This window comes from Euphorbia lathyris, chromosome 7 (genome assembly GCF_963576675.1).
Source record: "Euphorbia lathyris chromosome 7, ddEupLath1.1, whole genome shotgun sequence".
Classification (NCBI taxonomy): Eukaryota; Viridiplantae; Streptophyta; class Magnoliopsida; order Malpighiales; family Euphorbiaceae; genus Euphorbia; species Euphorbia lathyris.
The window spans coordinates 14,291,396-14,363,484 of NC_088916.1; the positions used below are offsets into that span (position 1 = coordinate 14,291,396).

The window sequence follows — 72,089 nt, forward strand, 5'->3', positions numbered from 1 at the left end:
CTGATTTTCTTTGAACAGCTCGAACTGGACTATGTTGTTGTCCAGGATCCACCCTCTGACCCAAATGGTCCTGCCATGTCTCTGATAGTTCAGCAGTACGACACTCGTTCTGCAAAATACGAAAAAGACAACAAAACAGTTAGGGGTCATCTCCTAAATCATATGTCGAACCCATTGTTCGATATTTTTATCAATAAAAGGTCTGCCAAAGAAATTTGGGATACCCTCAAAGAAAAATACGGGTCTGATGATGCAGGTAAACGTAAATACGTGGTTGGAAGATGGCTCAATTATCAAATGGTTGACGAAAAACCAATCATTGACCAGATTCATGAATATGAGAATCTAGTTGCTGAAGTTCTGGGTGAAGGCATGACAATGTCTGATCTGCTGCAAGCCAATGTCCTCCTAGAAAATTTCCACCCTCCTGGAGTGATTTCAGAAACCATCTGAAACATAAGAAAAAAGACTTCAGTCTCCAGGAGCTAGTCAGCCACATGAGAACCGAAGAAGCAAATCGAATGAAAGATAAGCAACTTTCCTCTAAGTCTGTTTCAATTAATGCTAATATTGTTGAATCTGTTATGGTGCCAAAAGACAGGAACAAAGGACCTTCAACCAAATTCCAAAAAGGCTCAAACCAGAACAAGCCTTTCAAGAAGAATGGAAGAATTCAGAAGAGGAAAGTAGTGGAATGCTTTGTGTGTGGTAAACCTGGCCACAAGGCATTTCAGTGCTACCAAAGGAAGAACCAACAGAACACCAATCATAATCCAAACAACAGAGCTGCTCCACAATCCAATCTGGTGGAAAATGAAGAAATTATTGCTGCTGTTGTGGTTGAAGCTAATCTGGTGGAAAACAAAACGGGCTGGGTTCTAGATACTGGAGCTACAAGGCACTTATGCTCAAACAAGGACCTGTTTAATCACTTTGAGGACGCTGCCGATGGGGAATGCGTCTATATGGGAAACACCACCACTGCTGGTGTTGTCGGTAAAGGAACAGTTTTAATTAAGTTAACTTCTGAAAAAAGCTTGTCTTTAAATAATGTGCTGTATGTGCCTGCTCTTCGTAGGAATCTTAATTCTGGTAGCTTGCTAAATAAGGCTGGTTTAAAAATTATTTTTGAGGCTGATAAGGTTATTCTCACTAGGAATGGGACTTTTGTGGGAAAAGGGTACTTAGCTGATGGCCTCTTTATTTTGAACACTGTCCATGTGACTTCTGTTGGAATTAATGCAACTACATCTGCTTCTGTTTACTTGAGTGAATCCATCAATTTGTGGCATGGTAGATTAGGACATGTAAATTTTGCTTCCATTAAAAAATTGGGAAATATGCATGTTATAAATGTCACTAATTCTGAGATTAATTCCAAATGCTCTATATGTGTGGAAGCAAAATTTGCAAAGAAACCTTTCTTACCTGTTGAGAGTAGAAGTACAGAACTGCTTGGTTTGCTTCACTCTGATTTGGCTGATTTTAAAAACTCTGTTAGCAAAGGTGGCAAAAGATATTACATTACTTTTGTTGATGACTTCTCTAGATATACCAAAGTATATTTATTAAAATCAAAAGATGAGGCTGAGCATATGTTTATTAAATTTAAATCAGAGGTAGAGAATCAATTAGACAAGAAAATAAAGAGGCTTAGGTCCGATAGGGGAGGAGAGTATGGAACTTTTTTCCTTAAGTCCTTTTGTGAGAATAATGGCATTATACATGAGACTAGTGCATCATATACACCTCAACAAAACGGTATAGCTGAAAGGAAAAATAGAACTCTCAAAGAGATGATGAATGCCATGTTAATTAGTTCTGGGTTATCTGATAACATGTGGGGGGAAGATGTCTTATCTGCATGTTATATTCTGAATAGGGTTCCTCATAAAAAATTAGATAAAACTCCTTATGAATTGTGGAAGGGGTTTGCACCCAATTTGAATTTTTTGAGAGTTTGGGGTTGTCTTGCTAAAGTTGCTTTTCCATCCTTTAAGAAACCAAACATAGGACCCAAGACCTTTGATTGTGTTTTCATTGGTTATGCCTCAAATAGTGCCGCTTATAGGTTCATGAATATGAACGACTATAGCATATGTGAATCTAGAGATGTAGTGTTTTTTGAAAACACCTTTCCCCTAAGGAAAGACAAACAGTGTGATGCAACTAGTGCTTCTGCTTCATTACCTATTTCTACTCCAACTGTGCCTGCTTCATCTCTACCTCAGGATGAGAATGAAAATGATGTTGCTTTAGAACCTAAGAGAAGCAAAAGAAGAAGAGTAGAAAATAGCTTTGGACCAGACTTCATTTCAGCCTTTCTATTAGAAAACCCAGATAACATTACTGATGAAATTATGTCTGCCTATCTAATAGAAGAAGACCCAAAAACATATAAAGAAGCTGTTACTTCTATAGATGCTGATTTTTGGAAAGAAGCTATTAAGAGTGAAATAGATTCCATTATGGCCGACCGTACATGGGAATTAGTTGATCTGCCAAAAAGCTCTAGACCTATAAGGTGTAAATGGATATTTAAACGAAAATTGAGGCCTGATGGATCCATTGAAAAATTTAAGGCTAGATTAGTTGTAGTGGGTTATAGTCAAAAGAAAGGAATTAACTATTTTGATACTTATTCTCTTGTTACTAAAATCTCTACTATTAGAGTTCTTATTGCAATTGCAGCAATTCATAACTTGGTGATACATCAAATGGATGTAAAGACGGCTTTTCTAAATGGGGATTTAGATGAGGAGATCTATGTACAGCAACCAGAAGGACACGTCATACCTGGACACGAGGACAAAGTGTGCAAATTGAAAAAATCACTCTATGGGTTGAAACAAGCACCCAAGCAATGGTATGAAAAATTTAACAGTGTTTTACTTTCCAATGGGTATGTGGTTAATGGATCGGATACATGTGTCTATTCTAAGTCTTGTGATTCGAATTATGTGATGATATGCCTATATGTGGATGACATACTTATCTTAGGGACAAGCCTAGATATGGTTAATGACACAAAATCCGTTCTCTCTTCTCACTTTGACATGAAAGACATGGGAGAAGCGGATGTAATTCTCGGCATCAAAATTACTAAGACAGAAAATGGGTTCTCATTAGGACAGTCACATTATGTTGAAAAACTGTTGAAAAAGTTTAACAGTTTTGATGTAGTTCCAGCTAGAACTCCTTATGATCCTAGTGTAAATTTAACAAGTAATAAGGGAGGAAATAGTGTCTCCCAAGAGGAATATGCTAAGATCATAGGTAGTGTAATGTTCCTAATGAATCATACTAGACCGGACATAGCATATGCTGTTAGTAGATTGAGTAGATATACTCACTGTCCAAATAATGAACACTGGAGTGCACTTTATCGCTTATTGAAATACTTAAGAGGTACCATGAATTATTATTTGCACTTTACTAAATTTCCTGCTATTTTAGAAGGATATACTGATGCAAATTGGGTATCTAACAATGATAAGGTGAGTTCCACCAGTGGCTATGTTTTTATTCTAGGTGGTGGTGCAGTGTCTTGGAAATCATCCAAGCAAACCTGTATTGCTCGATCAACCATGGAATCTGAATTTATAGCTCTTGAACTGGCTAGTCAAGAAGCAGAATGGTTGAGGGCTCTAATAGCAGATGTTCCGTTGTGGGGGAATTGGCAAAACGTATAGAACTAGACATCATGCGTAAAAATGAATTCAAACGTAATTGGCTAAAGAAAAATAATCATTGATGAAATGAATTTACATAATTTGCATAGGGCAAGGTAATTCACCCCAAAAGGTTATCAAACAAACTGATTTTTCGAATGAATGAAAATGTTTTGGCAGTAGCCAAAAAATAAAAGTAGTTACTAGACTTGATAAAGCTAGTATATGGAAAGGAAAATGACGCGATGAGCGATGAATTGTGAAAAATATTTTGACGTTGGATACAAAAAATGATTAGCACAAACAATATTAAACATGTTACAAACTATGTGAATACACTGGAAACACATGGGATGCCATATAGACTAAAACTATATGAATATATTTCATTCAAGGAGAATCCATATATATATATATAAATATAGATGAGATCAGGTGTGACACATTTCTTATGGTGTGACAAGCCTTATTGTGTGACAAGGACCAATTTTGTAATTAACTAAAAAGAGGTGGCAAATTTGTAAATAAAAGGAAAGCGAAAATTGTTTTATTTTTTTTTGGCTTAAAGCACTTTTTGGCCCCTGACCTATCCAAAATTTATGCATTTGGCCCCTGACCTATTATTTGGTCATATTTGGCCCATAACCTATCAAATTAGATAAAATCCAACCCATATTGAATGAAAAATTAACTCTGTTGGAAAATTAACGGCAGTAACCAATAAAAAAATGACACATGACACATAAATAAAATTAATTTTCACTCTATCGGAACACTAGAAAAAGTTTTTAGGATTTTTGTACTGTGTAAAATAGTTACTGTTGCCATCTCCAGTTGAAAATTAATTTTATTTATGTGTAATGTGTCGTTTTTGTATTGGTGACTGCTGTTAATTTTCCAACAAAGTTAATTTTTCATTTAATATGGGTTGAATTTTATCTAATTTGATAGGTCAGGGGCCAAATGCATAAATTTTGGATAGGTCAGGGGCCAAAAAGTGTTTTAAGTCATTTTTTTTCTTTAAAATACATTTTCCCAACTTTTCCAACCTCGTTTTTCAAAAAATTTTATACCGTTGAACTCGTCTTAATTAAACGGTCATTTTAAGATCCATGAAGCTCAAGTAAAAAAAAAATCCGGTGAATGGAATCCGGGTGGGTGTTTTCCGGCAAGCAAAAAATGTCCAGCAAATTCTCAAAAAATTCCAAAAAATGTAAAACATTATTCTAAGAAACTTTAATTCTTGGGTCAAAGTGAGATTTCTTACGGTTTAGTCCCAATAAAACTTTTTCCTTAATTTTATCCATTTTACATGCTTCAACAATTTGTTGGGTAAAAACTGTAAGGAATCTCGCTTTGAGTCAAGAATTAAAGTTTCTTAAAATAATGTTTTATATGTTTTGAAATTTTTTGATAATTTTCTGGACACGTTTTTTGTCCTACTTACGTTGTTCCAAATCAATGTATCATTTGTTCCAACATAATACTTATATTGTTCCAACATAAAATTGTTTTATTTCTTTTCTTTAAAATACATTTTTCTGACATTTCTATCCTCGTTTTTCGAAAAATTTTATACTATTAGACTCGTCTAAATTAGACAGTCATTTTAAGATCCCTGAAGCTCAAGTAAAAAAAATTCCGATGAACGAAATCCGAGTGGGCGTTTTCTGGCAAGAAAAAAGTGCCCAGAAAATTCTAAAAAAATTCCAAAAAATGTAAAACATTATTCTAAGAAACTTTAATTCTTAGTTCGAAGCGGGATTTTTTACGGTTTAATCCCAATAAAACTTGTTCCTTAATTTTATCCATTTTACACGCTTCAACAATTTATTGGGTCAAAACTGTAAGGAATTTCGCTTTGAGCCAAGAATTAAAGTTTCTTAAAATGATGTTTTACATGTTTTCAAATTTTTTGATAATTTTCTGGGCACGTTTTTTGTCCTACTTACATTGTTCCAAATCAGTGTACCATTTGTTCCAAATCAGTGTACCATTTGTTCCAACATAATACTTGTATTGTTCCAACAGAAAAATGTTTTATTTCTTTTCTTTAAAATAGATTTTTCCGATATTTCTAACCTTGTTTTTCGAAAAATTTTATACTAAGAGACTCGTCTAAATTAGACGGTCATTTTAAGATCCCTGAAGTTCAAGTAAAAAAAATTCCGGTGAACGGAATCCGGGTGGGCGTTTTCTGGCGAGAAACAAAATGCCCAGAAAATTCTCAAAATATTCCAGAAAATGTAAAACATTATTCTAAAAAACTTTAATTCTTGGGTCGAAGCGGGATTTCTTACGGTATAGTCCCAACAAATTGTTGAAGCATGTAAAATGGATAAAATTAAGGAAAAAGTTTTATTGGGACTAAACCGTATGAAATCATGTTTCGACCCAATAATTAAAGTTTCTTAGAATAATGTTTTACATTTTTTGGAATTTTTTGAGAATTGTTTGGGCACTTTTTTTCTCGCCGGAAAACGCCCACCCGAATTCTGTTCACCGGAAATTTTTTTACTTGACCTTCAGGGATCTTAAAATGACCGTCTAATTTAGACGAGTCTAATAGTATAAAAATTTTTGAAAAACGATGTTAGAGATGTCGGAAAAATGTATTTTAAAGAAAAGAAATAAAACAATTTTCTCTATCCTCTCTTTCATTTTATTTACCAATTTGCCACCTTGCCCTTTTTAATTATCATCAAAACTACGTAGTTTTGTTATGTCACATAATAAGCTCATTGTCACAACTTAAGCCCTTGTCACGCTGGATCTCAACCATATATATATATATATATATATATATATACTTCCTAGACATCTACAACCCATACCTAGACAGACTCAGACCTACAAGACCCATACCATGCTTACATTATTACACTCCCCCTCAAGATGGCGCATGGATTTTAATCATGCTCAACTTGCTACAGAGATATAATACATAGTTTTAAAGATAATACAACTCAAAATAAGAAACTCAAGATACTTTGGAATATAAAACATAATCTGAGAGACACAACCTAGAAGAACAAATCGGACATGAGAGACAACATCGGAAGATCAAACTTCATTGGAAAAGGACAAGAAAAACTCGGTTGAAACACAAGAGGCTACCAGTAACGTCATTGCACTAAAGGAGATTCACCGTAAAACTAACAGGACAAACAGATCGAAAACAGAGAGATGAAGGCGGCGGAAGAGGAACAACGATAATCCGGTGAGATGGGTCGAGACTTGGAACTCTAGGTCCAAACAATCTACTCAAAAGACGGACAGTAATGCTGCAAGAAACAGACCAAAATACATACATTCTACTCACAAAGCACAAAACAAATTCTGGATCTCAATCCAGAAACCTAAAACTAAAGCCAAAACAAGGCTCTTACAAACCATGTGAATACACTGGAAATACATAAGTTACCATATAGACTAAAACTATATGAATATATTTCATTAAGGAGAATATATATATATATATATATATATATACACACACACACACACACATTAAGAATACTACCTAGACATCTACAATTCATACCTAGACAGGCCCTGTCACACCCGACCCTAGACGACCTCAATTGGCATCGGGCGTGAAATAGAAAGATCACAATCAATACTTAGGAGTCTCCAAATTATCAAAATATCATAAATTTTAAACTTTTCAAGTATTCCTCTTAGATATATATATTCTAAATAAATCAATATCATTACTACATTAGTCATTCAAGAACCTCAACATATTTACCAACTCCATTACCTTACAATTGAAATACTAAGGTTCTAATAATAATTCTAACAATAAGTAACAACTTCCAATCCTCGCCTAATCGGTCGGTAATCTTCTCTATACTTGTACTTTCTCACCTAAAAACATTAAAACATTTAAAAACGTGAGATAGAAATCTCAGTAAGAAACTATCAGCTATAAAAACCAACTTTACTTAACATAGCTACATATATATACATTTACAAAGGGATTTAATCAAAACCTTATAAAATATACTCAAAACTTAAGTTTATAAGATAGTCATCAAAACCTTATAAAATATTCTCAAAACTTAAGTTCATAAAATAAAATTTGTGTATGTGTATCCATCCCCGAATTCCACCCGTGTAGATCATAACATCAATCATAACAATATCGAAATATCTCATTTATATCTCGTTCATTGCCTAACATTTAGGACTACCAGCCGTGCACTCTGGCCATACCGCCATTAGATATGGTCTTACAACTTACAATTCCTACCCCGGGCAATCCTAGATGGACAAAACCATTTAATCTTTCGAAATATCACAACTCATAAAAATCATATTTGGACTTCAATCCAAAATAATAACAACAATAACTGCAATATGAAAAGCTGGTCCTATACCATGCTTACATTATTACAAAACAAAAGCGTTGAAACAGTTTAGCAAAAACAAACCAGCAATATGAAAAACTGGTCCTATTGAACGTGTCAGAAATTGTTGGCGTCAGCCAATTAATTTTTGGTGATAGTGAAGTAGGGCGAGTGTTATGAAATTTTTTGTGAATATAGTATAGAAACAAATTAAACTTTTTGGCAAAGTAATTCACCAAAAGGTTATCAAATATAATGAATTTTTAGATAAATGAGAATTTTTGGTAGTAGGCACAAAAACAAAAGTAGTCATTAGAGGTAATGTAAGTAAATTTTTTGGCAAAGTTAGGAGTAAATTACATATGTGGTGTACAACCTTTACTTATTTTTACACTTTGGTGTACAACCTTAAATTTTGCACAAAAAATGTACAACTTTTTGATGACCTCACACTAAGATGTATAACTGATAATTATGACCGGTCAATCCTATTCAACATGACACCTCATCACTTTTAATCTCCTAAAAAATAAAAGTGGGTCCCACCTAATAGTAAAGGACTAATTTACTCTTAATTATATTTCTTTTTTTTTCATTGAATGTCCATCTTCTCTTTCCTAATTCTCTCTCTCTCACTCTCTCTCTCTCACCTAAGTCTCTGTTCTCTCTTATCTTCTTCAACCTACATCCTTACTTTCACTCTCCTCCATTTTTAAAGATCATTTCTCTCTCTAACTTTCATCTTTCTCATTCTCTCATTCTCTCTCTAACTTTCCTCTTTCTAACCCGTGTTACTATTACTAGCGATTGAATATGCTCGTTGGATTGGATTACCTGCTAATGATCTTTAAAAATGGAGGATAGTGAAAGTAAGGATGAAGATTGAAGAAGATAAGAGAGAAGATAGTAGAGAGACTTAGGTGAGAGAGAGAGAGAGATAGGAGAGAGAAGATGGGCATTCAGTGAAACAAAAAAGAAAATATAATTAAGGGTAAATTAGTTCTTTACTATTAGGTGAGACCCACTTTTATTTTTTAGGAGGTTAAAAGTGCTGAGGTGTCATGTTAACTAGGGTTGATCGGTCATAATTACCGACTATACACTTTAGTGGGAGGTCATCAAAAGGTTGTACACTTTTGTGTGCAAAATTTAAGGTTGTACACCAAAGTGTGAAAATAAGTAAAGGTTGTACACCTCGTATGTAAGTTACCCCAAAGCTAGAAATCACCGGATGTGCCAGAAACTGTTAGCAATGTTTTAAGAAGAATGCTAATTTTCAACCTTGACTCGTGTGAGATAAGTGCGGGCATGCCAGAGAATTGCATTCCCAAAATATGTTTAAGAAAACGAATGAAATATGCGCCTCATAACTTGATTTCTGAAAGATCACAATGATTGGACGGGAAATGCCGGGATTGAGAAAATAATTTCCATTGGATTCATAATTGCACTAGAATGTAAGGTTAACCAGATTAAACAGTTTACTAGATCGAGAATGAAAAATGGCACATGAAGAAGTTTTTTTTTTCTTTCTTTATATGTATAATGTTTTTTTGTTACAATTAGAAAGAAATGGAAGCGGTTACAAACTGAAAAATATTTACCAACAAGATAATGATTCTATCTCAAAGTCGTAAATAAATATGAACTTCTTCGAAATTAAATGTGCTAAAATATAAACAAAAATTATAAATAGATTTAACGAAATTGTGTCGCTTTGACATAGATTTACCAACAGGATAATAATTTTATCTCAAAGTTATAAATAACCAGATATCCCACTAAAAAAGGTAAGGTGTTGTTTGATAAAACTGAAAATTAAGTGCTGAAAAAAATAAATACTGAATTTTAAGTGTTGAATATTATAAGTGTTAGGGGTATTAAATGATGCAACTGGTTGATAAATACTAAAAATAATTATTGCATGTAAAATTATTAGTTGATAATGCTCAACTTAAAACTTTAAATTAAATATTTTAAGACATTAGATGACGGCTTCTCTAACCTAAATCCATGGCAGCTTCGTCTCCTTCGGCTGCCGGCGATTCGCCGTGTGCCATTGCTCACCTCTTTGATCGGAAATCATTCACATTGTTCTCCTCTAGTCACTCGATCCTTAAAAAAACCCCTCCTTTGCGGATGCGGTTAAGAGCGATCTTAAGAATACCTCGATTCTGGCTCCATCACAGCCACTGATTTCCGAGGAGGGTGGTTTCAAGGCTGTTCGCATCCCTCAGGATATCTATGAGGAGAGAATTAAAAAAGTTCAACACTCGGTTATTGGTCGTGTCACGCTTAGCAAAGGGGAACGGCCATGGAAGCATGCTGAGCTCAAGCAAAAATTGAATCGAGTCTGGAATCGAAACCTCGATTGGCAACTAATATCCCTGGGGAAAGGATTTTATCAAATCATCATGCCAAATGAAAGTGCCCTACAAGATATTTGGGGTCTAGGGGCCATTGCTCTGAAGCCTGGCATCATTAGATTCTCGCCTTGGACACCGGGATTCAGACCTGATCTGCACAAAAACACCTCTGCTCAGGTATGGGTTCGTATTTACAACTTGCCTTGGGAATTTTGGGATACTAGAATCATCGCTAGTATTGCCAGGGCTGTGGGAATTCCTATTCGATTTGATCAGAATACTGTAAACGGTGAGTTTGGGCATTACGCCAGGGTTTTAGTGGATATTGATCTGTCTCGTGAAATCCAATCAGAACTTCGGCTTGACACTAATAACCATAAACAGTGGGTTTATGTTGATTATGAGAACCTTCCTGATATTTGTAGCACGTGCTCCTCAATTGGTCACACAACTGCTCAGTGTCGTCGCAGTCCTAATGCGGCAACCCGACAGAATTCAAAAAATAAAAAACAGTGGAAATCTAATGAAGGGCATAATCATTTCTCAGATGGCAGAGCAACAGAGAAGCAAACGAGGGATGATAATAGCGATACAGAGGTACCTAATGATGCTGGGAGTGAGATGTCGGATAACCCACTACAGATGATTCTGCATAAAGGGAAAGAAGTCGCCGAAGGGGAAGATGACACTAAGGCTTCGGCGGAGAAGCTGCAATCTGGCGCTGATGCTGATGGTTTCGAATTAAAACCGGTAAAAGCAGCAAATGAGGTAAACTTCCTCTCTGAATCTCTAGAGTGGAATGAGCATATGCTTAGAACTAATAACAGAAACAGCAGTCCCGAATGTGTCTATGCTGCTGAGGGAAGTCAATGGATCACTTCCAGAAAAAAAATCAAAGGCTAAATCTGTCGACTCCCGATTGAAGGGACATGCTCGATTGAACAACACGTATATATGATCTGCTTGTATTGTAACTGTAGGGGGATCCAGAACTCGGGTACCCAAAGGGCGCTAAAACTCTTATGTAATATAAATCATCCTGATTTTGTTTGCTTATCGGAACCAATAGTGGATTTTGATAGAATCCCTGATCTCTTTTGGAGATCTCTGGGTCTTCAACTAATTGGCAAGAATGACTGCAACTTTATATGGGTTTTCTGCAAATTCGGAATCATTAACAACTGTGACATTTTTCTCAACCATGAGCAACACATTACCCTGCGATACAGTCTTGGTACTCAGGTTTTTCAACTTTCGTTTGTCTATGGGAATAACAAAGCTGAAAGGCGTCAGCAGCTTTGGGACTCAGATACTGAGATGGGAGGTAGTGAAAACAGGGTTGTGATTGGTGATTTTAATGCAGTTAGAGGATCTCACGAGAAAACTGGCAGACCTCCTTCTCTTAGAAGCTGCAGGGATTTCAGAGATTTCATTGGAACTACAGGATTGATGGAGGTAGAAAGCACTGGGTTGCAATTTACCTGGTCAAATGGAAGAATGGGTGTTGATCACGTCGAATGTAAGCTTGACAGGGCCCTGGTTAATGAAGCTTTTATTGACAGCTGGGACAGAATTCTGTGCTCGGTTCTCCCTCGAGCTAAATCAGACCATAGCCCGATTCTTCTCTCCTGTTCTAAGGGAGCGGTTCGTAAGGGAAGATTCAGATTCTATTCCATGTGGACTACTCATGAATCACTGAGCAAAATTGTTTCTGATCATTGGAACTCCTGCACTCTCTCACTGCCACCAGCTCAGTTGCTATGTCTTAAGCTCAAAACTCTTCGACCTAAGCTCCGTGCTTGGAACTTTGAAGTTTTTGGGAGAGTGGAAAGTAACATTACCGCTGCATTGAAGAAGTTGGAAGAGGTTCAGGCCCTGATCTCTAGTGACGGTCTTAATGATATTCGTATTGCTCAGGAAGATGAAGTACAACGTGATTTTGAGCTCCAGTTACTCAGACAAGAGATGCTCCTCAGAGAAAAAAGCAGGGAAAAATGGCTAAATGATGGGCATCGGAATTCTGCCTTCTTCCATCAGTCTGCAAAAATCAGAAAGGTTCATTCCTCGATGGATAGCCTTCTAATTGACAACGGTCTTGTGACTAATGAAAGTGCGATTGTGCAGCATATTGTCAATTACTACGAAACACTCTTCACTGGCAGCATAAGACAAGTAAACTATGAAGCTATTAATTCTGTCATTCCCTGCAATGTGTCTGTTACTGAGAATGAGGACCTCACTAGACGACCCAGTATTACTGAGATTCAGGATGCAGTGTTCAGCATGAATAAGGACAGTTCGCCTGGGCTAGATGGATTTGGCGGGGTGTTCTACCAACACTGTTGGGATATTGTGGGCTTTGATGTGTGCAAGACGGTTCTCAGCTTCTTTGACACCGGTTACATGCTTCCTGGGATGAACTTGAGCATCATTTCTCTTATTCCTAAGACTGAAGGTGCTAATGAGATTCATCAATTCAGACCGGTTGCAATGGGAAACTTCAATTACAAGATTATATCCAGAATCTTATCGAACAGAATTGCTCCGATTGCAGCCAGAATCACATCTGATAATCAGTTTGGTTTCATATCTGGCAGAAGTATTCATCAATGCATTGTCGCGGCTTCTGAGGGGATCAATTTGCTCAAAAAGAAATGCTTTGGGGGCAACATGGCATTGAAAATAGACATCAGAAAGGCCTTTGACACCTTATACTGGAATTTCTTGTTAGTTGTGCTTGAGTCTTTTGGCTTCTCTCTCAGGTTCAGGAACTGGATTCTGGAGATTCTTAGATCTGCTAGATTATCAATCTCAATTGGGGGAGGAATTAAAGGATTCTTTAGCTGCTCTTGTGGTGTCAGGCAGGGAGATCCTCTCTCCTCCACTCTCTTTGGGCTGGCTGAAGATTTCCTGGGTAGATGGATCTCCAAATTGATTGAGGAGGGAAGATTTATCCCTATGAGCTATACCAAAAATGTTGCCTTTCCCTCTCATCTCCTCTATGCTGATGACATGCTGTTATTCTACAGGGCTTCACTGCGAAATATGAGATGTATTAAAGAGTTATTTGACTTTTATGAATCTATGTCTGGCCAGGCTGTTAACTGGGATAAATCTCAGGCTATTTTTGGTAACTACATTACCTCATCTCGAAAAATTCGTATGGCTGAGATCCTGGGCATTAAGACGGTGTCTCTTCCAATTAATTATCTCGGTGTTCCGCTGTTCCAAGGAGCTCTCAGGGCCCGGTATTTGCAACCAATTATTGATAAATTTCTCACTCGCTTCAGCCTGTGGAGAGGATAATCGCTCTCAATGGCAGGAAGGCTTACGCTAATCAAGTCATCTTTGACTGGTGCCCTGGTGCACTCATTCATGATCTACAAATGGCCTTATGACTTAATTAAGAGAGTCACCAAGGCTATTCGTAATTTTCTATGGACTGGAGATAGGGATAAGCGAAAGTTTATCACGATTCTGTGGAGCATCTGCTATATGCATATTGGACATGGTGGCCTGGGAGTTAAAGATCTGAAAATGTTTAATTTAGCTCTGCTTTCTAAGCTTTGTTGGGATTTAGTGCAGGGGCATGGTTTCATTATTTCCTTGCTCAGAAACAGATTCATGGCACCCTCAGGTATGGCAAAGCGCTTCATTAGTAATTCAACTGTCTGGTGCTCATTGAAGGCGATGTATGAAATTGTATCGAGAGATGCGGTTTGGTGGTTTGGGGAGGGCTCTAATTTGAATTTTTGGACTGCTCGATGGATCACTCCTGTAATTGCGGATCAATTGAACATCCCGATAAAAACACAAGCTAACATCTTCAAGCCTTTGAGAGAGTTTCGAAATAATGGCAACTGGATTAACATTGATTTCCTTCATGTTCATATTCAGGAAAGCATCAGGCATGTTGACAGTTTTGGTGTCGAAGATTGCTGTATTTGGCAACCTGCAGAATCTGGAAATCTGTCGGCAAAGGAAGTCTACTGTAATCTGATTCAGGGGATATCGGTTGACTGGAGTAAGATGATATGGAACTCGCATATCCCTCCTCGAAGGGAGCTTACCTGCTGGTTACTCATTCATGGCGGACTGGCAGTCCAAAGCAGGTTGCAATCCAGAGGCTTCTTTCTGGCGCAACGATGCGAGCTGTGCAAGGAAAATGAAGAAAGCCTGGAGCACCTTTTCTTCAACTGCAGAATCTCAGCAGGTCTTTGGAGGATTGTCTGTTATGATAACTTGGTTAGATGTCCGATCTTCTCCTTATCGGATTTCTGCAATCAGATCAGAAACGTCCGTATAAGCAAAAGGTGCAGAAATCGTTGGCTATTCTCGGCTGTCACCTGTGTATGGTATATTTGGTCTATTAGAAATAAGGCCATATTCGAGCAAGACCTCCCTTCAATCCAAATAATTAGCTACAAGCTGTTGAAGTTAATTCGTGAATCTGCTGTTACTGCTGCCGCGAATCCACGACCTCCGCATGAACCAGATTTCAGATTCGTGCGTTGGATTTCTCCTCCGAGAAACTGGATCAAAATCAACACGAATGGCGCCTCGAGCTCCAATGGACGAGCCGATGCTTGAGGGATTTTTAGAAATCATCGGGGCTTTGTTACTGGCTGTTTTGCGTCTCCTTTGCAGAACTCTCCTGCTCATATTGCAGAATTGCAGGCTATTATTATATCGGTCAGTGAAGCATCGAACAGAAACTGGAACTCGATATGGATAGAATCGGACTCCATCTATGATGTTAATCTCCTCAACAAGCTATCCAGAAATGTCCCTTGGAGAATCAGACATGAATGGCATTCCTGTCTACAAAAGCTCTCAGGTATGACATGGAAAGCATCTCACATTTACAGGGAAGGTAATCAAGCTGCTGATCGGCTAGCATGCATTGGGCAATCAGCAATCGCAAAGTTGTGGTGGGCATCTGCTCCGCCTCCCTGTCAGAGTTTCGTTTTTGAAGATTTATGTAATGTAGCCCACGTTCGCTTTAGGTGAACTTTTATTGCTTTTCTTCTCCTATTTTAATTTTCTTTCTCCCTCATTGTAATATTTTTTCTTCTTTTTTTTAATAATATTCGGGTTGTAGGCTGTGCCGGGGGTGCCAACCTAGTTGGGATGTCCGCCCTGCCTGCGCGTCCCAACCTTCAGTTAAAAAAAAATTAAATATTTTAACTTATCAAAATAAGTGATATATTTTAATTTAATTGGACAATTTAAGGGGCCGTTTGTTTTTGGGGTTTTAGGAAAGGGTAAGGGAAAGATGAGGTTTTATTACTTTTGTTGGTGTTTGTTTAGTGGATTACTAAACCTAGCCACTATTTCCCACCCCTAGCCCCGTGAAAAGACGAAATTGCCCTTTTAACAAATTGACTCATCTTCTCAAATTTTCAAATCCTCTCAAAAACACAAAACTCTCTAAAATCTAATCCGGACTAATTTGGTAAAGAAAAAACATGGGAAATGACTAATGATGCGTAATTTTGTTCAAATATATGTTTTATTTACGATTGTTATAAGTAAAATCGAATGATTTTTTAAAAATCAACTTTTCGGTGTCGGGCATGTGAAGAATATGCCTCCACCACAGGTGGGGCGTATGAACATCACGCCCCACCATAGGTGGAGGCATATGAACAATATGCCTCCACCTATGGTGGGGCGTGATGTTCATACGCCCCACCATAGGTGGAGGCATATTGTTCATATGCCTCCACCTGTGGTGGGGCGTGATGTTCATATGCCCCACCTGTGGTGGAGGCATATTCTTCACATGCCCCGATGAGAATTTTCTTTTTTCAATTTTACATTTTAATTATTATTATTCTAAACAATTATAAATACTATAATTATTCTAACAAATTGTAAATATTATAATTATGAAATATGTATTAAAATGTGTTAAAAACAATAAATTCTAAAGAATTCTAAATATAAACATCACGCCCTACCACTGGTGGAGGCATATTGTTCACATGCCCACGTCTAAAATGGTGCAATTTTACCTCTAATGTTTGTAGCCAAGAGCAATTTTACCCCTAACGTTGATAAATTAGATCAATTTCAGACACTATTATAAAATACAGTCATTTTTTTTCTTTATTTTGCACCAATTGCATATCAATTTGTTCTAAAAAAATGATATAATGTTTTTTATAATTTAATAATAAAATTGGAGATTAATATTTATAAATTTGGTCTTTGAAAATATTAGAGTAAAAAATTTAAAAAATTCACCGAATTTATAAATATTAATAATTTTTTAAATTTTTTACTCTAATTCGTACAAAAGACAGTATATTTTTAATATTTTTTTCTTATTTTTTTCATATCCCAACATATGTTTGTGATTTGTTACTGATAAAATAACGCATGTGTGAAGTGTAGATGACAAGATTTATGACCGAGAAAATAGTTTGATGAATTATTTCTCAAATTGACCCAATTTATCAACGTTAGGGGTAAAATTGCTTTTGGCTTCCAACATTAGGGATAAAATTGTACCATTTTAGACGTTAGGGGTAAAATCGCTCCTGACCCAAAACGTTAGGGGTATTTTTGCACCTTAACCCTAAAAACAATAAGTTCTAAACAATTCTAAATATTAAAAAATTACAACAAGTCAATTCGTCCGGTTCCATGGAATAATAATAATTAAAATGTAAAATTGGAAAAATAAATTCACACGTAAGCATGTGAACAGTCTTTCTTAAATCTATCACACATCGATTCATTGAGGAATGGAACCGGACGAATTGTCTTGTTGTAATTTGTTAATATTTAGAATTCTTTAGAACTTATTGTTTTTAACACATGTTTGATACTTAATGTATATTATTTAATTATAATGTTAATAATTATAATATTTAGAATTTTTTAGAATAATTATAATATTTATAATAATAATTAAAATGTAAAATTGGAAAAAAAATTCACACGTGGGAATGTGAACATCACGCCTCACATTATTCAAATTATAATGTTAATAATTATAATATTTATAATTTTTTAGAATAATTATAATATTTATAATTGTTTAGAATAATAATAATTAAAATCTAAAATTGAAAAAAAATCACACTGGAGCATGTGAACATTATGCCTTACCACGTGGTGAGGCGTGATGTTCACATGCCCCACCACGTGGTGAGGCATGTGGCTGTCATGCCTCACCACATGGTGAGGCATGTGACTATCACGCCTCACCACGTGGTGAGGCATGTGATAGCCACACGCCCGTATTTCGTAGAGAGAAAAAAAAAATTTAAAGACCAAAACCAATAAGGGCAGTTTGGTCATTTCATGGGGCTAGGGGTGGGAATTGGTGGCTTGATATAACAACACCCTTGTTTTATCAATTCAATTATTCTCTTTACTCTCTTTTAGTTTTAGGTTTACCCATAACTTCTCTAATATCATTCCCCTTAACTCCCTAAAGTTTTTCATTCCCTTTCCCCCCTCTCACTACTTTGAACATCTACCCTCCTTATAAAATTTCATTTTAGTCTCTATTATGATTTTTATTTTTATTTTAGTTCATATATTTATTTATTTTTACTTTTTTAATCCTTAAATTAATTTTACTTTTGATCCTCATACTTATATATTATTTATTTATTTATTCTCAAAAAATAATTTTTACTTTTTGATTTTTTCCATCCTTATATTTATTGACCTTTATTTTTTATCACTATACTAATCTCACTTTTGATCCTTATACTTATTTGTTTTTACTTTTTGTCCTAAAAATAATTTTGATAAATATTTTTCTTTTATCATATTATTCAATTTTGGTATTTATTTTTAATTATTTTTGTAAATAAAATATTTGTGAATATCTTTGATTTATATTATTTCAATTTCTTCAGTTTCATCGTTTTTTGATTTTAATGGTTCAATAAATTGATTTTCATTCTTATATTTACATGTGATTAATTTATTAATATAAACACATGTATATATAAAAGTTATTGTTAAAAACACAACTTTAGTTTATTACCTCATTTGAACCAAACAGCTACAAAGGGAATCATGGGTGTATCATTCCCTTTGTGGAACTGAAACAAACAGACAAGGGAATTAAAGGTCATTCCATTCCTTTCTCATTGTTTCCCTTTCTTGATTCTATTTCGTTACCCTTGTGCGAACCAAACGCCCCCTAAATAGTTGAAGAATTGAACTTATCAAACATACTTAATATAAATAAATGCACAGTATGAAATAAGTCATATGTAAAAAGGTATTATGCGAACATGATAGACCCTCAACCCATTTCACGTAAGACAAAGGTCGTGGAACCGACAGGTAGGAATGAACAAAACATCGGGAGGTATCAACCATCTGTGTATGGGAAGATACGCCAACGCGTCGGGATTACTGAAGAGTAAAATTGCAAAACGACCGATCAGATATTCGGTATTGCAGGGTTTGATGACGATCGAAGGTTCTTGATTACATTTTTTTATGGAATACTAATTTGCACATAATGGGAGAACGGTGCTTTAAGGGGGATGACCACCAGCAATGATACATTGTGGAGGGTTTTGGAAGAGAATAAGAAAGTCAACAAGGATGGAGGAGGAGCGTGAAGGAGGGATTAGATAGTCGGGATGGAAGCATCATGATTTGACATCGTGTTTGGCAAAGCGACGTCGTTCGGGTATCCGCCATAATCATAATCGTGGGGCGTTTTTGGAATTATGGTTATATGGATATTTAAGTCAACGGGACTTTGAAATGATAATTAAGAGTAGATGAATGTAAAAGCATGACCATGTGAAGAAAGTTAATAAGATAAAAAAAATACTCTAAAATTAGGACATTCATGAATTAAAGGGTTTAATTGGAAATTTATGAATTTATGCCCAATTTTACTAAAACTCTCCATTTGTATTTGGTTATTCCATTTTCTCCCTAATTGCTTTTTCATGTAAAAAAAATCCTCATATTGCCTTTTCATATTAAAAAAAGGGTAAATTTCAAATAAAACCCTTGTGGTTTCACTAATTTTCAGATAAAGGATTGTGGTTTATTTTTTGTCAAAACGATGATTGAGGTTTTCAACTTTAGTAAAATAAGGACTTTTTCGATTGATACTATTAAAATCACCATTGACGACTTCAAAAATGACATATTTTAATAACTACTAATATTCTAAGCAACTTTAATTCTTCAACTTTTTTATTTTGAGATTATTTAGATGAAGTTTGGTAAAGAGGGAGAAAGTTAATGTTTAGAGAGAGAAAGTTCCAAAAAAGATGATTTTCGAAAATCGAAAATGTAGTTCCATAGAAAATATGACATTGAACAACTTTAATTCTTGAAAATTTTCATTTTCAGGTCGTTAAAGATGATTTTAATAGCATTAATCCAAGTGTGAAACCTCAATCCTCATTTTGACAAAAAGTAAACCACAGTCCTTTATCTGAAAATTAGTAAAACCACAAGGATTTTATTTGAAATTTACCCTTAAAAAAATCCTCATATTGCGTTTTCATGTCAAAAGATGGAAACTACTATTTAGTTTTTTTTGTTAAAAAAAAAAACAGCAAAGGTCTACTTTTTTTTATTTATTAAAGTATCTTATCGCAACAGTTAAAACAATCGGACTCTTTCCTATTTTATTTAGGTTTTTTTTTTTTTATAAAAATGACATATTTCATTTCATAGAATTACAAAGTACAAATACAGCAGGATAAAACTTCCTATCCATACGGGCTATAGAACCACAAAGAAAGAAAATAGACTACGAAGAGTAAGAAAAAGACTACAAATCCTTTCATTTTTTACAACCACATAGATCTGTAGATCTACAGATCTATGGACAAGATAAATGTTTTATGCTCTTGTTAAGACCAAAAAAATAAACAATAAAAATATAACCAAAAGGTATAGATGCGACAGAAAAGGGGTTCCAGAAAGCATATACTAGTAGGAAAAATAAAACTGAAGCTTAAAAAAACAAAACTTAAACATAAATGGGAGGAGTTTCTTTCTTCCTCCAAGCGAACCTGAACAAAAACGAAGGAAGCCAGACGGTGATGGTGGTGGAAAGCTGGAGAAGATGAGCAAAGGGGAAGAAGAAAGTGTAGCTCATTTTATTTAGATTTGACTTGAAAAAGTATTAGTGTGATTTCTCTGTTTTGTATCTTTGCAAGAAGCTATTCATGGCCGCGAGCTACTGCTCTTCCTCGCTCACACCGTTGTCTTGTAATTACGGCCGTCGACATCCGTTGCTTTAAACTTGCAGAGGTTTGTCAGCTTCTAAATTAATTCCTCTTTTCCTTTTCTTTTTGTCTTGTTTGATTGGGTCAATGAAATTGATTTGTCACGTTCTACAGTAAATTGATTGGTCGCTACACTTGTATTGATCTCCGCCTTCATTATTATTATATTTTCCTGATTATTTGTTTTGTAATTCTCAGTTTAATCATTTTATTATAATTCCCTGTTTTGCATTGTTGTGTGTTTTTAGGTGATCTCTGTTAGGGTATTTGCTTTTTTCATTGATGGCATCGTCTTCTTCTGCTGCTGCTGCTGCTTCACTTAAAAGGAAATATGATGTGTTTCTTAGCTTCAGAGGGGAAGATACCCGTTATAATTTTGTTAGTCATCTCCACGAGGCTTTGTGCAGTAAAAGAATCAAAACCTTCATTGATAATGACCTTGAAAGAGGGGAAGAAATAACTCCTTCTCTTTTGAGAACTATTGAAGATTCTTTTATTTCTGTTATCATTTTCTCAAAGAACTATGCATCATCTCCATGGTGTTTAGATGAAATGGTTAAAAATTTTGAGTGCAAGAGAACTCATGGACAGACAATTTTACCAGTTTTCTACCAAGTAGATCCATCTGAAGTGGAACAACAAAGTGGATGTTTTGCAGACCAATTTTAAAAATCAATTGGCAAAGTTGCCGAGATGGATAACTCACTTGAAGGCTGTTGCCAGCTTATCTGGATATGCCTCTCAGGATATCCGGTATGTCTCGATCCTTAAGTTCTTCCATCTTTAAGGTTGTTAATGGAACACTATTTAAAGAGCATTTGTATTTGATGCTTAGATGTAAATGCTTTTCACATTTATTATGAAGTAGAAAACAAAACATGCACATTTCAGATAGCTTTTTATTAGCAAATTGTGGTCCTGGCACATAATATTATCTGTGAGGAACTTGAGCTACTAAATAGAAGGTGGTTGATGGCATTTAACTGTATCCCATATTAGAAGAGTCTTTATCTTGCTAGATCAAAACATAGAAAAACACTACTAGTTAATAAGTTCTAGTACTTAAAACTATTTTCACTAAACATTGATGCTTTACGTGTTTTATTCCATCAAAGCAATTCTAAACTATTAACGGATAGGAATCCCTTTTAAGTTTTAACCAATGTCATTCGGTTGTCAGATTTGGTACTTTGCTTAATAATATGGTGATCTTTGTACTTTGGTATTCAAGGATAGGCTTTCAGAAAAACAAAAAGGATGGACGAAAGAAGAAAAAAGGCAATAGAAGTTGACTTGATTTTTTTTTCCCCAAAATGACGCTTTTAAGATCTGTTGGAAACTTCCTTAAAAAAAAACTCTCTCTTACTTTTAGTTCATTTATTTATTTTTGTCGTAAAAGATTATTAAATTTTACTTAGTGGAATCAGATTCATTTGTTATCCACATGACTTAAGCTAATGAGAAGTTTAAATAATTAGTGAAGTTTTGTGAAGTGTCTAAAACTCTAGATTGCTGAAGTTTTGTGAAGTGTCTAAAACTCTAGATTGCTGAAGTTTTGTGAAGTGTCTAAAACTCTAGATTGAATTGAAAATCTGGTTTTCTGAAGTCATGGTATAGTTACTATGACCTATAGTCATGAAAATGATATGTTTGAAATAAGATTCAGCTCTTTTTTTCCTTTTGAATAGGTTTGAGGCTGAACTTGTGAAAGATATTGTGGAAAATATTTTGAAGAAATTGAACCATGCATACTCGAGAGATTTGAAGGACTTAATTGGAATAGATTCACATATTGAACAAACTAAAAAGTTACTACGGATTGGGATGCCAAAAGTTTGTATTCTAGGAATTTGGGGTATGGGTGGTATTGGTAAAACAACTGTTGCTGAAGTAATCTTCAACACTCTCTCAAGTCAATTTGAAGGTTGCTGCTTCCTCAAAAATATAAGGGAAGAAGCAATACGCAGTGGGCTATGTGGTCTGAAAGAAAAGCTTTGTCAAGATGTGAATGACATTCTCCAAAGAAAAAAGGTGTTGCTTGTTCTGGATGATGTGAATTGTATAAACCAATTAGATGAGCTAATTGGAACACAAAATTTTGGCTTGGGTAGTAGAATTATTTTGACGTCTAGAGATAAGCAAGTTCTGAATAATAGAGTTCATGAACTATATGAAGTTGAGGGATTAAAAGATGATGAAGCTCTTCAACTTTTTTGTTTGAATGCTCTTAAGAAAAACTATCCGACTGAAGAACATATGGAGCTATCGAAAAGGGCAGTTAATTATGCTCAGGGCAACCCATTAGCACTTAAAGTTTTGGGGTCTTTTTTATTTGGCAGAGGGAAACAAGATTGGGAAAGTGCATTGGACAAACTATCTAGAATTCCTCGGCCTGAAATTTTCAATGTGTTGAGAGCAAGCTTTGACACACTTGATGATGAAGAGAAATGTATATTTCTTGATATTGCATGTTTCTTTAAGGGGCAACAATTTGATTTTGTGAAGAGATTACTGCATGGTTGTGGTTTCTCAGCTAGTATCGGAATTAGTGTTCTCATTGATAAGTGCCTTATTAATGTCTGTGAAAACAAGCTAGACATGCATGACTTATTGCAAGAAATGGCTCATGAAATTGTTCGCCGAGAATCAATTGGAGAGCTGGGGAAACGCAGTAGATTGTGGAGTCATGTTGATGTGTTCCACGTTTTGACAAAAAATCTGGTGAGAGCCTTGTGTACAATGTACAGTTACCTCATGAACGTAACCTTAAAATAAACTTTTGCAAGTTTAATTACATGTGGAACTGAAGCTTTATTTATTTATTACTTTGAGCTGTAGGGAACTGAAATGGTTGAAGGGATATTTTTCAATACATATAAAATGCAAGAAGTGAATTTGAGTTCCAGAGCCTTTGCTGGGATGCACAACCTCAGGCTACTCAAAATCTTCAGTGCTGGAGTTGGAAACAAATGTAAATTGCGTCTTCCTGATGGCCTTGAGCTTCTATCCGATAAGTTGAGATACCTGCATTGGGAAGAATACCCACTAAGCTCTATGCCGTCAAATTTTCAAGCAGAAAATCTTGTTGAACTTAACCTTGCATACAGCAATGTTAAAAAGCTATGGTCAGGAGCACAAGTAATATTTTATCTTCACGTTTTTAGCCTCAATGCAGCTTAGTGTAAGTAATTTATTTAAGCCAGTTTTATTGGTTGTGCAGCATCTTGTGAATTTGAAAGTGATGAATCTCAGTAATTCTAAGAACTTACTTACATTCCCCGACCTCTCGCTGGCCAAGAATCTTGAGAGCTTTAATTTTGAATATTGTACTAGCTTGGCAGAAGTTCGTCCATCGATTCGGTTTCTAGATCGACTTATATATTTGAACATGAGATGTTGTACGAGCCTGATAAGCCTCCCAACTCGCATTAAATTGAGATCTCTTGAGACCCTTCATCTTTCTGGTTGCTCAAATCTTAGGAGATTTCCAGAGATTTCAGAAAACTTAAAATATTTAAATTTAAATGAGACAGCTATAGAAGAACTTCCTAAATCAATTGGGAAGGTCAGTGGCCTAATTGCATTGAATTTGAAGGACTGTAAACAGCTCCGTGATCTTCCAGAAAGTGTGCATTTGTTAAAATCTCTTTTGATTATTGATCTTTCTGGCTGTTCAAATATTACCAGGTTTCCAGATGTTGGCCCTGAAGTAAGATACTTGTACTTAAGCGAGACTGCAATTGAAGAGATTCCTTCTGCAATTGGTCTTCTCTCCAGGCTGTTATGCTTGGATCTTTTGAACTGCAAAAGACTAGAGTATCTTCCTAGTGATTTTTCTAAGTTGGTCTCTCTAGAGCAATTGGTTCTCTCTGGTTGCTCTAGCATAACGAAGTTTCCAGAGGTACCGATGCAAATCAAGATGTTGTTTCTAGATGGGACTGCAATAGAAGAAATCCCCTCATCCATACAGGATTGTTTTGAACTTGTTGAACTGAATCTACAAAACTGCACCAGATTTCATACTCTTCCAAGCAGTATTTGTAAGTTGAAACATCTACAAAAGCTTAATCTTTCAGGCTGTTGTATTTTTGAAGATTTCCCAAAGATTTTGGAGGATATCAGTTCTTTGAGGTATCTGTATCTAGATGGAACAGGTATAAAAGCGTTGCCCTCACCAATTGAAAAGTTGAAGGCTCTGTCGAGTTTGGAATTGAAAAATTGCAAATATCTTTGCCTCTATGGCATAAAGTTTTTTGACAATCTGCCTGAAGACTGATTGTGTATGCAATATCTACGGAAGCTATATCTCAATAATTGCGGTTTATTTGGTGTGCCCAATGGCATTGGTTGCTTATCGTCACTGGAAGCTTTAGATCTAAGTGGAAATCCTTTTACAGAAATACCTTTAAGCATCAAGAAGCTGTTTGAGCTGCAATATCTTGGTTTGAGAAACTGCATTCATCTCAAGTCATTACCTGAGCTTCCTCCAAACCTGAATAAATTAGATGCACACGGTTGCTTTAATCTGAGGTCAGTGTCAATTGATCCAAGGGAAGCCCAGGGGAACATTTTTGAATTCATTTTCACTAATTGTAACAATTTGGATAATGTTGCGAGGCATAAAATCATGTCATATGCCATAAAAAAATTTCAACTTTATGCAGAACTGCTACACGATCCTGTATGTTTCTCTCCATCTCTCTCTCATTAATTGCTTATGGACGCACCATAGTAATATGTCTCAAATTTCATGTTGCAGATGCCTTCTGTATTAGCAGGGGAATCTAGTTTTTGCTTCCCTATAGCTGAACACTATACCGAATTTGAAACTAAACTTTGGATCCTACCTTTTCTTGGAATCACCAATTTCGGTTCTATAGGGTTTCAGTTTAATGCACAGAACCTGTTCAATCAAGCTATACAAGCTGGTTCTACCTCCGATGCTTCACTCCATTCCGGAATCAGTTTCCACCCTACTGATGAGGAACTTATCACCCATTACCTCCAAAAGAAGGTGACTAACACACCCATTTTGTTTGACCCCATTGGTGTTCTTGACATCTACAAGTCAGAGCCTTGGGATCTCCGAGGTATGATTTTCACTATAACTTCAATCTTCCTACGATTTCACAAATACACTAACATCCTTTCAAAATAACTTTACACTTTCTGATCCCGTAAAAATGTCTGCTTTGCTCTGTTAAGGTCAAATGGGGAAGAAGAATAGATTCCATTCTTTTGTAGGTGGAATAGATTGATATCATTTTAGCAAACAAACAGAACGGTTTTATGGTGCTTGAAAATATATAACTGTGTCGTTTGTGTGTTTAGATAAATTGAAGTTGAAGACAAGAAATGACGACTGGTACTTTTACAGTAGGGTGTATAAGAAGTATGCCAAACGTGCAACTGAGAGAGGATACTGGAAGATGATTGGGAAGGACCGTTCTATTCACTGCAATTCTCAAATTGTGGGTTTGAAGAAGACCCTTATATATCATCTTGGACAGCCTCCTCAGGGTGAGCGCACCAATTGGGTTATGCATGAGTTTCGCCTAATAGATGAGGATTTGGAGAGTGTTGTCCAAGTGAGATCAAATTGGATTGCAAAATTTAAGTTTCTTCTTCCTAATTTTTGCCTATTTATAATAATTCTTACCATTTGTGTTTGCTTGTCCTTGGGGAAGGATTCCTTTGTGCTGTGTAGGATTTTCCAGAGAAGTGGGCCGGAGCCAAAAATACCAGCGCCACATGTGCCAGAATTGGCGACTCTATTACGGGTTGAAGAGAGGGTGATGAATGGAGTGGTGGTCTTAGATGACATTAACCAGGTTTGTATTTTTTTTTCTTTTTTCTTTTTGCAATTATCATGAATCATGTTCAACTCTTTCACTAGATGGATAGGCTAATTGAAGAGTTTCTAGCAAACACTAAATTGAGGATAATACAGATTAATAGTCATGTGGAAACTATACTAAAGTTTACATCAAACCAAATTTTCTTAATTGTGAAAAGTATGGAAGTAATTGACCCTAGGAACAGAAACGGACGATTTGTCTTTATTTAAATTAAAGTTTACAAATTCTTTATTAATTAACGGGATAAGGTCCAAATTTGCCTCTATAGTTTTTGAAAGTGCAAAGTTAGCCCTAACATACCAAATGGTATAAATTGACCTTAACATTTACAAATAAGATCAATTTTCCTGAAAGTGAACTTTAGGTATCGATTTAGTCCATAACTCTGCTTTTTTTTCTTTATCAAATTAGTCCAAAATGACACTGTCATCATTTGATTTGTGGATTTTTGAACTGTTTTAATTTTCTATGCTGACATGTAATTTTCGACTGATTTGATTATATACATATATATATAACGAGTTGAAGAGCTAAATTTAAGCTACATGGCCTCCTACTTATTAAGTCCAAACATTTCTGATAAAGCCGTAAAGGACTTGAAATATTTCCTGATATGGTTTGGGTGTGACAGGGGTGTAGCAAGGGATGTTCAACTACAATTGAGCTGCCTCCAGGATGGGTTAAACATGAATTTTTGGGTTTTGGTCTTTTTGCTGTATTGCATTCTCTAGTGGGAGTGAATGGCTTGGTTTCCAAGTGAAATGTAGATACCATTTTAAAAATGAGTATGGAGACCTGAAAGACGTCGATTGCCAGTTCGGGGGCTGGTATGATTCCAGAATTGTGAAACAACCACATATGTTTTTTGGGTATGATCCATGTTTAGATGTCAGAAAAGATGATTGCTTTGAAGATTACAATGAGGTTACAATTCAATTCTACCTTGAAGACATTACTGGTCATCCTTTACAATATTGCTGTGTGGACAGTTGTGGGGTAGTGAGGCTTTACAAACCGGAAAGCTGATCCGGTAGAACAACTCAAATGATAAAGAAGTATGGTTAACTCAAATGATAAAGAAGTATGGTTAATTACACGCGCCGGAAGTACCATTTGTAGAATTGAATTGAATTATGCCAGACTGTGCCAGGATGTTCCAAGAAAGTGCATACTAACCCCCAATATTCATGGAAGATCTCTATTATTCTCTATCATAAAATTTCAATTTTTTATTTGTTAAGTTACACTATAACTCAGATACTCGAAACATTAATATATCATGAAATTATTGAACTTGGAATAATGTACGTTTAGGTCAATTAAAAATGGCTTAATATAACATGAAATCTGAGCTGGTTAAAAAAAACGGCTGATCTCTTGAATTTTAAGGATGTTTTATTAGTCGTGTGGACTTGCTTAGTGTTTAGTGTGGGGTGACTAATAAGACATCCCTAAAATTTAAAATTTACGTGACAATCGGTTTTGGAGGATATTTAGGACTCATGGTACTTTGTTGGTCGGCTTGATAAACCGATTGTTACAAACGGGAAAGCTCATGAGCGGCTCGATAAAAACTCGGCTCGATTCAGCTCGATTAGTAAACGAGCCACTTGTGAGTACGATTTACTGGCTCTGTTCGTAAACGAGCCGAGCTTGAGTAGACCAAAGCTCGTGAGCAGGTTCGATTACAACATCTATGAATAAATTTTAGTTTTGTAGAAAACTATATAGTTTCGTATTAGTTCACAAATATCTAAACTTAATATTATTTCATTTGCTATTAGATGAGTTCGTTTACAAACATAATAATAAGTAATAGATAAACTATTTGTAAGCATCTTGTTTATTTATTTACGAACTTTGCGTGTGAGCTTGTTTATGTACACAATTAAAGAGTTATTTGCGAGCAAACTTCACAAATATAATTAACGATTTATTCACAAACAATTCATGGTTAGATAATTTTCTTAATGAAAATAAAATAAAAATAAATAATATAAGAATTTGTTCGATTTGTGCCTACTTTTATGCGAGGCGAAATTTTTATTATTGGGGCAATTAAGAACGACTTACTAGAGAAATTTATGAAATCGCATGATCTTAAAAAAAATTCTAGTATTTTCTAAACTCTTTAATTTTCTTCGATAATTTAAATCAAGATTACATGTTGTCTATCTATAGGTCTTAAAGAGTTAATGGAAATACAAAATTTATTTGTATGTCCAATTATCCCAAAAACATGTTTACCAAAATGGTACGGTTCCTAACAAGATTTAAAAATGGAGCTTTCTCATACTATTAAAAAAAAAAGTGAAGCTTTCACACATGACTAATTAATCATGAATTAATAGTTAACGTTAACAATCTTCTCTTTAACTATTAATTCCATATTACTCTTCATTTCCTTATATCTTGGTGGGAAGATTGTGTAACACAATTTGGAGTCCGAAGAATGGCCTATAAAACGAGTTTTCGGACACGAAATGAGGTGAAACGAAAGCCTAAAGTGAAGTATAGGATGTTAGGAACAGGTGTGTGAAAAAATTGAGGACAAAAACAGGTGTGGCTAATGGATTTATTGGATTTGGGAACACAACCCGCAAGAATAAATGCAAAGAAAGAAAACGACAAGAATAAATGCAGAGAATGAAAACGACAAGAATAAATGCAGAAAACGAAAACGGTAAGAATAAATGCGGAAAAAGACAAGAATGAAAGTAGGGAATGAAAACGCCAAAAATAAATGCAGAAAATGACAAGAATAAATGCAGAGAACGAAAACGGCAAGAATAAACGCAGAGAATGAAAATGGCAAAAATAAAGACAGAAAATGGCAATAATAAATGCAGAGGACGAACATGGCAAGAATAAATGCAAAGAAATGAAAAACAACAAGAATAAATGCAGAAAATAACAATAATAAATGCAGAAAACGAAAACGGCAAGGATAAATGTAGAGTACAAAGACGTTACCCAGAAAATGTCCCAATTGAGATCCTCAACGGCATAATAAATGCATAAAACAACAAGAATAAATGCAAAGAACAAAAACGGCAAGAATAAATACAGAAAACGAAGACGTTACCCAAAAAAAAGGTCCCAATTAAGATCCAGAAAACGTAAATCAGTTACAATACCCAAAAAAACGGATCCAAATCGATACCCAAGAAAAGTAAACCGGTTACGTTACTCAGAAGAACGAACCAAATTGATACCCAGAAACACGAATCTAGAAAACAATACCCAGAAATAATACCTAGAAACGATACCTAAAAGTCGTATCTCCAACAACAGAATTATAGAATGAAGCCATTACTCAAATAGTGAAAATATAAATAAAAATATTTTTAGACCTTTATTAATACATAAAAAAAATTAAAGTAAAAATATGAAACATATCTATACTAATATAAGCGGAAAGAAATCAACGACAACTTTTTTTTCAAATGTAAATTATTACTAAACATAAGGGTTAGACTATATTTACTTTGTTTTTTTTGATAAAGTAAGCCTTACTTTGTTTTTTCCACCATTGAATAAACTTACTTTGGTCCTGTTTGGTAAAGAGCGTTTTGAGATAAAAAGAGCGATTTTGACCAATTTTAGAGGTTTGACCACTGAAACCTCTGATTGGAGTGTTTGGTGGAGAGAGGTTTGAGAGAGAGTTTTGGGATGAAAACGCTAATTTAGAAAAAGCTCTTAAAAGGAGCTTTTTCAATTAGCGTTTTGGAATATTAAAATTAATGGACTTCTTTAACCCTAATAGATAGACTCCCTCTTCTCCTGCGCCAAAATTAATGCCCTTATTCGTCTTTTTGCACAAACCGCTATTATCAATCAGCTATTTTTTACCAAATAGGTCTACACAAACAGCTAGTCAAATCATCTAGTCAAATCAGCTAATGTAATCAGCTAACAGCTAACAGCTAATTCCCAAACATGGCCTTTGTTAAAGTCCACCATCATCGAATGGTGAAAAAAACAAAGTAAACTTTGCTTTGTCAAAAACAAAGTAACCATAGAAGACACCCTAAATATAAATATATAATTTATTGTATTATAATTAAAAATAATATGATTGTAATTTTCTTGCTATCTTCCACAAATTATTACTTTGTATTTGTGGTTAGTACAAAAGACTAAATAAAATAAAATAACATTATATAAAATTATATAAATATTCTAATTTTAATAAAGTAAATTGCACCATTTCACTCCCCAAGAAAATTTGGGCAAATTTTCAACTTATAATACTTTTCTAGCCCCCTCAAATTAGCCCAATACTGCAACTGATCTTCCGTACTTACATTTTTAATAAGTACCCACTCAATTTGTTTATTTAGAACAAATAACCTCTCCAATTGCTCAATTGGATCAAATAACTCCTCAAATTAGCTTATTTAGAGCCAATGACCCCTAAACTCCCAAAAAACATTCAACATAATATTACATTAGAAATAAAAAATTTCAAATTATCAATTGTTACATCTAACTAATCTAGTGATGTATTAAGTAAATGGCCAAAAAAAAAAAACTCTCAAAATAACCTATTTGAGGGATTATTTATTCGAAATAAACAAGTTAGGAGATTACTTATTAAAAGTGTAAATACGGGATCGGTTACAGTATTGGACCAATTTGAGCGGACTGGAAAGGTATTAAGCCAAAGACAAATGAAACAGCATTTTATCCTATTCCCGTAGGGATTCCGAAAACACACACACGTTGGCATTGGTTTCCTATAAATACACGCCCGACTATTCTCTCTTTCAATAAAAGATTTCTAGCGCACACAGTTCTTCCCAGTTTGTTCCATTCAAATATTTTGGAATTTGGATTTGGCTTTGATTTTTGCTCATCTTCTTCCAGTTCCAGTTCCAGTTCCAGTTCGAGTTTCTCCGTCAAGACTTGCTTGCTGGTGCGTTCTGTAGTCACTTGATTTTCCGACGACGACGTTTGCTCCATTCGAATCAGAGTTTGCAAATTAGGGCTTAATTTGTTCCATTCGAATCAGACTTCACTACATTCTGCAATCAATCGAGGAGGGCTTCAATCGGATCAATTGCTTTTGTTTGTATTGTTTTCTTTTAACTTGAATCCTTGTTATATATATTGTATTCGATCTACCAAATGGAAATATATTTCAAATTCATGAGTCAGAAAGACTATGTTTCAATTTCTGTAAATCAGCCTTTCATTTCAGTTTCAGAATTTAAGCAAAAAGTTTATGAATCCAAATATAAAGGAAAGAATAATTCTGGATTATGTTTCGGTAATGATTTTGATATCACCGTGATTAATGCTCAAACAAACAATTCTTATGATGATAATATGTTGATTCCAAGTCATACCAAAGTCTTAATAAAAAGGGTTCCCGGAGGAAGAGGGTGTCGATTTATAAACACTAGAGCCATTGTTGTTCCGGGTTCTCATATTCCCAATTCTTCTGCTAATTGTAACAAAAGCAGTTCTGTTACAAATCCGGACATCGGAGAAGAAGAAGCCATACCGCCTAAGAAGAACAAGATTTTTCCCAATTCTTCTACTTCTGCCATTGCTACAAGCAGTTCTGTTACAAATCCGGACGTCGAAGAAGAAGCAGTACCTTTTAAGAAGAACAAGATTTTTCCTGTCGAACTATTATGTCGTTTATGTAAACAGCCAATGAAAGATGCTGCTTTTACTAGATGCTGTTGCTATAGCTTTTGCGACAAATGCATTAGAGATCATTTGATCCTCTCAGGCTTTAAATGTGTTTGTGGAGCGAATGATATGTTAAATGATTATCTCATTCCTAACATCACTGTTAGACGTTTGATTAATACCATGCTCCAATCTGGTTATACAATCCCACGACCAGATGTTCCGATAGCACAGCCTCTCGAGATAGGAAAGAAGAAGAGAAAGAGGGAGGGGCAGTTCTGAAAATGTTGCCTTATTTGAAATGTAGTGAAGTGCATATAGAACCTGAAATGTCGTTAGAAATAAAGAGAAGTTTTGTTAGATTCTGAAGGTGAAATAATCCTGAACCCAACTCTTCAGGAATCATTCCTTCAAGTTTATTCCGCAAAACGAAGAACAATGTTAACCGTCTCAACATTCCAAGCTCTTTTGGGATTCAACCTGACAACTGATTTGTTTCGAGCTGCAACTGTAAGAGGTTTTGGCCATTCGAAAAAGGATACAGAATCGAAGCAGATATGTTATTATTACTCAACTTAAGCTATTTAAGATTTGTTTTAGGTCTACTATGTATGTAAAAATGGTCTTGTATAGAGATGTTTTGGCATGTTAATGAAATTTCAAGTTGAAGTTGATATTCTTTTGCCTTGAAATCTTACAATTTTAGCAGATGTTTTGGTATATTTCAAATGGAATCACAGTATATAAAATGCTTAACTACTCCTTATTAGTCGATTATGTTAACATCATCCTTTGAAACATTAGTACTGTCAACACATTTAAACATCAGGAATAATAACTTGCATTTTCCGAATACGCATCTTCAAGCTCAAGAACATGATTAAAAGTCCGTTTGTTTTGGCTTTTTACCGCTCCTGTTTGGTGTTTCATACCAAACAATAGCTCTTGAAATGTTTGGTGTCATCTGCTAATTGCTCTTTTTGAAGGAAAATGTTGCATTTCTCAAGGACGGCTCCAGTATTTTATAGGCCTTATGTAGCTTCTGTATTCCATTTTTTTTTACAAATTTAAATTTAATATATATAAAATATAATTAATTCTTGACTCAACAAGAAGACCAATTGAAGATCATTTTTTTTGGCAATTTGCAGAAAACGAAACAATTAATTGTTATATGCCTAACTTTGTAACTCATCCCTATTATTTGTTAAGAAAAAATTTATGAAATAAATTTTGAAATTTCTTAGTGTGTTATTGTTGTTAAAAGACTATGACTAATAAGAAATGAGATAATTTATATTATTATTATCGAATTTTTTCATTTCATTTAGTAGAGTGTATTTTTTTTTATATATATATGATTGTTATTAAATTCAGACATGATATAATAATTATTTACTGAGATAATTTTTCAACAATGAAAATCTCAAATATTATTGTATTATAATTGAAATTAGTTTTGAATTTTATAAAGGAAAAATTAATTTTTTTTTAATCAGAGACCTTCCTAAATGGGATGCCCTAGATAGCCGCATATATGGCCTCCCTCTGGAACCGTCCCTAGTATTTGGTTTTGAACCACGTTTGTTGTTCTTATATGTTTTTCATCAAAATTACATCCGTCAACTCTAGTGTTTGAAGGATATATCCAAATGGTAATTGAAGTTTCTACATTGTTGGATATTTCATGACGATTTCGCCTATAATCTTTATCTTATTATATTTTCATCTTAGATTGAAAAAACTATAGAATTCTTTTAGCAATTTAAATTTCAAATATTTATAAAAAAAAAAGGTTAAAGTTGATAAACAATAAACATCAATCACAAACAACAAACAATAACAATTTAACCAAATAGACTCTAAAGTGGACGGTTGGCTTCGTAAAACTATGCTACCGAATAGTGAATTAGTTTTGTAATTTTTATTTTTAAACTAGCTTTTTGTAGGTTCCAATTTACTATAGTAAATCTTTTGTAGAAATCCCAATTAAAAAGTAGTCTAAAGGGATGATGTACAAAAATTGGCTTATGGTTTTTGGAAAAATATCAATTTAGGCTCCACGTATAAAATACTACCAATATAAGTTTAACGTTTAAAAAATGATACCAATTTATGTTTCGATAACGGAACGTGACACGTCATTCATATAACTCTGTTAGGTTCTGTCAATTGTATGTGGAAAGAGTAATCAGAACTTAACAGAATAATATGAATGACGTGTCACGTCCTATTATCGATATCTAAATTAGTATCATTTTTTTAACGTTAAGTCCATATTGGTACTATTTGGTACATAGAACCTAAATTAATACTTTCCCAAAAACCATAAAGATATTTTGGTACCATATTACTAGTGATTTACTAAACCCAACCCTAATTTTACACTTCTAGCCCCGTGAATAGATCGAAATACCATTTGCACTAAATTTCAAAAAACCCAAAACCTCTTAAGAAGCCGAAACGATTTTTGCTCAAATCCGGACAAATTAGTGAGCCGAATCATGGATGGTGATAGAAACCGTAAAGGAAAAGCTAAAATGGTACGATTTACTGCTTTATTTCATTGATTTATGGATCGTTTTGGATCTGTTGTGATGTTTAAAAATTTCGGCCGGAATCGCAGTCGGGCGTATGAACATCACGCCCGATCTGCGGTTCGGGCGTATGAGTATCACGCCCGACCAGTGGTTCGGGCGTGATAGCCACATGCCCGAACCAATGGTAGGGCGTGATGCTCATACGCCCTAACCACTGATAGGGCGTGATGTGCATACGCCCGACCAATGGTTCGGGCGTGATTCCCTTACGCCCCCTTTTTTAATAAAAATTAATATTTTTTAAAATTTTAGTAAATTTAGTGTAATTTTAGTTTAATTATAGTAAACATTTTAGTAATTTAGTGTAATTTTAGTATAATTTAGTATAAATTGAGAATAACTATATTATAATTTTATTAGTTTAGTAGTATTTTAGCATAATTTTATAAATTTAGTATAATTTACATTATTTACAATTTTATTAATTTAGTGTAATTTTTTTTGTAGACGGAGCGGCCTACTAGGGGTGGGAAATCCATCCCGTCATCTGCTCGTCGTCTAGATATGGACGGCGAGGATGATACACCACGGCATACGAGATTGCGTGGTATAGATATTTCTGGTCGTAGGCGGAGAGGGGCTGCGACGGAGCAGTTGAGGAGGGGGCCGATTGCGGATCAGGCCGATATTCATGGCTCAGAGGGGGCGACTGATTTTGATGACAGAGAGACCGATGGCGATTCTTTTCAAGACTACCTGGATGTGGTAGCCCGGGCAGTGCGACAGTCCGCTGTTGCACATGATCGCGAGGTTGAGGAGAGCGATGAGCAGCCGACCCCGAGGAGACAGCCGACCCAGCGAGTAGGAGGTCGTTTTACGAGTACAGGTATTTTTTAGTATAATTTTAGTATAATTTAGTATAATTTAGTATTTTTTTAGTATAATTTTATAATTTAGTATAATTTTAGTATAATTTAATATAATTTAGTATTTTTTAGTATAATTTTAGTATAATTTAGTATTTTTTAGTATAATTTAGTATAATTTAGTATTTTTAGTATAATTTTAGTATAATTTAGTATTTTTTAGTATAATTTTAGTATAATTTAGTATAATTTAGTATTTTTTAGTATAATTTTAGTATAATTTAGTATAATTTAGTATTTTTTAGTATAATTTTAGTATAATTTAATATAATTTAGTATTTTTTAGTATAATTTTAGTATACTTTAGTATAATTTTAGTATAATTTAGTATTTTTTAGTATCTTTTTAGTATAATTTAGTATAATTTTGTATAATTTTATAATTATCAGGGACAAGCAAACGTCCCAAAGGTAGTGAGGACGAGAGCTGGGTAGTTACTGCACCGGTTGCTGGTGGTCCCGTTGATGGTTCCGTGATTCCTAGTTTTCTAGGACATGTTGCCTCACGGATGTTGGGAGGAGAGATTCGGTCGTTTCTGACATGCTACACATCAGCATGCCGAGATTTGTGTCAGTGGTTTTCTGGTGCGTCACCCGAGGTAAGAATAATATAGTGTGTCAACATTTATTGTAATTCGTATTTTTAACTATAAACATACAAAACATTCTGTAATTGTATAAATTGTATATGTGTCATTTTACAGCTGAGGGAGATGATCGAGAGGACTGGTTTGTCTCACCTTCCACGTGCCATGTTCAGGAACCTCGACACTCCGCTATTGACTGCGTTCGTGGAGCGGTGGCAGCCCGATACGAACTCCTTTCACATGCCGTTTTGTGAGATGACTATCCAGCTGCATGATGTGTGGCAGATTCTTCGGATCCCGACCGACGGTCCGATGGTGTCCGAGTCTCCCCCTACTGACTCGCTTCATGCCATGTGCATGATGATGTTTGGGGTGAGTCAGGCTGAGCTTCTGTTGCCGACTAGTCATTTATGGGGAGGTGGAGGTGTATTTGTTGGGGCTGTACAGGGGCTTCTCACCGAGGGTAGGGATGACGCTACTCGGGCCACAGCGTGGATGTGGCTTATGCTTGGATCCACTCTGTTTGTTGACAAGAGTGGAGATAGGATTAGGCCGGCCCATCTTCATGAGGTTTACAGCGGTGTCAGCGGGGCAGCTGGACTATCATGGGGGTCTGCCACACTAGCCATGTTGTACCGACAGCTGGGGATAGCGAGCAGAGGAGACTGCTCAGGTAAATGCGGATGTTTGACCCTACTGCAGGCATGGATATATGAGTATTTTCCGGTTTTTCGGCCGTATAGAGGAGCTCACCTGATCCCAGCTGACCATGCCCGTGCACTGAGATGGGAGGTCGGGGTACCAGGCAAGACGACCGCCCGACTAGATACCTTTCTGGGGCAGCTGGATCGTATGACGACGGCAGAGGTATTTTATAAAATTTTAGAATTTATTTAATTATTATTTATAGTATATTATTTTTTTATTGAGTATTACTTTTTTCCAGGTGACGTGGTTGCCTTATGGTCTTGTCGCTGATGATGATCGGCTTCGAGTGTCCTACGCCGGTTGGATACGGTGTAGAGACATCGTCGAGCCGTATATGCCCGACCGAGCGCTGCGACGGGTCAGATATACTCAGCCTATCCCAGCTGAGCGTATTAGACCTGATAAAGCAGTACGACCATGGAAGTCGTTATCATACAGGCTCACGCATTCCTTAGTCACAGTTGAGGACACCTAGCGGAGATTTCCATCGGCTCGGGGCATTGATCGGAGGAGATGCCGACCAGTTGGATACGATCCCACTGCCTGTGATCCTGCTTATATGGATTGGTATATGCAATATTCGCATCCCCATCTCCTTCATGCACCACAGGCTGGACCGGTACAACATGCTCGCGCCAACAGCGAATTTGTAAATTTATTATTATTTAATATTATTATTTAGTATTAGTTTATATGTGTTTAATTTTTAATATTTATTTATTACTTTTTTTTTTTGCAGTGGGTTAGCTGGTTGTGGCGTGTCACCCAACTATCGGCTACCCACCGATCTGACGAGGATGTTCCACGCATTAAGAGGGAGATGGATGAGTTTATGGATGCGTGGCGTCAGGCTAGCTGATTTTTTGTTGTACACATTCATATATTTAAACACTTTTTGTTGTAGATATTAAATTTACTCTATTACGTTTATAAATGTTTATGTTTATTAATGTTTATTTTAATTTTTATGTTTTTAAATTTTTTTTGTTAAGTACATTTATGTAGTTACGGGCTTAACGGACTATTTACGGGTTTAACGGCCTATTTACGGGATACATAAGCTATTTTTTTTGCTCTCTCGATACGCGGACGTGTGAAGATCACGCCTTCCCGTGTGGTCGGGCGTGATAGCCCTACGCCTCACCGTGTGGTCGGACGTGATAGTTCCACGTCCGACCACACGGTGAGGCGTAGGCCTATCACGCCCGACCACATGGGAAGGCGTGATCTTCATACGCCCCACCATGAGGTGAGGCGTGATGTCCATACGCCCGTGCATCGAGAGAGAAAAAAAAATAGCTTTTTCCACCCCAAAACCTATGAAAGGGTAATTTCGTCATTCCACGGGGCTAGGGGTGGGAAATTTGGGCTGGGTTTAACAACACCCTATTACTATTCTAAAAGTCATGTCATATATGGGCTACGACTTTGGGCCTGCAGTTGGGCCGGTGACCATCAGTCCAGATCACGCAATAGCAAACCCTAATCCTTTCTTTAAGTATAGAAATAGAACAAGTCTCCGTTTTCTTCATTTGCTCTTCTAGGGTTTTGCAGCAGCCCGACGCCATGGGAAGGAGTGAGTTTTCTTAATCGATTTGCTCATCTTTTTTCTATGTTTATGTACTAGGTAGATTTTCTATAGGTGAAAACACCATGTACATGATTGTATGGGTACTGACTCTCTTTGAATCCCTAAAATCACATATCTATTGTTGAAGACAATTATCTTTGCTCATCTGGATCTGGAGTTTCATATGTAGCTATTGTTTGCAGGTTTTTAATTAAGTACGGATTCCCTGATTATTTACTTCCTCATTTCTATCTCACCGTAGATTTTCTTACTGTTAAGTGTAAAACAATCGTACAAACTTGTTTTTATGGGTTGAGGGATTCTTAGATATTCTTAATTAGCGTTATTAATCTGTGCAATAGATGCAAGGTTCTCTGTGCTGGATTTATTTTTTCTGTGCTCGAAATTTACCCGATGTTTTGTGTGTGTGTGTGTGTGAAGTGAAATTAACAGCTAGCTATATTCTTTTTTCAAAGTTGGCCTTAATGGTGTTTTACCCAGCACGGTTTTTCCTTTTTTTTTCAATGTAATTACTGGAGAATTTGGTTGATCTGTATAATTACATTTAAAAAAAGGGCAAAACCGAGCTAAAAGATGTAAAAAATGTCTAAACGTTACTAAAAGATGTTCCCTCAAAAATGGTGGGATAGATATTGTACCTTGACCTTTTCTTGTGCTAGTTCTTGATGTACGATAATTTGAGAAAGGTGCACCATCCTCTGTTAAACTCGTTTGTTTAATCTTTTATTCCTCAGGACCCGCTAGATGTTATCGCCAGATCAAGAATAAGCCATACCCAAAATCACGTTTTTGCCGTGGTGTGCCTGATCCAAAAATCAGGATTTATGATGTGGGAATGAAGAAGAAGGGTGTTGATGAGTTCCCTTTCTGTGTGCATTTGGTGTCTTGGGAAAAGGAGAATGTTTCCAGTGAGGCTCTTGAGGCCGCACGTATTGCTTGCAACAAGTATATGACAAAGTTTGCTGGAAAGGATGCTTTCCATTTGAGGGTCAGGGTACATCCTTTCCATGTCCTGCGTATCAATAAGATGCTTTCATGTGCTGGAGCTGATAGGCTCCAAACTGGTATGAGAGGTGCTTTTGGCAAACCCCAGGGTGTTTGTGCAAGAGTTGCCATTGGCCAGGTTCTTCTATCTGTTCGTTGCAAGGACAACAACAGCCACAATGCTCAAGAAGCTCTCCGCCGTGCTAAGTTCAAATTTCCTGGTCGCCAGAAGATCATCGTCAGCAGGAAATGGTATATCTTCCTTTTCCTTTTTGAACAAGTTTTTCTGATTCCATGCTTATCTTTTGCTGTATTATTTGAAGAATACTGAGTTACCGTCATTGGTACTTTATGTTTAATAGCGCTCTCATATATTCTTTTACTTGAAAATAGATGGCAAAACACGAAAATAGATGGCAAAACACAGCATTTCACACCTATTTTATTGTACTCCTAAAATTTTTATAGGCCTGTACTATTAAGCCCCTCAACTTAGTTTATGTTGTATTAAATCCCTGAAAAATATAATTAAAAGTTTTTGAGCTCAATTTTGTTCACTCTTATTTTATTATTGCCAACTCGATCACATGTTATTTGTGTTAAAAATAGCATTCTTGTCAGCTGTATTATGCTTTTTTTTTCTTTTTTTTGAAAAAGAAGTGTTCAATAGGTTTCAATTATAAAGTCCATGTTCTTAAAATTACAAGATTGAAGTTGAGGGGATCAACAGAACAAACTTCAAGAGCTTAAAAATGTGTTTTGCCAAAATAGATCATGACATCATTTGAAACGTTGCATTTAAGTCATGGCTTGCATGCATCAGATAAACACGCACTCGATGTTCACATAGGATGTGAGTTAATTATGCAGCGAATCAAGATTGTTCTGTACACACATGGTGCTTTCTTCTGTATGTTATTTCTTATTTGTATTGTGAATAGTTACGAATGGATGTAGCTAGAGTATGTAGTATAAATTAATTTTCGTGCTTATCTTATAAGATAACTGTGATTTGCAGGGGTTTCACCAAATTCAACCGAACTGATTATGTGAGGTTGAAGGCCGAGAATCGCATTGTCCCAGATGGTGTTAATGCCAAGGTTAATTTCTACTTCAACATTATTCTTCTTTCTTTCTTTCTTCCTACTTGGGGCGGAACAACGTCTTACATCTGATGAACTAACATGGATGTATCTTTCTTGCAGCTCCTTGGATGCCATGGAAAGTTGGCTAATCGCAAACCTGGTAGAGCATTTATAGATGCAGTTCTTTAAGCTGTGGTTTAAGAATCATCCCTTCTAGGAAGAAGACTCTTTGATTTTGTGTTATCATCATTTTCATATGACAGTGAGTTTTTTAAGTTTGTTTTCAACTGAACCAAGATATAATATGATTGAGCAGGAAGTAATTTTTTGGATTATTGAGGATCTTTTGAATTCTGCATTTATGTGAATGTTTAGTAGCTGATTCTGGTGAAGTATCTATTTTGAAAATCTCAACATTATGTTAGGTGATTAGATATAATCCATAAATCATGCTATTAAATTCATCAGTTATAAAAATGTAATTTTGGTTAGATTAATTGTTTTTGTTAGAAAATATTTATTGTTGATGAAAATTAAAAAAAATGTGATTTAATGGTAGGTTTCATATAACTGTGATTGTAGAAAATGATTTGAGAGGAGGTTTTTATTTTCTTTTCAAAGTTTTTTTGGTTGAATGCATATTTACATCTATTGGCATCCTAAACTTTTTAAATAATCTACTATACATTTATAGTTGGCTTACAAAACCTATCATATATCTATATTTGACTTAAAAAACATATTATACACCTGTATTTGGCTTAAAAAACCTATCACATCTATACTTGGTTCATTCGGACATTTTGCATACAAAATCGTTAATTTGTCATTTTTGACAGGTGAGTGATACATAACGAATTCATATGCTTTTTTCTTCTTCTATAGCATGCATATGCCATCTAATTTGTAAAAAATGATAGATGAACGATTTTGTGTTAGCCAATGATATGTTTGATAGATTTTAAAAGCCAACTATAGGTGTTATAGGTTTTTAAAACCAATTATAAGTGTGATAGGTTATTTTAAAAGTTCAGGTACCAATAGGTAAAACTTGAGTTTAAAGGCTTAAGCCAAGTTTTTTCTAGGAAAAAGTAAAATTCAATTTTTGAAATTATATTGTTAAAGTTTTAATACAACAATAGCATTTTATTTAAAAAAAAAAAAAGATTATTTTTGCATATGGACAAAATAAAGTTCCTCTAGAACACAATTTCTTAAATTGAAATGAATTTGATAGTTTATAAACATAATTGGTTAAGTTCGTTTTATAGCAATTCGATTTTAAGTTCTGTGTCTTGTTCATGTAAATGTAATTTTTTTTTTTTTAAAATTGATTGTTATCAGAATTTCAAATACTGTAAAAAAAAACATATTATCTCTATTAGCAAATTTTTAAATCACATTTGTTTGCAAATTGTATCATATACCTTTTCTTTTATTATAGTTTGCCATTTTTTCTAATTCCTTTGTTACCCTTTTGCTGTATTAGACCAACTCCAGTGGTAAATATTTATTGTTATAATTCTATGTATAGTTGTAATAAACCACTAATGTGGTTGTAACTAATAATTGTTTGTTAAAGATTGTACTCCCTTCATTCTCAAATAAGTGTCGTTTTAGATAATTGTTTTTATTCTTTTTTAAGTGTCATTTTCGTTTTTCAATAAAATTTAGTATAGTTTTTTGGTCTAAGTATTTAAATTTTGTCTTGATTTATGTGTTTTTTTTAAGCTTTTAAAGTTTTTTCTCCAACCATTATAGGAGAGAGAATTTTTATTAAAACGACACTTATTTGAGAATGGAGGGAGTAGTAACAAACAATTTTGTTATACCTAGAATCCAAATGTTACCGGTTTGGCAGCCACACATGGCGTGTGGCATACATACGCCGGCGTATGATGCAGTCTGTGGCTGCTTTTTTTTTTGTACTAAATTATACTTTTAGTACACACTAAACTACAGTTTTGTTACCTATTTGTAATTAATTTTTTTTTACCCCACACAATTTTAAAAAACTAATATACACTAGTAAGATATTACTTCCCTCTAAAGTCACAGTGGTTGTTTAGTTGTAGAATGATGCGAGTTATAGTCATAGGTACTTTGATAGACTCAGCAAACTCTGACATGAGTTTTAGTTGTTGCTACTTTGGTAGATCCTGTTGGTCACAAAAGCTAATGGGATGATAGGGGTTGTAATAGGGTGGGGCGGAGATTAGATGTATTTCCCATTCATCTCAAATATTTTTGAGGACTGTTTCGGTAATCCCAAATAGAGGAGATCTTTTTACCCTGCACCCAGGAGCAAAGGCAAGATAAACAGTCAAAATTTTAAAGGCTTGGAGATTTCATCGGAGTTCAAGATCCTTTACTGATTATTTTAGAATGTATTTTTTGGCTGGTTGGAGGGCTAAGACCCTTCCAACCATGGCATTGGTCCGCCCCTCCTGCCTGCATCCAATGGGTGACGGAAAATCCCCATCACCCAAATGTAGCCGTCTGGTAAAATTTCTACGGTACTGTTGCCACCCTTAGACAACACACACTGCAACCCCAACCTCCCTAAAATCACCTCATTTCAGTCCTAAAATAGCTAGAAATCTAGTACAAAAGACACATTTTCTCCTTATTTACTACTTCGTGTTCACTCTCCACAACACTATTTTAATGCATCAAATGTCTTATTGCTTAACATATTTTTATAGAATAAAAATAGTTAAATTAAGTATTAATAACATCACTCAAAAATGATCAATTCAAGTCTAAAATTAACACAAAAAGATTGTCAGGCATATAATATAATTGCAATTCCCCAGTGCTCTTAATCTTATACTCTTCTTCTAAACAACCTTGGAGCAGGTTTCTTTCTAGGCCTGACTGGATGCTTTTTTCGTTTTCCATTTTCCTTGATTGATTCAACTTCTGTTTTAACAGCTTCTGATTCAACTACTGTTTTAACAGCTTCTGATTCATTTTTCTCACCATTCTCCTCAATAACACCATTTTTCTCACCTGAGTTCATATCATCTGCTATCACTTCACTTTGTGGTTTCGATGTTTCAACATTTAATACCTTACTTGCCTTCGCTTTCTTTGAGTTTTTCTTCTTACTTGAAGGAGATTTAAACTCATTTTGATCTTCGGATGCATTTGTTGTCTTAGCAGAACCATTTTCCTCTGCAACATCTACTTGTGTTTCACTTGATTCTGGTGATGATACTTTAAAAGTGTAGAGCTGCAAAAGAATCAAATGTTTATTTATTAAATTGCAAAGTATTACAAAGGTATACTTGAAGCCATATGAGAAAGTTGGATGCATTTTCACTTCCATATATACTGTTAAAGACTGTTCAGTGGCTTGAATATTCTGCTAACTTGTTCTTGACAGTTAGAGTTTGCAGACATCAGTATTATTTTGCAGGCAGTTTCTATTTCCTCAAAACAATTTTAGAAATCAGAGGTTCTCTCTTGATGAGCCTGATCTACTAATTTTTTTATTCCAGTTAGTAAGAGGATCTTGAACTAAGAATTAGATTCTAGAAGCACAAAAAGGATATCTTTAGCAATTTCAATAATCGGGTGATATTCTTTATATACTAAATGCTACCACATGTATAATCATACTCAATTCAATAGAATGGTTTATCTTTAAAAGGGATCTTTTATAATTTCGCAAGTGGGATTATTTTTGGGTTTTGTCCAGTCGTTATTCACTTGATTGTTTTTAGATATACTAGACAGCAAATATTAGAAACGTCATTAAAAACTCACATGTAACTTGGCCAATTAGTCAACTTGCAAAGAAGAAAGTCGAATTTTGCTTTGTCCAAAGCTTTCGTAAAAATGTTTACTATCCAACAAAATTATAGTAAGCCTCTATATGTTTTGTTTGTTAATGAAAAACAAGATTTTAAGCTATACACAATGTTGACTGACTATCACAATACAACTTCATACCCTTCGGATGACATACCTGTAAGTCATCCAAAAGTTGTTTGAGCCATTTAAACTTACACACTGTGACCGCCATGGATCTATATTCTGCTTGTTTCTTTTTGGTCTTCTATGACACCAGAGAGTAACTCATTAACACAAACCATCTGGTTAAGGATCGACGAGTAAAGGGGCAACTACCCCAATCATAGTTACCATCTTTTTAAACGAAGACCAGTCTCAGCTCAAAGCAAAATCCCTTGCCCTGAGCTCTTCAAATATCATACGACCCGGAGAGCCGCATCCCAATGCTCTTGAAGAGGATGTTGCATAAATTACGACAAGATGAGGATTAAATAAGCAAGACCTTGTCTCGTGACAGATAAGTAAATCAAGCGCCCCACAAGTCTCCTATAGAGAGGTGGATCCGCCAGAAACGCCCATGTAATAACAACTGAAATTTGATTTTGTTCCATGGGGAACAACTCATGTTTCTCCCTTAATAAACATGCCTCTGAAATTATATCAAGTGTGTATTTTCATTGGCAGAGAAAAATTGTAACACTATGCCCCGCTCTGGTCCAAATCCAACACTTTGGGCCTTACGGCTTTAAAATGCATCTGCATGTATTGGATTCACACCTTACTAATAAGCCCCAGTCACTCAATTTTCGATGTGGGATTTAGTTCATTCATGTCCTCATCGCCATCCCTTAGGGCCGCTCCTTGCTCAGACCTTCTACCCCGACGCCACCCACTCCGAATCGAGTACTTACAAAAATTCGCGTCGGTTTACAAGCCACTTTGAGCCCTAATAAATACCTCAAAACACACAAACCCTTCATGTGGAATCACCCGCCAAGATAAGTTTTAAAAGTGGTCAATGCTTATGTATCATTGCTTGCCATAATCAAGTCGTGAACGTAAACTGATACGTTGATTTCAGTTGTTTCTTCGCACAAAACAAACAAAGAATAATTTGAATAGGATTGCACAAATACATAATTCTTCAATGTCATTGAAACCAAAATCGAGGAGCTTGTTCAGTCCGTACAATGATTTCTTCAATCTAAACATGTAACGACCTTGTCTGGAGTAGGTGGCACCGGGGTAGAAGGCCTGAGCAAGGACCGGCCTTAAGGGATGTCGATGCGGGCAGAGATGAACCGAATCCCACATCGGAAATGGAAAGAGAGTGACTGAGGCTTATTAGTAAGGTGTGAATCCAATACATGCAGACGCGTTTTAAAACCGTGAGACCCAAAGTATTCGATTTGGGCCAAAGCTGACAATATCTACATGGTATTGGTCGGGGTGTTACAAAACACCATGTTAAGAGTCATATTTTTGAAACTTGGAGGAATCTTCATATACACTTCTTCGCTCAAGTCCCGTGAAGAAAAGCATTATGTACATCCATTTGATGGACCTCCCAATATTTAACAGCCGCAATTGCAAGGAAAACACGAACACTTACCATTTTGGCCACTAATGCAAATGTTTTTATAGTTAATCCTTTCCACCTGACGATTCCCATAGATCACCAATCGTGCTTTACGTCGTTCTATGCTGCCATCAGACCGATACTCTATCTTATATATCCATTGATTCCCTAGAGCTTTCTTTTTCCGAAAGGTAAAGGCTCCATTACCCAAGTCCCATTGTTCTCAAGAGCTCGAATCTACTTACTCATGGCGTCTCGCCAACCTAAATCTTTCACAACATCTTTAAAATGTTTCGACTCATGACCTATGGAGACCGCTGAAAGAAAATTCCTATGTTTGACAGAAAAATGGTCACAATTCATAAAATGTGTTATAGGATAACGAGTACCTGAGGCAAGTAAAGGGGAAGGTGAATGCTCAAATGGACTTATTTTCTGGACAATGAGTAACACAGTTGTGAAACCGCGTTGAAAAGGCCTTGATTCTTTTCCCTCTCCCTAACTCTTCATCAATATGTCCACCCTGCTCTACTTCGTTAAGTTCCAAACCCTCAATTTGAACAGCCTCGGGACCGAGCTAATATTGCACATGCAAATTTGCACCCTCAATCCCATTCTCATTGGGGACGACATTGCTGCAAGCCACCTTTCAATGCTCGCGACACGATCATCGTCGCCCTCATCATCACTCCATGCTCCATCTTCACTTGATATCTTAGGAACCATTTCGTTTGTGTTTGATCTGTCTTAAAAGGAAATTCTTTCTCTTAGAACTTCACATCTCGTGACACAATATATCATACAATTTCCAACCCTTCTTCCCAAACAAATAGCCAACAAAAACACATTTACGATTTCTACTTGCAAACTTATCACTTTGATGTCATTGATTATGAGCATAATAAAGATAACCAAATACACGAAGACTATCATAAGATGGGACTTTCCCAAACAACGGTTCATAAGGCGATTTATTATTAACTAAGAGAGAAGGTGTTCTATTAATCAAGTGACACGTTATCAAGCCTCAACCCTCCTGGCAACACGACATTGCCCTTTTGGTTTGCTTCTGCGTTTCCATCCGGCAATCAAACCGGACAACCCTTCATCGTTTTCACATTTTTCAAAATAGACAAATCTCATGTCATATGATTTGACACTCATGTATAAATAATCCAATTAAAACAATTGTGCCTACCATACAATGATATTTTCCTTTGGCTAAATATAGAGCTTCAATTATTTGTTACAGTTGTGTCGATGAAGCACTTGTCGGTCCCTGCAATTCATTTTTTTTTTTTGCACGAATAGACGTTGCACCAAAACCTCCTCTTCCTTTCTTTCCACCATTGCAACATAGTCCCTGTCCTCCACGAGGTCATACTCTCTCGTTCTACTTTGGACGAGGACAACTCTCCTTCTCGTAGTCTTTTTCTGCTTGAATCACGTGTTGGTACACTCTATCAACAGCCAACAATGTCTCTTGTTCGAGCAGATTTGCAAGAGTGGACGCATATGCTCCATCAAGACCAATCAAGAAGTGATGCAGTTTTTCTATCTATGCGACTATTTCACACTTACAATCGCCACATTTACACATTGGCACCTTCACATAGGTGGTCAATTCATCCCAAATTTTGAACAAACAGCCAAAATAAATTGCCAAATTCTCGGTTTTTCCTTACTTCCATTCTCCCGAGGAGATTTTCAATTGACAAATTCGAGTGCCACTTACTACACAAAATCTGTTTTTGAGACTGTTCCACAAGAGTTGAGCATCATCATATATAAGGAAAGAATATTAACAAATTGACCAATTAATCAATGTACATTAATATCTCATAATAGCCATCCATGTCACTGACCTATGTTGCATAGACACCGGAAAATGTTATTTCTGAAAAAATATAACTAGGAAAACCGTACTGAAAATGAATACGAAATGCGAAAACAGTAACGAAGAAGAAATTTCATGCAACATAGCCATTAATACAATAAAGGGCGGCCCGGTCGCATTACGCGTCCCCGCTGAGCGAGGGTCCGGGGAGGGGTCCCACCACAAGGGTGTATTGGGGGCAAGCCTTCCCTTGTCAATTTAATTGGCAAGAGGCCGCCCCTAAGACTCGAACCCGTGACCTCTGGTCACACGACAACAACGTTTTACCGTTGCGCCAAGGCTCGCCCTCATAACCATTAATACAATAGCAAAGAAAAAATAGAACTTAAAAAAGATATATATCATGGAAAATAATTTGAAGTTGAAAGCGTTTTCCTCTATTTTAGTTAAAAGTTACTTCATTAAGGTAAGGTTAAAAAGAAAACTTAAAATATAAGTTTGATTGGAGTAGTTTCACAATATTAGATTGTTGACTGCAAAAACCAGTTCAAGAACTAACTAAATGATCAGAAAATGTAAATTACACAAAAGTTATATGATAAATAAAACCTCAAATTGTTTTATTGCATTCTCCTATTGTAATATTTTTATACTTAAAAGCACACAACACATTTAGGCGCAAGAGGTCTTAGAGCCTTAGCACATGGGTCACGAAGATGGTGTGCGCATGAGCAACATAAGGCACAGCAACAAAAATAAAATTATAAATCATAATACTTAAATTATAAGAAATGATAAATTTTAAAATAAAAATATAATGAATACTAAACCATAAACCATGACAATATTTTTAATCATAAATAAATTCTAGCATGCAATAAACCTCATATTCTATATCTAAAGTTCAATTATTCAATTAAATAGTAAACCTTAAGTTTATTAATAGCTACTGTCTATACTCATCATTCATCACTATCACACTTCTCATCTAAAATATCATCAAACTCTTGTTCAAGAAATTGGTCCTCTTCATCCTCATCAACAAAAAAAATGAGTTTCTTCTTCTCTCTCATCTCGAAGAACTGCAGGAGCTGATATTTTAGCCCTTTTTCCTACTCCTCTAGCATTATAAGCACTTCCTTCACCCAAGCTGCCCTACTAACTGAATCCCATGTTAGATTATCATCTTCAAATAAGAGTTCATCGTCATTCCACAATTCTCTCCCTTTGGCTGCTTATATTTCACGTATGTTTTGTTTCTTTCTCTTCTATTTTGCCCTGCTTCTTTCTCTTTCAGTAACTTTGCGACTTTGTCTCCTCTTCTAATTCAAGCATGTATCTTCCTTTTTAATAAAAAAATTCTTATTTTGGACCCTTAGATGTGTCTAATCCAAGGGTGAATATTAAACCTACAATAAATACTTTTAAAAACCCTAAAATTGCACATATGTCACAGAGTGCACCTCTAAACACTGTCTTGGCGCACAATGGCGCGCCAAGGTGACTGCGCCCGCAATTGAGGGTGCTAAACATGGAGCTTTGTGCGCCATGCGCCTTATGCGTGTCATTAACAACAATTATGTTTCTATGTAACTAAACATATATTTTTTTATGATAAAAAAGATTGGATTGTTTGATAAGAAGTTAATGCATGGAGTGTAAGTGAGTATAATTGGTTATTGATTTTTCAAAAGTATAAAAGCCTACCTTGAATTTGTTGGGCTCCACCAATTCAAACACAACAGCGTCACCATCATCTAATTTATGGTCCAATGCAAACCCCCTCCAACCTCCACTAAGCCCAGTCCTGCTCCCAAGGAATCTAGCATCACATGTTGAGCCATTTTCATCCTCAAGTACCATATCCACGTCTTTCTTTGGCAGATGATCCTTACAGAACTGAGTAGGAAGCCCCTTAATTTAAAGTGAAACAAAAAAAAAATTAGATTCTCTTGCTCAAGTACTAGAATTTTCTTCATCTATAGTCCTCTAAGCAGAACAATATTGTTAAAGTGCATATCTCAGTTATCATCTATGATGCTGAACAAGGACTTACCAACCAGAAACAACTATAAACATGGGACCGAACCATTGATTTGACAAAAGATGGATTCCCAGATTGTAGACTAGTTTGGAATTTCTCTGCAGCTTTAAGAGTTCGAAGTCTATCTCCATAATCAGCAAGTTTAACTTCATCCAACGGTCTTGAAATATAGCTGAAAATTCGAAAGAATTATTCAAACAATATGTCTTCCAGCATACAAAGTAATGAAACATTTGTATTTCACAAGAGAACTCTTCTCCACCTCGTCCATGATGAGTTACCCCTTGCCTTCTTCCGCATAGGCGGAAGGTCGGTATGTAACTGGAATAAGAAACAAGTGAAAATAATCACTGGTTAAGACATAATACATGAAGTTAATCACCCAAATTATAGCCATTGATACGTACTTCATCTGCATAAGAGGTAACTGTAGTCCGTGCGCGAGAAGAGCGTCTTGGTTCAACAATCTCAGTATTAGCTGCTTTTGGTTTTAACAGGCGTTGCTAGATAATGTAAAAACAGATGACAAAAACAATCTATTAGAACTTAGATCCTTCAAATGAATTTGATTTACATAATAACATTGCTAGAAAACTGATGTGTTCAAATAAATTTTCAAGGGATACAATTCACCCATGAATACATTGAATCTATTACATTTTTTGCAGTTTCCAAACACATACACGACATTCAGAAATTAGGTTTTATTTTCCAGTAATTAGGATGAAGGAAAAAGAGATGAATTTGTTACCTACCTTCTTCTCAGGGGTCGAAAGTTTAGAAAGACTCTTTGAGATGTCTAAGATTCCCAAATCCTTGCAAGTTAAATAAAAAATGAAAGAAAAGATACAACATGAATTTCTATATAAAATGAACTAAAAGAAGTTGCAGAGGGAGAAGGAAAAGAGGGTTGCGCACCTGAAACCGCTTCTTGTTTTCGTCAAGGCGCTGTTTACGAGCCTCCTCATATGTATTTGAATTGCCATTTTCCGCCGCCATGTTTAAACACACCAGATTCTCGAAGAAGATGAAAAGGAAAAGGAGAAGAAGCACAAGCACAGAAGAAAATCAGAAGAACTGATTTAGCAGCCACTGAATTTCAACTGGTGCCTTTGGACATATTGGCGCTATTTTGAATTTCGAATAGTCTGCAAACCATCAGCGAATGCCTAGGGCTGTGTAAGAAAAGAGACAAAACAAAGAAATAAATAATAATCAAAATAAAATTTTAATTAAAAATTCAGTTTAATTTACATAAAAACTTGTAAATTATACTTTTTTGCTTCAAGTTTTAATGTGTTTGTTTTGATGAAAATTTCTGCTGATTTCATACATAAGAAAACAACAACTACTGCAAGAAATGCAAGAAAGTAAAAATACAAACTTACATAATTACAGGTTATATAATGCATGAAGGCAAGAAAAGAATTACAAAGAGTAAAATAAGTACCAGTAAAACAAATAACAGATAGAACATATATACTTCTTGAAAATCTAAACTTACATAATTACAGGTTATGTAATGTATGAAGGCAAGAAAAGAATTACAAAAAGCAAAATAAGTACCAGTAAAACAAATAACAGATAGAACATATATATTTCTTGAAACTCTAAACTTATATAATTACAGGTTATGTAATGCATGAAGGCAAGAAAAGACAAAATAAGTACCAGTAAAACAAATAACAGATAGAAAATATATACTTCGGCATTTAAACTATTAAAAATATTCAGATCTAAGTCATTTCTTTTGTAACCACGTACATGTAGTGATATGCTTATAAGATCTACTATTTCTGTTCTTGCTAAAACAAAAAAAAATGTTATAAATGAGAAAATAATAAACAACATATGCAATTCAAGCGGATTAAGAGATTCGGTAAAATATATGCAATCCAACTAAAATAATCTTACTGAACAAAGAAAAACAAAAATAAAAAATAAGAAAAAAGAATGTAATATTCCTTATTCTTTTTCCTCAAATAGAAAACTGCAATTTGAAAGAGAAGAAAATTCAAAAAAAAAATATAAGAAAATATGAATCTATAAACAATCTATTACTCACTTTTATTATACTAGTTAGTCTAAATATATTTTAAAGTGCTTAATAATATCTTTATAATTGATATAATAAATAAATTGTTAATAAGTTTTCAAATTTAATTAATACATATATAATAAAATTTATATGGTAGGTTTGTATACCAACAATTTTAAATCTATACATATTAGATATATTTTGATCTAGTGTAAGAGCTAAATTCAAAGTCAGAGAGATTGTCAGGAAAAATAACGTAAGAAAATATGAATCTATCTTAAAAAAGAGAGGAAATTACTTTTTTTACATAGGCTCTCAAAATGGCGAGATTAACATAATGCCCTTAGGTTAGGCAGTAATATAAGTCGATGTAGGGAGTGAGTGGACTTCTGAATGTGTAGAGGGATGGTTCCTTTTGGGAGTCTTAGGTTCATTCAGACTTCAGTCTTTAATATAGTGGATCCGTAACATATGTTACCCCCTAATGGTGTATGTCGAATTATTGTATGTAAGACAATGTTATAATATCTGATGTTCGATGACAGCCGTGCTTAAGATCCTCTTTAGTAGGAAAGATATAATTGTTATCATTTAGTGACGAAGGATCTTATAGGCCAACTATTTAGCATGAAATCCTTTCATCTCCTTATAAGTTATAGTTGAATCTTTTCTCAGAGAACTTCACTCTTTCATCTTTATGCAATTTCCTTTTGAAGTAAGGTTAGATCTCTTTTCCTTATTTTCTTACTTTTGTTCATATTTTCTTGTCCAATACTTATGAGGTGAGCATGTAAAAGTTTTTGGATTTCCATTACTTTGAGATGTCTGGATCGACTTCAAGTTTGGATGTTACATGGTCTATAAATGAGAGTAGTTTTGATATGGAATCTAAGGGTGTCAGTGGCTTTAACAGAGGAACTTGCGATGGTTACTAGTTACCGTTTTATGCATTTTCACACAATGGACTGCTATACCAAGGAGTTTTTTTGGTAGCTCCATGTTTAGATAGGCCAAGGTGACCCTTGGCTAGTTGTACGAAAAAATCACAAGGGATCTGTGGTCCACCAATATATCGGGGTTTGCTCCTAGGAGTCGCTTCGACCACTAAGAGAATGTTGTAGAAAAACGTTAGGCGCTAGTCAGACAGATATGACCCTTGAGGATTAAACGAGGATTAGTCGTGGATTAATCGAATTTGAATAATAGTAAAGAAAAAATTAATAATAATAAATATTTTTATTCATCGTCGTTTAGGCAGTCAAGGCAGCTTAGATGGAGCCAAAACAACTAAAAATCAAGGTCCAAAAAATGTCTAGAGGGACTAATCGGAGAAAATTGGGGCGAATTCTCAATTTTGATCACATAGGCGATCCAAGTGGCATTGGTTTTGAATAGCAATAAGAGCACCCTAATATTAATTGTTGAAACACAATTTCCACACTAATTTTGATTATGACAAAAATATTATAAAAAATTAATATTCCATAATTAGTTAAACATTGAAATTAAATATTGATTTATTTGGACTAATGGTTTGTTAAGTGTGTTTGATAAAATAAATTAAAGAAAGAAAAATATATAAAGGCGTTGAGTTGGATCAAAGGCTCAAACACCAAGCTCCGCCCAAGTGCTGGAACGATCTAGAAGCAACAACCCATGCCATGAAGATTACTTGTTCCGGAAGATGAAGATTAAGGCATATCTAGCAAGATCAACGTTGACTCTGGACCACTGATTTTACACCACTGTATAAAGAAAGAAGTACAAGGAGCAGTCGGCTTGTCCCCTGGTCAACTTGGAATCTTTACCCTATTTATGCAAATAGTCAGACTGGCTCTGGCATTAATCAGAAGCACGTTATCTCCTGAAGACAGAAGGAAAAGAGAGACAACGTTAGACTTTTGTACTAATTGCTGAGGATGAAAGCGACAGAAGAGTCTTTCCCTCCAACGGTTATTTTGAAATTCGAAATAACCAGCCTCAAAGTGTCACTAAAAAAATAAATTACATACGGAAGGTGTGTTGCATGTAGAATGAAGTGTGGAGAAAATTGCAAGTATAAAACTAATATTTTTTTTTATTAAATTCAATACTTATACAAAAGTCCACTCACTCAATACATATGGACACTTTTTTCTTCTTCTGAACTCACTTTCTTCTCTTTTTATTTTATTTTTATTTCCACAGTTAGCTCACCTATATGCACTACTCCATGCTTATCTATTTATACTAAAACTATGTTGACTACCAATTACAATATTAGCCACAAAATATGTTGGTGAAAGTCATCCACACAATATATAAATATGGTTGTGGCATTAGACAAGACTTTCAAATTCTAGACAATTCTTTTAAAACTCTATGTTGTATATTTCTTAATACTCTCCCCCTCAACACTGATTTTTAATAGCTCATACTTGCTAGCTATTCGAAGTAATTTTTCTAAAACTTTTTTTATGACCTTTCTCCATTCATTGTTTGAAGATGCTTCTTCATACATCAAAAGCTCCTTAAGTGATTCTTCGGTCACTGTCGTATTAGCGTACATATGATTTGGTTTACTTTGTCTTGTTGACCTTCACACTTATGATTGATGCTCCTTGTTGATGCTTATGGCAAGATGAGGTTTTCCCGTCCCATTAGGATCGCAACACTGCTCTTTGTTGTTCTCCCTCGACCTAGGTTGCTTTGGTGACTCCTTTCGGGCATCTATCTTGTTCATTTCCTCATCGAAACGCTCCTCGAGTTGTTCCTCATGACCACCTAGATCTTCAATGATCAATATAGAATTGACGAGCTGAACGGGATCTAGTCTCATCATTGGTTCCTCCTCCTCTTACTGCCTAACAACAAACAATTGCTCTTTCTTTCCATCTACTATGGATGATTTGACTATCACAAGCTCTAACATGGAACTTGAAGTCTGAAAATCTCAATCTTCTTCACTTTCTTCTTGAGTATGTGTGGATGTAACTACGTTTTCTTCTACTTTCCTGTACCAGCAATCCCGTGCATAATGACCTCTTTTGCCACAATCATAACATTGGTTGTTCTTTTGTCGATACTCCTTCTCGTCTTTTTCATTATGGTTATGACTGTGGTGAGATCCCCCTTATTGCCAACTCTTTCCATCTATCTTCTTTAGATCTTTCTTTGAATCTCAGTTTCACGGTTTGTGGATCATTTCCATCTTTATTACTAAAAAGAGCTTTATCTTCATCATTCACTGAGACTTTAGACATTTGTTTATCTAGAGCCTTTTAATTAGCCAGAATATTTTCTAATTCATTTAAATTTGGCTCTTTAGCCCATCCACGGGTTAATGTGACAATCGCGTTAAATTCGGGACGTAACCTATGGACTATTATTCTTCTCATTCTCGATTCAGTAATTTTATGTTTAGGATCCAATTTTGAATTTTCTTTACCAATAATTTCCATAGTTCCGGACTGCGCCCTAAAAAAAACTCGTACCACCACAATCCCAGGTCGTAACTCCTAGCACTCGATAACTGGTCATTGACCGTCTGCTCGTACTCGACCACGTATCGAACCCTGACCGTCTGCTCGTACTCGACCATGTACCGATCCCTAACCGCCCGCTGTGATAACAATGAAGTGTAGAGGAAATTGCTAGTATAAAACTAATATTCTTTTTTTATTATTATTAAATTCAATACTTGTAAAAAGTCCACTCACTCAATACTTTATGGACACTTTTTTTTCTTCTTCTTTAACTCACTTTCTTCTCTTTTTATTTTATTTTTATTTCCACCTATGCACTACTCCATGCTGACCTATTTATACTAAAACTATATCGCCTACCAATTATAATATTAGCCACAAAATATGTTGGTAAAAGTCAACCACACAATGTATAAATATGATTGTGGCATTAGAGAAGTCTTTCAAATTCTAGACAATTCTATAAAAGAATCTGTGTTGTATGTTTCTCAATATTCCAGAGTCATTCGAAAAGTAAAATGTCCAAGGTTGAAATATGAGGTTGTAATATAAAAAATGACAAGATATGAGGTTGTAATATAAAAAATGACAAGTTTTATAATTGAACAAATAAAAATTTTATTTTTAATATGTTTTATTATTCTATAAATTATACAATAACATTCTAAGACATGTACAACATACTTTTCGCATGCAACTTTTTTTTTTGCAACAAAGTAATTAATTAATTATGTTTTAAACAAATTGAAAGAGCTATCGGGAGACACTCAAAGCTCATAGGGCCAATCAATTTTTCTTTTTGGAACAAGTTGAGGAGTAATTAGTAACATCATTCAAAATAAGAATTAGGAACTAATAACTAATTGAAGTCTAAAATTAACACAAAAAAGAGAACAAAAAGATTGTTCAAGCATATAATATAATTGCCACAAATACAATCCCCACTACTCTTAATCCTATGCTCTTCTTCTAAACAACCTTGGAGCAGGTTTCTTTCTAGACTTGACCACATGTTTTTTTTGCTTTCCATTTTCCTCAAGTGATTCAACTTCTGTTTTAACAGCTAATGATTCATCTTTCCCATCATTCTCCTCAATAACACCATTTTTCTCACTTGAGTTCATATCACATGATATCACTTCACTCTCAGATTTATTTTGTGGTTTGGATATTTCATGGTTTGATACCTTACTTGCCTTCACTTTCTTTGAGTTTTGCTTTGAATGAGGCTTTAACTTATTTTGATCTTCAGATGCATTTGTTGCCTTGGCAGAACCTTCTTCCTCTGCAACATCTACTTGTGTTTCACTTGATAATGGTGATGGTGCTCTAAAAATGTTAAGCTGCAAAAGAATCAATTTTTCTTATTAAATTGACAAAAATATATACCATAATGTTAGTTGTAACTGAAAGCTTTTTCCAAATATAAGTTTGATTGGAGTATTTTCCAATTATTAGGTTATTGACTGCAAAAACTAACAAATTTGGGAGAAGTTGTAAATTACACAGCTGTTTTAGGGAAATGACTAACAAATAAAAACAGAATTAACAATTAGCACCATAATAACAATTACTAACACTGTTAGAAAACTAGGCCTAAACGCTTGAAATCCAGAATCTACCTCGATTTTCTCAGATTAGTCTCTCGGAGCGTTTTCTTGGCACCTAGGCAATTTTTAGCTACCTGGACTCCGCTTAGTCCGCCTCGACGCCGCCTAGGTGCTGCCAAAGCGATAATGAACAAACACATTTATTGTGAATATGTTTTTTGCTTTAATATAATTCAGTTTTGAGTTGTTTCAAAGACATTGTTGTTGAAATGCCGTTGTTTGCGAATTTTTAAAGATATATGTTGCAAATACAAGTGTTTTTCTATATTAAATAATTTTCTATTATTATTTTTAGATAGTATAATATATATTTTAATTGAAGTTATGTAACAATTTGTTGGTTAACAAATAAAAAATAGAAAAATACAAATCCGATTAATCCCCGGTTAATCTTTGAGGGTCCTGTCTGTCCGACTAACGCTAAGTGTTGATGACTTTAGCTGGTTGGATGAGGAAAGTGTAATCCTGGAAAGGGGGTAGAGTTAGGGGTCAGGTTTCTTTTTAAGGAGGGAGATATGAAACACCGGGTGAATTGTACAAGTGGCAAGAAGCTGTAACTTGTAAGCAACTTTCCTATCCCTTCCAAAATATGGAAGGGTCCATAGTAATTGGCAGAAAGTTTGAGTGAGCTTCTCTGTGAGTCCTTTTTGTCTGCTATCTGCTTCATGTGATTCTGAGCAGAGGAAAGACATTTATTAATGAAGGAGCTCATGCACTGCCAAGTCAACAGGATGTCCTCAGTTGTGGTAACTTCAGGCACGGCTGGCAAAGTCGGAACCGAGCAATACAAGGCTTGCAAAGGACACATCTTAAAATTGCACCGTGGTAGCTGGAGTTGTTCCCACTTCTTTAGGGGGCAAGAAACACATGATACGAAGATAGTTTTCTAGGCATTGATTGAATCTCTCAGATTTTCCATCAATATGAGGGTGATATGCACTGCTATATAGTAGCTGTGTGCCTAGGAGTTTCATTAATTCTTTCCAAATATGCCTATGAAAATTCTGCCGAGCTATGTGATACAACTATCCTAGGCATAGCATGTAACTTAAAGATGTCCGAGGAATACCTTTACAACAGTGGAGGCACCGAAAGGATGAGATAAGGGAATGAAGGGCGCTGCTCATAGTTTTTAAAGGCGAAAGGCGATAAGGTATACCTAGAAGCCATTGTTTGTAGGAATAGGGCGAGTGGGAAGGTGTTTGAATTGAATGTTGTGGAATAAGTTGAGTAGCCAAATCATCACCCACCTATGTGGCCTGGATCTCTTCTAGCCAAGTAGATATAGCCATAGTGATTGTCAGTGATCGAGAAGTAGGACCAAGTGCATCCTAATACTATCTAGGCAAGGCATCAACCACCTTGTTTTTGTTGGGCTTTGGAGACTTATAGATCTACTTCTCAATTTATATTTATACTTCTTAAGGAGTATAAATATAGTCTCTTTCTTTGTAATCCGCATCTCTAAAATTATAGTAAAATATCCTGGCTTGGTAGTGAGTGGCGAACTAGGTAAGCAATTCTTGTGTGTTTGTTTGTGTTTCGTTTATCGTAATTGCATTAGTTCATAACAGTTCTCTACCTTTTTTTGTTTTGTATTGAATAATGTAGTCCAGCCACAGTAACTTAGAAAATGCCCTTGTGCTACAAATAAGAGTCGGGATTCTGCTCAAATAGATGTTTGATACTTTCATGATCTGCCTTAATGATGAAGGGAGCATTCTCAAGGTAGTGTCTCCAAGCGGTGCATGCATAGATGATTGCTAGCAGCTCCGTTTCATAGGCAAATAGTCTTTGGTTCTTGGGACTAGGAGTCTTGGAGAGAAAACATAGTGGCATATGGTTCTGCATTAGGACAACTCCCATGCATGTGCCACTGGCATCACATTCAAGTATTCTTAAGTAATCAGTTGCTTAAGTTGGCAAAATGCTTCAGATGCACTACGAGTCTAATTGAACTGGTACTTTAGAAGATGAGTTAGGAGCTTGCGAATACTTTCATAATTCCTAAGGAACCTTCTATAATAACTTATTAGACCTAGAAACCCTCTAAGGCTCTTAATAGAGTTGGGAGGTGGCCAATAAACCGCAGCAGCAACCTTAGCAGGGTCTGTTACTACTCCATCCTTAGACAGGATATGGCTTACATAAGCAATTTGGTGGACTCCAAACTCACCAGTTGGAAGCCTTGGCCGACAGTTATTAAATTATTGTGTAAGCAGCTTAAACACCAATTGAGACTCCACTGAGGGACTGTAGATAAGTATGTCATCAAAGAAAACTAGGACAATTTTCTTACATAGGGCCGGAATATTGAGTTCATGAGTGACTGAAAAGTTGTTAGGGCATTAGTGAGCCTAAACGGCATCACTAGAAACTCATAATGCCCTGAATGTGTTCTGAAGGCAGTCTTGCCCATGTCTTTCTCCTTCATCCTTATCTGATGTACTCTGCCCTTAGATCAAGCTTAGAGAAAATCCCTACCCCCTTTAAGTTCATTTATGAGCTCTTGTATCACTAGTATTGGGAACTTGTCCTGAATCGTTGCCTTGTTAAAAGTTCTCTGCAGTCTTGATGGGTTCATAATTGATCCTAATAACCATATTTTATTTCACTAAAAATGGGCTTAATGAGCTGTTATTTGTTAGTAATTTCGGACTAAAGGGCCTTTGTTGCAGATTTTGTGAAGACAAGTAGAAACAGTTGTCACGCAGCCTGTTTTGTAGGAAAAAGCAAAGGAGACTCTATGGACTAAAAGGCAATAGTGTAAAGTGATGGAGGACAGCAAGGAAAGGAGGCGGGATCAGGGAGAGTCAGCGGCAAAAGAAGATTTGGGGCCTTGAAGTGTTCAAGTGGCCATAATCAATATTAGTTTATAAAAATATATGTACTACTTGTGTTTTGAACAATCTGCTTTTATGTACTTTTTAGTATATTTTATCTCTTCTCTCCTAATTAAATAGAGAACTGATTAGAGGAGAGAGGGGGACTTGACTTTGGATAATTTTGGAAGATCTGAACTTCATCTTCTACAGGAACTCTCTTTAATTCCCGACCTAACTCCATTGATGGGGAGTTATTGCACTTATGGTGGTTACTCACTCATAATTATGAGCGAGTAGTCAACCAAATGAGCTGAGCCAGCTCAGAACTGGTGTTGTAAGTTCTCTTTATCTATTTATGAATGAATTTAGGTTATTTAATGGTGTGTTTACTGATGTTCCTCATGCTTGAGTTTTATAACTCTTATATCAGTGTTTATAAATGATGGGAGACTGCTTTTATACTCATTTATCTATCATTAAACATATAAAATTAGAAATGGAAACATAATGGTTTTATATCAAGGGTTTTCATGTTATGGAATGCTACTTCATGTTTAATGCAAGAAAGAAACACATTTAGGAACGCTTAAATGTTTAGTAAGTCTTAGAATCTCAAGAACACACGAGAGTTGACTTGAGTGAGTCTAAAGTAGATACCTTGACCCACATCATATTACATTCATGGATAAATAGAGATAAGTTAACTGGAAACATTCTGTTCATGCTAGGCTTAGTTTGTTCCCTTTCTTTTTATTGCGATAAATCTCAGTTCTGTGCATTCTATCTCTATAGATCTGCCGCTCTTACCTCGTTTTAATTAAATTGTATGAAACTAATCCTCAATTAAAGAAAGAAGTTACTGTCACGCTGAACACCCTGTTTCATAATGTTTTTCATTTAAAATTCTTCATCAATCTTTGTGAAGAATGATACTCTACTTATCATTTTATTACTTGTACCTAGTACACTTGCTAGAGTCACCTTTTAGGACAACAAGTCTACACAGAACTGAACCTATGCTCAACAAGTCTACACAGAACTGAACCTATGCTCAGTCCACACTATACAAACTTCATGCTTGAAACCATAGTAATGACCAAAAAAATAAAAGGGGGAAATTATGTTTAAAAGCGTACCTTAAATTTGTCTGAGTCCACCAATTCAAACACAACAGCGTCACCATCATCTATTTTATGGTCCAATGCAAATCCCCTCCAACCTCCACTAAGCCCATTCTTGTTGCCAAGGTATCTGGCATCATATGTTGAACCATTTTCATCCTCAAGTATCATATCCAAATCTTTTTTTGGCAGATGATCCTTGCAAAACTCAGCAGGAAGCCCCTTAATTTCAAGTCAAACAAAAAATAAGATTATCTTGCCCAAGTACTAGAATTTTAGGATAAAGTATCAAAATGCTTCAAGGTTCTTGAGCAGTACCAATTTAACCCTAATTTACAAAATAGCACCATTTTAGGTCAACGTTTATGAAATATTACCAATTTAGCCCTAGATAAGAGCACTTCATGCCTCTAATGTTTGTGAAAGATACAAATTTAGCCCAAAATTCCATTATCAGGACTAAATTGATACCAGTTGACAAATGTTGACATAAAATGGTGTCATTTGGTACGTTAGAACGAAATTAGCACTTCCTACAAAACCTTATTACAATTTTAGTACCTTATCCCTATAATTTCCATCATCTAAATAATGCTATAATAAGCAGAACTTCCCTATCCTTCTTTTGACTTACCAACCAGAAACCTTTATAAACATGGGACCGAAGCATTGATTTGACAAAAGATGGCTTCCCAGATTGTAGATTGATTTGGAATTCCTCTGCAGCTTTAAGAGCTTGAATTCTATCTTCATAAGCAGCAACTTTAAATTCATCCAATTGTCTTTCAGCATATCTGAAAATTCGAAAGAATTACTCAGACAATCTGTATTCCAGCATACAAATTAATGAAAACAACTCTTCTCCACCTCCCACATGATGATGAGCTAAACCGTGTCTTCTTCCGCACAGGCGGAAGATCGATATCAACCTAGAATAAGAAACAAGTGAAAATAATCACTTGATAATAAGAAAGAACATATGAAGTTAATCACCCAAATTATAGTCATTGATACGTACATCATCTCTGTATGAGATTGCAGCCCGTGCGCGAGCAGAGCGTCTTGGTTCAACAACCTCTTTTGATTTTAACAGGCGTTGCTAGATAATGTAAAAACAGATCACAAAACAATAATAAGTTCTACGATGAATTTCCATAAACATATTCATAATATACACGTTATACCTTGAATGATATTAGTATTACAAACTAATAGAACTTTGATGCTTACAATAAATTTGATTTACATAACAACATCTACAAAACCTTAGTCCCAAAATGATTCGGATCGGATAACACTACTAAAAAATTAATGTATTAAAATAAAATTTTAAAGGATATAATTCACTATTGAATATATTCCAATAAGGAAGCCAAATGAATTGCACATGTGTTAAATATCTCATATTGCTCAACAATAGAGCTAAATAACTCTTTATATATTAGCGAGGCAATTCTAATTTTTTGAGGTAATTTTAGGATGGGTTAGATTTTTTATTTACATGGTTGCTTTTGATGCAAGTGGGGCGGGGATTCTCCGTCCCCGTCGGTGACCCGTCCCGATGGGAACGGGGAATCACCGATAAGAATCCCCATGGGACGGGGATGGGGATAATTTTATCCCCCGTGACAAGGGATGGGGCGGGGATGGGGAATGGTATCCCCGCCCCGTGGGGATCCCCGACCCCGCCCTGCTAATCCCCAACGGATCATCAATTATTCCCCATTATAATTAAAATTATACTTTAAATATTGTAATTTATAACATTTACCTTAAATTAAATAGACTTATTTTCAAATAAAAAATTAAATGGGATAAATAAAACATTAGCCAGTGACTAAATGGATATTTTTTCTAACCTAAACTAAACTAAACTAAAGGCATAGTATCTTTCTCATTCGTTTGAACAAAGCCTAAAATTAGAAAGCAGAAGAGAAAAGAAATATATACTGATTTTAAAAAAATATAAATGGTGATCCCGCGGGGACGAGGGTGTGGAATAGATAAAAAGTGTTTTTAAACGGGGATGGGGAACAAATATGTCCCCATCTAACTCGCGGGGACGGGGATGAGAAATGCATTCCCCGTCCCGTCCCGTCCCGCTCCGCCCCGTTTGCATCCCTAGTTGCAAAGCAATGATTTAGCGTTGAGGACCCCATAGATATTAGCGTAAGGAGCATGTTAACTGTCAGGGCCGGTCCTGGACATAGGTTAGGAGTACGGCCGTTTAGGACCCAAAGCCAAAAGGGGCCCAAATTTTTTATTTTATATGTAGTAATGTTTTTTTTTTGTAAATGTAGTTATGATACCCATTCAGATATAAAAATGGACCAAATAATATGATATTTTAGGTCTAAAATGGATCCAAATTTTTATTTTAAATTTTTAAATATTTTTTTTTTATTAAGGCCTATTATCTCTTATTTCTTCTAGGTACAAAACAACCAACATTGAACCATCAACATTGAACCATGTAAAACGTTGGGAGAATATCGTCTCACATATTTAAGTAACCACATAAACGTGGATCAATGAGGGATCCTTACAAAAGGCATAACGATTAAGGACACGTGTCCAATAACAAGAAAAGGTTTGAAACATATGTTCCTAATCCGCAAAACACGCTATAACTTATAGAAAGGTGAAACAGGTGCAAAAGTGCATGAACACATGACCAATCAAACATTACCACGTGTAAACGTACCAAATCATAGAGTACTCTTCAATTATCTCTATAAATAGTCATGGCAAAGAACCAATGTAAGGATTGGTTCGTTGGAAGGCCGATTTTACACATGCTCGATCTTGCTAATTTTTTTTTATATATATGTTATTATCCGAATGTTTGGAACTAAGTTTTATGTAAAAATATAAAATTTCTCAAAAATTAAACTAAATTTAGAGTACAACCACTACCAATCCTTAATTTATCAAATTCTAATCAAACAGTAAAAAAAAAATAAAAAAAAAAACCTACATAAACAAACAAGTTATAAAGAAAAAAGGGAAATAAAATAAAAAATTTAACTACAGATATGTTTTGTAAATTTGGCCCCAAGAAGGCCTAACCTTTACCCTTCCTAAGATTTTCTTTTGCAAGGGAGATGGCTGGCTGCATTAATTATCATAACATGGTTTTAGACGAGAAGATGCATAAATATTAAAGACATCATCGACTTTTCTAGATCCATACATTCATTGGCCGAGTCAGGATATCTGGAGCTATTTAGCCCTAAGTAATTTTCTAAAGTCTGCTGGGCAAATTCTTTTTTGACCCCAATATGGTAAAACCTTTTGGTTTTAACATATTAACTTACACATTAACTTACACGGGTCCAGATATCTGTCCGGTCCGTCCCGATCCGTGTCTCTTGGGTTGGATTGAACAATGATAATTGTTATTAGGTCCAATCCTGTTAAAACTCACTTATTTTTTGAACGGATTTGGAATTAATAACAATAACACAGGTCGGTCCAGCCCGGCCTGCCTATTAATTAATAGATTTTATATATTTTGTTTCAAAAAAAAATAGATTTTATATATTGAATATTTATTTGGAAAACGTACAAAATAAACCTTGTGGTTATACCCATTTTCGAACAGTATCCATGTGGTTTAAAAGTTTACAAAGTGGTACTATGTACTTCATTCCGTTAGCAAACACATACCAAATTGACTAACGGTGTTAAAAGTCAAAGAGCAAAGAGTTAATTTGATCCTTATATTTATTTATTTTTATAAATTGACCCCCTTATTATCTAATTATCACAAACAAACCCCAAAATAAAAAATAAAAATCAAATATACCATCTTCTCCCTCTCTTCTTAATTTTTTTTTTCTTCTTTCTCTCCTCTCTCTTAATTTCTCTCTCTAAAATAAAGCTATACCCATTAATACTTTCAAAATTTCTTATACATTTTGATCATATATATATATATATATATATATATATATAGAAATTATACCAAACAATTTTTCTTGCATGTCTTTCTTTGCATATTAATTCACCACACAGCTCTTAATTTCTACTCCGACCCTTCCTCTCCCTATTATATAAATACACTCTTCTTCCCACTCCTCTCCTCACCACCCTTCTTTCATTTCATTTATGCCCTTAATTCAATGGCAGCACTTACTGATATTGTTTCCACTGTCTTCAATCACTCCATCCAAAACCACAAACTTTGTCATTCTTTTCTTTCAAACCCAGGTAACAGCTGGAAGAAAGGCTGCTGAACCTATGCAATGTGCTCATTTTGATGAGGTTTTTAGAATGATTTCAGAATTTGATCATTCTCAAACTGTTCAAATCAATGGCACCAATCTCACTGTTGCTCAGTCGGAGGAGTCAAGTCAAGCTTCATCTCGACGAAGCTACTGCTTGTGACCGTGTTGCAAAGAGCGCTGATTTGGTTTCTCTCAACATTTCTAGAGAACCGATACTTACGGTGTTACCATTGGTTTTGGTGCTACATCTCATCGGCGAACTCATAAAACTGCTGGCCTTCAGGCTGAGCTTATTCGTTTCCTCAGTGCTGGTATCATCGGAAAAGAGTTTCTTCCCACTAGATATTCCAAAGCTGCTATGCTGGTGAGAACCAATACACTTATGCAGGGCTATTCTGGTATTAGTTGGGAAATTCTTAATTCCATGGTCATGCTTATCAATCACAACTTGATCATATATATATATATATATATATATATATATATAGAAATTTTGAAAGTGTTGATGGTGGTAGCTTTATTTTAGTGAGAGAAATTAAGAGAGAAAAAAAAGAAAAAACAAATTAAAGAGAGATGAAGAAGATGGTATATTTGATTTTTATTTTTTAATTTAGGGTTTGTTTGTGATAATTAGATAATAAGTGGGTCAGTTTATAAAAATAAATAAATATAAGGACCAAATTAACTCTTTTCCCTTTGACTTTTAAAACCGTTAGTCAATTTGATATGTGTTTGCTAACGGAATGAAGTACATTGTACCACTTTGCAAACTTTTAAACCACATGGATGCTGTTCGAAAATGGGTATAACCACAAGGTTTATTTTTATACTTTTCCCTATTTAGTTTTAAGTATTAAATTTTATTTTTTATAATTAAAAAGTTATATATATATATATATATATATATATATATGTTTAGATGGGTTACATGGACTGGGCTTGGACTTGATTTTTAAGCCCGAATCCAGCCCGATCAGAACCTGCCTAAATTACTAATGGACTGGACTGATCTTGGACTGAGGACTTTTATAAAAAAACCCGTATGGTCCAACCTGAACCCAAACAAGTCCGACCTATGATCAGGTCTAATTGACTACAAAATTAAAAGTGTCTAAATTAAAACCCTAAATAAGTACATTGTTGTTTATAAATTGAACATTTACCCTCGAAACCATTTGGTTGTAGCAGAGTGCTGAAATACCACTTAGACCAACTTTATAAATTTAATTTTAATTTATATAATCAAGTACTATTTTAAAGGCTATTCGGACTACACCACTGTTCTTCGCGGTGGTGCCAGAAACTGGGGGCTCTAGCAAACCGCCATAAAATTGGAAAATATTACATTTTGCACTTTCCAAGCACTTGGATGACATTCAGAAATTAGGCATTACTTTCCAATAATTAGGAAGGAGGAAAAGAGATGAAGTTTTTACCCTGGCCTTCTTCTCAGGCGTCGAAAGTTTAGAAAGACTCTTCGAGATGTCTGTGATTCCCAAATCCTTGCAAGTTAAATTTAAAAATGGAAAGAGAAGATAGAACATCAGTGAGTGAATTTCTATTTTCTCAACCTACAGAAAATGAACTCAAAAAAAAAAAAGTTACAGGAGAAGGAGAAGAGAAGTTGAGCACCTGGAAGCGCTTCTTGTTTTCGTCAAGGCGCTGTTTACGAGCCTCCTCATATGTATTTGAAGGAGCATTATCCACTGCCATGTTTAAACACACCAGATTTTCGATGAAATGAAAAGGAAACCCAGGAGATGCATAGTCACCTTCCACCTTGGACTAACCACCTGACACATTGGTTTCCTTTTCTATAATTTGAATTTCGAATGCTTATAGGTAAATTACACGCATGACCACTGAACTTTATTCACTTTCACTTTCACGTTGTGGTTATTAAATTTTAAAATGTAACTTAAAGTCCATTCAATTTTAGACTTTCTAGCATTATTATTAGGGGTGCATATGGTCGGTTAACCAATCTATTAAGATTAATTTGATTGATTAACTATTTGATCGGGTTTTTTAAAACATTAACCATATATTAGTACACTAAATTCGGTTAACCAATTATTTCGATTGGTTAACTTTTTTTATTTCGGTTTGTAACTATAGTAAATGAAAAAAGAATTCTAATTGTTATTGTGAGTGGGATGGCGGGTGAATAGCAAGTTGAAGAGATTAACGATGGAGAATGAGATGTGCGTGTATTATGTCTGTATGGACTGTAGACGGGAGAGTGAAGGAGATGAAGAAAGGGGCGACAGAAACTGACAATGATGAATTAAGTAAAAGTAGAATTTCAAAACGAAAAAAATGAAAGAATAATTCGTGGATGTGTTCTAAGGAGGCGAACTCGGTGTGAATCCCTCTGGAGGATATTAGGGATAAATATAATATTAAGGGTATGCATATTTTGACTCCCAATATGTACGAGGAGGCATGTACACATCATGCATGAGGTGTGTACAACAGGACAAAAATATAATGCGTAAGATCGTTGGAATCTCCCACAGTAAAATAAACACTCTTAGTTAAGCTAATGGTGATCATGGCCTATTCGGCTTGAAAACTAGACTAAATAAAACTATTTGATTTTTTGTGAAACGTATCAAACTGAACCAATTCGGCCCTGTTTGTTAAAGAGCGTTTTGGGATAAAAAGTGCGTTTTTAACCAACTTTAGCGGTTTGACCACTGAAACCGCTGATTGAAGTGTTTGGTGGAGAGAGGTTTGAGAGAGAGTTTTGGGATGAAAACGCTTATTTTGAAAAAGCTCCTTTTATGAGCTTTTTTCAATTAGCGTTTTGCAATATTAAAATTAATGGACTTCTTTAACCCTACTTTTAGTTTACAGGTCCTAAAATTAAAAAAAGAAATGTCCTTATTCGTCTTTTTGCACAAACAGCTAGTCAAATCAGCTAATGTAATCAGCTAACAGCTAATTCCCAAACAGGGCTTTCATGTCAGTTCGATTCGACCCGTTTTGGTTCATGTCAGAACCAAACCACCTGTCAAAAATTAAATCATGTATGAATCCATTCTAAGAGGGAAAAAATAACCAGAACTGAATAGTCAAACCATAAGTTTTTTTTTTTTAATTTCACATTCATATTTATATGTATAATTATTGCTCTCTTAAAGAGGCTACCTAGGGCGGCACCACTGTACTCAATGGTGGTGTCGGAAACCGGATGGTTGCAGCTCCTGAACCCTCGGCTATCTCCACCCCCGAATCCATCCACTATTTTAGTCTTCTTAGTCCTTTGTCTATTTTTTTTTAACTTTTAACTGCTATATTTAGCATAAACAGACAGATAGAAAACCCTCAATCAAAATTCAGGAAGCCGTTGATGTATTAAGCATTGATTATATTTTACGCAAATTGAAGGGTTATCTCAACACTTTATACAAATTGAGTGAACTACCGAAATACTTTCAAATAACACTAAACAGAAAAGTTTAGCAGCATCCATCCATAATAATGTTTCTCGATATCAAATTAATTAAAGAAACAAATTCATCAACTTGACGTTGACATTTCCCATTTACCCCTCGACATTCTTTTTCTAGTAAGAAAATAAACTGTTAGAAGTTCAAACCATTTAGAGGTGTTTAAAAACCGAAATGACCGAAATAACACATCAAAAGTTTAGACCACTAAAATAAAATTGAAAATTGTCTTTTAATGTTTCTCGATATCAAATTAATTAAAGAAACAAATTCATCAACTTGACGTTGACATTTCCCATTTACCCCTCGACATTCTTTTTCTTACTCTAGTAAGAAAATAAACTGTTAGAAGTTCAAACCATTTAGAGGTGTTTAAAAACCGAAATGACCGAAATAACACATCAAAAGTTTAGACCACTAAAATAAAATTGAAAATTGTCTTTAGACCCCTAAGAATGTCAGCCCAGTCAGTCCTCCCATTTTTTTTTAAGTTATTTAAATATTTTACATTATTATTTCTAAATAAAATTAAATTTTATATTTATTCAATCAGGTAGTAAGTAAAACCTGAGTCAACTCAGAAGGAACGATTCCTGAATTATCCACTTCCCAAAACACTACTAAAATATAAAGCAAATTCTATATTCAGGACATCAAAAAACTTGCATTCTGTATTAGTGAAAGAGCTGTATGTATGCTATGTATGGGCACCACCCCTTCGGAGAGGTGAAACCGAAACCCAAACCAAAATTATAGTTTCCAAAAAGAAATAGGTTTTGGATCTAAAAGTTTCCACCTTTGTTACTCGCAATCACCTCCATTCTTCATATTCCAACCGAATGATCCGAAAAATGTTTCATCCGACATCCTTCTACTACTCTCTCCATTGGTTTGGGAATGTGAACACGAAGCTATGTTAGCCTGTCGTTCACAGATCAAGTTCGCAAGCCCACTTTGCTTCATATAACGGTGAAACGGGTTCATCATGTCTAATCCCGCCATGTCATGTTGCATGTCATCACGATTCGGATCACAGTTTAAGTCTATTTGTCCAGCATTGGTGGTTTCAGCAACCTCACGTTGCGTTCTGGGTAGATTCCCATCATTCTCCGAATCATCTATATGTAACACTGCAAGATTCGTTGCGCCGACAATTTCAGATTCATCGTCCTTACGGGAACTTTCTGCTTCACGTTCCGATTGGCGCCGCTTCTTCCGCAGCATGAGGGTTTTAAAACGGCGCTTTACAGTCATGCACACGTTGCATGTGCAAGTGGGTTTATGCCGACCCTTGCCACTTGGCGGTTGAATACACACAATGCAAGTACAACCGGGACGGTGCCTGGGATGCTTGGTAGTAGTAGCTCCAACTGATGGCTCACTTGAATCGCCTATAGCATCCCCTAAAACTGCAGCACTTGCCAAAGCATCTAAGCCAGATGGCTCACATTCAGGAGACGGATTAGGATTATGTCTTTCTACGATCCTTCGCTTCTTGAAATCTGGACATGACATATACAAGATAGAAGAAAATCTTAAACTGAAAGTACCAACATGGCCATTCAATTTTTATAACCGAAACAATATTATCCAGAAGAGTATAAACAGGTCAAAAAGCACCAAGTCCCACGGTATGCGTACCTCTGCTTACTCGAAAAAGATCATCCAAGTCTTTCTGACTCATCTCCTCTGGAGCAGAACATGTACACCTAGAAGCACATTTTAGCACTTTGAGAAAATACACTAGAATCCATCTCCCATATGATTCACATCAACTAAACGAAAAAAGCTCGAGAAAAGGAACAAATATTTAAACCTGCTAGAATCCCAAACATTTTCTGAACATGTCCATCTTGGAGGGAGAAGAGCATCCACGGGCAATTTTCGCCATTTATAGCAATCATCACATTGAGCCCATTGCTCCTGTCCCCTGACCACAGGCTCACTAAGTTCAGTCGAATGTAAATTCTAGATAGCACTTCACTAAATTAACATATTGTTCCAGATCAAAATTTTAACCGATCACGGTTTGCCTAGTTAGCGCCAAGAACACTAACATAACTATTATTGCTGTTTCGGTAAACTAAAATCATGATGACATGACTAAACAATAATGGCAAAAGGAAGGCAAAAAAACTTGGTAGATAAAAGGAAGAGAAGAACATAACTAGGAATGGCAATGGGTAGGTTACCTGCGAAAATAGCCATTCCATTCCCATACCCGCTTAGCAAATGTAATACCCGTCCTATCCCAAACTTGTTTAGACTACTTATTCAAAAAAATTCAAACATAAATCCAAATAAACTTAATCAAAATGAACTTATAAATAGATTTAAAATTTATTTTAGTAACAAACACAAATCTAAATATACATATACTTTTAGACTACCCAAAAGTATCCGTCCCACTGCAATCCCTAAACATAACTACTAAATGAACAAGCATGCCATAAGGCCTCATCACCAATACAAGGCCTCTGGGTTGTCATAGGAAAGCACGAAAAGGAAGGAGAAAATAGGAAGAGAAGAGCAGAGCTACTAAGTGAACAAGCATGCTTTAAGGGCCCGCCCGTTACCAATAATAAGGCCTCTAGTATCCTACACAATGCTAATAGGAAGGCACAAAAAGGAGAAGCATAAAGCTGCTAAATAAGAAAGCACTTCATAAGGCATCGCCACCAATAGCAAGGCCTCTGGCAACCTACCATGTTTGTGATTCCAAATTTTATGCATGTGCTTAGTGGATACCATAAAACAATTCTTCCTTTATCAAAATAGAAAGGAGTAAATAAATTCTTACCCGGATGGCCGATCAGCAAATATGGTCTTCTTCCCAAAAACTGGTGGCTCCTGCATTATTCCAAAACATCGAAAACATATTTATAAAAGGAAGTAACACACCGGCACACTTACAAAGAGCTACCTAGTTGGAATATTTGAGGTTTATGGTCAAAGTGAAATTTGGCAAGTAAAAGACTACTTGTGCAATTTGCAGATAGGGAATCCACTAAACCATCATTTCACAAATAACTAATCCAAATAAAAAAAAGCAAAACATTGAACGAGAGAGACTTACATCATATTCTTCAAACTCATGGCCCTCAATATTAACGATGGTTGGTTTGACACCTGGTGGTGGACGAAGCAAGTCTTGGGCTTCCTCCCAGGTAAGCCGCAGCTCTAAAGCATCATCACTATGCATGAGTAATCTCTTATTTTTGGGTCCAATATTACGTGCTCTCTTCTTCTCTGGCGTTAGCTGCTGCATTGCATCCCCATTTACCATGCTTCCATAATTCTCACTCTTGTTCCAGATATTACCACCATCAGCTTAATTCAAATGTTCAAAAGGAGTATTTAGGTAAGGATTCTTGCTTCCTTGAGGATTTAGAATAGACCAGATTAATCACTTACTGTTACAGTACCAGAAAAAGAAGTTTCCATTGAAGCAGCACAATTAGGAAGTGTGGATGATGTCTGTCCCTCCTATTTCGTTAAAAGTTTTTCAATTGTAAAATTTTAGAACACATAAAACAAAAAA

The 72,089-nt window shown here is 35.3% G+C and overlaps 4 protein-coding genes and 1 pseudogene across 4 annotated transcripts in view; 2 read left to right on the top strand and 3 right to left on the bottom strand.

Annotated features, from left to right (window-relative positions):
- The first annotated feature begins 20,130 nt into the window (after positions 1 to 20,130).
- Positions 20,131 to 27,385, top strand: LOC136235424 (disease resistance protein RPV1-like; annotated as a pseudogene).
- Positions 27,386 to 38,324: 10,939 nt separating this feature from the next.
- On the top strand, positions 38,325 to 40,883 carry LOC136200657 (large ribosomal subunit protein uL16). Its single transcript, XM_065991082.1, has 4 exons — positions 38,325 to 38,464; positions 39,214 to 39,715; positions 40,482 to 40,563; positions 40,669 to 40,883. Exons 1-4 carry the CDS (start codon positions 38,455 to 38,457, stop codon positions 40,735 to 40,737), a joined length of 663 nt encoding a protein of 220 aa, XP_065847154.1. The 5' UTR covers positions 38,325 to 38,454; the 3' UTR covers positions 40,738 to 40,883.
- Positions 40,884 to 43,132: 2,249 nt separating this feature from the next.
- LOC136235962 (putative B3 domain-containing protein At5g58280) lies at positions 43,133 to 50,975 on the bottom strand. The gene is made up of 7 exons (XM_066026089.1): positions 50,725 to 50,975; positions 50,562 to 50,621; positions 50,214 to 50,309; positions 50,069 to 50,127; positions 49,819 to 49,978; positions 49,470 to 49,676; positions 43,133 to 43,783 (listed from the first exon to the last, which is right to left on the bottom strand). The coding sequence occupies exons 1-7, from the start codon at positions 50,803 to 50,805 to the stop codon at positions 43,376 to 43,378; spliced, it is 1,071 nt and encodes a 356-aa protein (XP_065882161.1). The 5' UTR covers positions 50,806 to 50,975; the 3' UTR covers positions 43,133 to 43,375.
- A 5,223-nt stretch (positions 50,976 to 56,198) lies between these two features.
- On the bottom strand, positions 56,199 to 66,960 carry LOC136200681 (putative B3 domain-containing protein At5g58280). Its single transcript, XM_065991103.1, has 7 exons — positions 66,726 to 66,960; positions 66,530 to 66,595; positions 61,883 to 61,963; positions 61,732 to 61,793; positions 61,499 to 61,658; positions 60,880 to 61,086; positions 56,199 to 56,651 (listed from the first exon to the last, which is right to left on the bottom strand). Exons 1-7 carry the CDS (start codon positions 66,804 to 66,806, stop codon positions 56,265 to 56,267), a joined length of 1,044 nt encoding a protein of 347 aa, XP_065847175.1. The 5' UTR covers positions 66,807 to 66,960; the 3' UTR covers positions 56,199 to 56,264.
- Positions 66,961 to 69,120: 2,160 nt separating this feature from the next.
- Positions 69,121 to 72,089, bottom strand: part of LOC136235459 (B3 domain-containing transcription repressor VAL1) — a 6,642-nt gene continuing 3,673 nt past the window's right edge. The window contains exons 9-14 of the mRNA XM_066025150.1: positions 71,974 to 72,034; positions 71,625 to 71,878; positions 71,349 to 71,398; positions 70,365 to 70,478; positions 70,190 to 70,257; positions 69,121 to 70,050 (exon numbers count right to left, since the gene is read on the bottom strand). Coding sequence (XP_065881222.1) covers positions 69,350 to 70,050; positions 70,190 to 70,257; positions 70,365 to 70,478; positions 71,349 to 71,398; positions 71,625 to 71,878; positions 71,974 to 72,034 — 1,248 coding nt within the window. The 3' untranslated portion in view covers positions 69,121 to 69,349. The remainder of the gene's footprint in view (positions 70,051 to 70,189; positions 70,258 to 70,364; positions 70,479 to 71,348; positions 71,399 to 71,624; positions 71,879 to 71,973; positions 72,035 to 72,089) is intronic.

Bases quoted from the DNA above. Each gene is read 5' to 3' on its own strand.
- LOC136235962 (XM_066026089.1), bottom strand. From the start codon at position 50,805: ATGGCGGCGGAAAATGGCAATTCAAATACATATGAGGAGGCTCGTAAA. The intron at 50,128-50,213 runs GTACGTATCAAT...TTCTTATTCCAG, and splicing joins TTACCTCTTATGCAGATGAA to TTACATACCGACCTTCCGCC. The intron at 49,677-49,818 runs GTAAGTCCTTGT...CTTTAAATTAAG, and splicing joins TTTATAGTTGTTTCTGGTTG to GGGCTTCCTACTCAGTTCTG.
- LOC136200657 (XM_065991082.1), top strand. The intron at 39,716-40,481 runs GTATATCTTCCT...TGTGATTTGCAG, and splicing joins ATCATCGTCAGCAGGAAATG to GGGTTTCACCAAATTCAACC. The intron at 40,564-40,668 runs GTTAATTTCTAC...TCTTTCTTGCAG, and splicing joins CAGATGGTGTTAATGCCAAG to CTCCTTGGATGCCATGGAAA.
- LOC136200681 (XM_065991103.1), bottom strand. From the start codon at position 66,806: ATGGCAGTGGATAATGCTCCTTCAAATACATATGAGGAGGCTCGTAAA. The intron at 61,087-61,498 runs GTAAGTCAAAAG...CTTGAAATTAAG, and splicing joins TTTATAAAGGTTTCTGGTTG to GGGCTTCCTGCTGAGTTTTG. The intron at 56,652-60,879 runs GTACGCTTTTAA...ATTCTTTTGCAG, and splicing joins TGGACTCAGACAAATTTAAG to CTTAACATTTTTAGAGCACC.